This window comes from Lepidochelys kempii, chromosome 23, assembly GCF_965140265.1.
Source record: "Lepidochelys kempii isolate rLepKem1 chromosome 23, rLepKem1.hap2, whole genome shotgun sequence".
NCBI classification, from domain to species: Eukaryota; Metazoa; Chordata; order Testudines; family Cheloniidae; genus Lepidochelys; species Lepidochelys kempii.
This window is the reverse complement of record NC_133278.1, coordinates 11,054,650-11,126,275: the sequence shown is the minus strand read 5'-3', so window position 1 is coordinate 11,126,275 and position 71,626 is coordinate 11,054,650. Positions and strand designations below refer to the sequence as shown.

The 71,626-nt window shown below is 47.6% G+C and overlaps 1 protein-coding gene across 1 annotated transcript; it reads left to right on the top strand.

The window, feature by feature from the left end:
• Positions 1 to 40,168: 40,168 nt before the first annotated feature.
• LOC140901854 (scavenger receptor cysteine-rich domain-containing group B protein-like) lies at positions 40,169 to 71,179 on the top strand. The gene is made up of 7 exons (XM_073321278.1): positions 40,169 to 40,232; positions 41,136 to 41,325; positions 41,383 to 41,522; positions 63,998 to 64,187; positions 64,245 to 64,384; positions 65,051 to 65,245; positions 70,414 to 71,179. Exons 1-7 carry the CDS (start codon positions 40,169 to 40,171, stop codon positions 70,821 to 70,823), a joined length of 1,329 nt encoding a protein of 442 aa, XP_073177379.1. The 3' UTR covers positions 70,824 to 71,179.
• The last annotated feature ends 447 nt before the right edge of the window (positions 71,180 to 71,626 follow it).

Sequence of the window (71,626 nt, the reverse complement as noted above, 5' to 3'; positions counted from 1 at the left end):
AACAAAAACTCCACATACCATCCCAGCCCCAGTCCCCAGGCCAAGTCGAGCGCATGAACCTCACTCTTCAGGGAGCGCTCCGGAAGGTAGTAAATCACAACAGGAAAAGACTGGCCGGATAAACTGCCTCTGATTCTGGCTGCCGTCCGGAGTAAGAACAAAAATCCAACACTTTCGAATTCGGTTTGGACATCCAATGCGCCCATTGATTGAGCCTAGTTACCTGGTACAGGGTCAAAACGAGATCTCTAATATAACCCAGCGTGACTATTTCAATGGTTCAAACACTTACAAGAAGATTAAAAACCACCCTCCAGTAGAGGCCATCGAACAGATAACAACAAAATTCAGATACAAAGGCCCACAAAGGGGAAATAGGAAAAAGGGGTCGCTCGCTGTAATGAAAGCGGATAGGCCCTCACTCAATAGTGACCCGCATTAGCCCGGGGTATACCGCGTTGAAAAAGATGGAAAACTGAAATGCGTCCATGTTTCACAAATTAAATTGTTTACATAAATAATCAAGTTTGAATTCTTTGTAAAAAGGACTTCCCGGAACCAGAACATGAGACGTTGCTTAACCACCACAATTTTAATCCACAGAAAATGAGACTCCAGTATAAGAGCTGGCTGTACCTGGTTTTAGTACCCAGATAATTAGAGCGATGATTTAAAAAATAGCCCTCTTTATAAGGCAGTATTTAAGGAATAATTCACTCCGCGCCAACCAATCTGGCATTCCTACCAGTGATCCGGTAATCCTCATAAAATAGTATAATAAAAACACTAGCCAAATCTTGAAACCCTTAAGAAATACCACTGTGTATGCGTAGAAAGAAAAAGGGGAACTTAAGGGTTACCTTATAAACACCACAAAAGTATCAAAGGACTGGTAAATAGGGGTTAAAATAAAAAGTCCCTATAAAACTACCAGCTTCCCTGGGCGCATTGGATGTCCAAACCGAATTCGAAAGTGTTGGATTTTTGTTCTTACTCCGGGCGGCAGCCAGAATCAGAGGCAGTTTATCCGGCCAGTCTTTTCCTGTGTGATTTACTACCTTCCGGAGCGCTCCCTGAAGAGTGAGGTTCATGCGCTCGACTTGGCCTGAGGACTGGGGCTGGTATGTGGAGTTTTTGTTTAATTCCCGAGGTTTGTTTCATAGTTGTAAAGTTCTCGCCTATAAAACTTCCAGCTACCCACATTTACTATATAATTGGAATGAGCTTGTTAAAACCAAAACAATACTAACACTTATTGAGGACTACTGTTCAATACCCAGCATTAAATTGAAGCTGTGGTTCCCGGACACATGCACCAGCACCTGGCGCAGGAACTATGCATTCAAAAAAGGTACCGCCAATTAAAATAAACCGAAAAAGTTTGTGACTTCAAGTAATCCAGTAAAAGGCTTGTTAAATCCACTACTAGTAAAAATAAAAATTAGTATGAATTGGACTCAGTTAAACGTGTCTAAATTAAAACACAAATGTTCACCCTACTCCCGTCCTATGATAAGAGCATAACTAAAAATGGTTACGATGGAATTCTTGATCCGGCCCTTCCTTCATTAAAACTGCTCCCACAACCGCGCTCGGATGCATCTGTGGTGACTAGGAAAGGTTTGTCAAAGTTTGGGGCCCTGAGCACTTCCTTCCTATGATAACAGCCAGACTAAAAGCACATCAAGACTACAATTGCCAAACAAAAGAAGATAGCTATAGAGGTGAATCCTGTATCCTGACCATATTAGATCACTGAAATTTTATGGTAAACATCCTCGAAAGTCCAACTCACACAGTTATGGCTGCACTGTGCATGCGGCATCTATGACAGGTCTCGCAGAGAGTGCTCAAAGGTTTCATGCACAGAAACGCATACAGTTACACAAAAATTTTACGTTTACGGATTGGCACTGACTCAGTTAGATCAACTCTAAATTCCTCCCACAATGGTAGCTTGTCCATGTCTGTGGAATTAGCACCATCTTTTCTCTCTACATCCTGTAGAACATCTGCCTTCAGACTGGGGCAAAAGCAGGTCTTTACAGTTGTCATTGTTCATATACCCTAAAGCCTATGAAGAACCATGGGTTCTTCATGCTGCGAGTTTTTAGATAACAACGTAAGGTTTCATTGCCACAGAATTCTTTGACACGTTTACTTTGAATCCAGGCCGCTTTGTAACATGTCTTAACATTCTGCCTTTGGGTTGCTGAGTGAAATTGATATTCTATGTCTCAAGGAACTGCCAGCTTCCCATCTCCAGTCGGGGTTCCCAGGGCGTCCCGGATCCCTGCTGTGCAGCTGACAGTCCAGCCCCAGTTAGAGTTATAGTAAGATAAATCCCTGAAACACACACCCTTATATCAGAGGCCCGTCATGAGGCCTGAGTCCTGAACTGAAATAATAGTCATATAATTGGTAACATAAAGCAAAGGTATGCTATGAGCCAGAGGCAGGCCCTGCTCACAGAAGTTGGAAAGAAGGAGGCTGCTGAAAGCATGTTTACACATATACGCTCTAGTAAGAAGAACTTGTGCCAGGATGGCACCAGAACATCCCAGTACGAACACATTCCACAGAGATAAAAAGGACCAAGGAGACCCATCCTAAAGACAGGGTCGGAAGGACAATATGCTGGATAGACTTGTTTTGTTCGAACCAACATGTACAAGGTGAGAGGCGGCACCTTACTGCCTGGAGAGCTTGCATCGCAATACCTCACGTGATATGCAACTTGTTTGTACCCGTGTATAAGACTACATCCCTGGGGCCGGGTCTTTGTCCAGCCTAGGGGGCAGTAGAGTGTCCTGCCACTGACTGAGCTGTGTCCATTGTCACAGAGCACATATGTACTAGGAGAACTGTAGACATCTGATCCGGTGACTGTGTTTCGTTTGGCAATAAACCTGGCCGGATGTCTTTGTGGGACTCTCTCAGCTATCTGCGCAGAGCCGGGCAGCACGCGGAGGGAACACACGCACGCAGCCAACTGTTATCAACATTGAACAGAGCAGAGCACCTGGCGTCTGACAACAACTCTCAGGGCTGCCAATTACTAGCTCAACCACACGTTACAGAATTGACAATGCTACTCACATGCTAGGGGAGAATGATTCCTTCCCCTTCAGGAGTCACAGGGTAGAGGTCTGTGGCTTGGGTCATAACAGATTATAGTAATGGTCCCTTCTGGCCTTAGAATCTAGGTCTGTACTGAATTCTTGGAGTAACATAGATCAATTCTGAGACGGACAACGTAAAGCTTGGAAATGAAAGCAGCAAGGTTGCTTCCATAGAATTTTCAGAAACCTCATATTTCAGTTTTTTGAATTTTATCCTTTAGCTGAAGAAAAGACGCGAGGAGATGTCACACAAGACTTAGAGTTACGAGAAAAATTATTAGTAGTGAAGAGCTAGAATCACATTGCTAGTCTGGCAGTCCAGCCGCAACCCTACAACTATTGAAATCTACACTATGCAGTTTAAAGAAAAGGAGTACTTGTGGCACCTTACAAGTACTCCTTTTCTTTTTGCGAATACAGACTAACACGGCTGTTCCTCTGAAAACTATGCAGTTTGTAACCAACCAGCCCTAGCTGCAACAATGTATTTCAATGGAGCAACTAGTTATAGGGCGTGTTTTGTACGGTAACAGTTTCACTTTCATGTTTACTCTTTGTGCTTAGTAATTTGTAGAACGTAGACGCCCTGACTTCGCAAAGAACTGGTCGCAGGATCAAATGGCAGTTAGAAAGAAATACTTTGGGACTTGGAAAAGTACTCTTCCCATATTATCCGTGTCATTTTGGTCTTTAATTTTGGTAGTGGTTGAAGAAGTAATTGATGGTGAATTTAAATGTCCTCAACGAAATAATGCGAGAATTTACTACAGCTTGGCATTTTTCTTTGTTCCAGCCCTTATTTTCCTTGTCCTGAGCTTGATACTTCAGCAGGATTTCATTGATTGGCTTCGCTGCTCAGAGAAACACAGATGGGACCGCAAGTGTGAAATAGTAGGAAAGGCTTTTGGAGCTGCTCTTTTATGGTGTGTGATTCTCCTCATTGATGGCCGATACGCCGAGTGCATAAATAGGGCATTGAAGGGAAGCAGCACAGAACCCACAGCACAAACAATGCCAGCACAGCCCCCCAGCGAAGCTTATATACTATCGCAGGTAAGAGGCCAAATGAAGTAGGGGACAGAACGATTTCAGGCATTTTTGAAAAACCCTGGAAATAAGATAGATAGAGAAATAGTTTTATGTTGAAGAGCGATTTATTTATGTTGTATTTTTTAATGTTATTTGACTATTTGTAATTGTGCTGTATGTATTACTTTTAAAAAATAGCTATATCCATATAACTTAATAAACATCCTTCATGAAACTAAAGCTTTGCCACTGAAAATGTGCTAGAACTACTGGAATACTTCCATTGATATTTTGCACCCAGATGCTAAATGACTTCTATAAATAACTTTTTATAAAAGGAAAAAATGGGAGCTGGTGTAAATGAAACAGTTATAAGTTAATAAAGCGTACATTGGTTCGAAGTCTGAGTCTCCTTTTAAATGTTAGTACTTGGCAACAACAATGGATATCTGTGTCTTTTTTTATTTCTTCACGTAAAAGGTAAAAAACGTCCCCGTCTTTGATTGCAGGTTAAAGGATAACTGATGCCAATCAAAATGTTTTTGTGGCCAATAGCTCTTGTCAGATCAAATTTTTTTGATGAGATCATAAATTTGATTGACAAAAGTCAAATTTTTGTTGACATCATATATTTAAATTTCCTTAAGGCCTTAAATTGGTGTCACATAATATTCTGATAAAAGATAGCACATTAAAAATACAGTATACCGCATCTTAAATGGATTAAAACTGACTGCTAGATTTCAAAAAGAAATTATAAATGGGGATCTTCAGCCAAAATGTCCAGTGTTATTTAATATCTTTATTAATGAGCTGGTGGAAAATATAAAATCTTTGCGGATAAAGTTTGCAGATGACACAAGGCTTGGTAGAATAAAAAATAAAGCTAAAGACGGAATTTTAGTGACTTTGCCAAATCCGAACTCCAAAACGTTTACGTTTAGTTCATCAGTTTTAGTAATACTGAAAGATTTCACTATTCCCCACTAAGAAATCTGGTTGAAGAGCTTTTCTTGTTTGTTTGTTTCTTTAATAGATCTGTGCAGCTAAATATTATGGGAGAGGACATAGCCGTTTTGGTGAGAAGCAAAAGATGCATAAAGAAAAATTCCCATGAAAATAACTAGCTTTGCTTTCCCCCCAGGTTTTTGGACTATTTGCCCTTTTTCTTATCATCTTTGTCTACGGCCTATACACACTTTACCCATTCTGGTTCTGCTGTAAAGAAAAAGAAATACGTAAGCAGACAGAGAGCCAACGGATACGAGAGGAACAAGCTCAAATCTGTATGTCAAAAGAGGAAAAGTACGTGCAGGAAATAGTGCAGAATGTCCTGGTATCTAAGTTTCAGGATCACCTGAAAAATGTTCCGAATGACACAAGTATAAGAGGCATATTTGAAGAAGTACAAAACTTTCTTAACCAGCCAGCAACAGCTCAAACTACTCAAATGGACACCGAATTGGAAGTAAGGTTCGGATAACTAATACGTGTATAATATTCGTGGAAAAGGTGCAGTTCCACATATGCATGGTGGCTTTCCTATAGCAGTACAACCAGAAACACCCCCCCCCCCAACACTTTTTTAAAAAAGTAAATATAATAGAATTTAACCCAAAAAATCCTACTTTATACTATATGCTTCATGTTAGCAAGTGGAAAAAAGCTGTATAGTTGAGTGTTCCCCACAATATCTTCCACAGAGATGTTTGCACTGTTGGTCCCAGGATATTAAAAAGACAAGGAGGGTGAGGGAATATCTTTTATTGGATCAACTTCTCTTGGTGTGAGATATAAGCTTTCAAGAGGTTCTTCTTCAGATTCTGCATCTTGTCTTTCTGTGGAAATTAATGTTCATGTGGTTAATTTATCCTCAACTAATAAGCCTAAAGATATGAAGTAATCTGCTGAGAAGGCCATATTCTGTTTATTTAAGGGCAGTTTCCTTGTGCATTAAAATCATAAGGAGATATCACGGGTGCTGAGGATTTTAAATCTGTGCCCTCTGTCTGTTTCGGGACAAAGAGAGAGACCAAGCAGGTAAACCAGCTCCTAACAAGATCCTGAATGATACATCTAAAATTACAAAAAGTGTAATAACAAGGAACTGCGTTAGATTATCTTGTTTTAGCTTGTGAATTTTCCCTGTGCTAAGAGGTCATTTTATTCCTGTTTTGTAACTGGGAAGCAGAATCGGAGGGGAATCCTCTCGGTTTTAAATCTTTTTATTTACCCTGTAAAGTTATCTTCCATCCTGATTTTGCAGCTGTGATCCTTTTACCTTTTCTTTAATAAAATTCTTCTTTTAAGAACCTGATTGATTTTCAGTGTCCTAAAAATTAGGGATTTGGTCTGTGCTCGCTTTGTTAACCTATTGGTTGGTATATTATTCTCAAGCCTCCCCAGGAAAGGGGGTGAAGGGGCTTGTAGGGATATTTTGCGGGAGATAGGCCTCCATGTGGCCCCTTCCTGACTGTTTGTTTAAATCACTTGGTAGTGGCAGCAATACCGTCCAAAGACAAGAAAAGGAATTTCTGCCTTGGGGAAGTTCTTAACCTAAACTGGTGGAATATAAGCTTAGGGGCTCTTTCATGCAGGTCCCAATAGCTGTACTCCAGAGTTCAGGGTGGGGAGGGAACCCTGGCAAACACTGTTGCAAAAAAAGCAAACATCATTCTGGGATGTATTAGCGGGAGCGCTAGGAGAAAACAGAGTTAATAAGACACATGCATCTCTAAATATACTACCAAGTATATAAAGACTAACAATATTTTCCACATCTCAAGGATGATTTTAACCAGTTGATTCAGGGAAACTTTCACGGGAGAGTGCATCAGCCACTTTGTTAGCAGCGCCTGAGACGTGTTGGATGTCGAAATCAAAATCTTGGAGAGCTAAACTCCACCGAATGAGTTTTTTGTTATTTCCCGTGGCAAAATGAAGCCACTGTAGGGCAGGATGGTCAGTTTGCAGGTGGAAACGCCGTCCCCAAACATATGGGCTTAGCTTTTCCAGAGCGTAGACAATGGCATAACATTCTTTTTCACTGACTGACCAGTTGTTTTCCCTCTCAGACAGCTTCTTGCTGAGAAACACTACAGGGTGGAATTCTTGATCTGGTCCTTCCTGCATTAAAACTGCTCCCACACCACGCTCGGAAGCATCTGGGGTTACTAGGAACGGTTTGTCAAAGTCTGTGGCCCTCAGTAAGGGTCAGACATGCGTGTCGCTTTAAGCTGGTGAAAGGCCTTCTGACACTCTTCGGTCCACTGAACAGCATTTGGCTTTTTCCTTTTGGTTAGGTCTGTGAGTGGGGAGGCGATTTGGCTGCATTGCAGTACAAATCGCCTGTAATATCCAGCCAAGCCTAAGAAGGATTCGACCTATTTCTTTGATTTTGGGACAGGCCACTTTTGGATAGCATCCACTTTGGCCTGTAGGGGGTTGATAGGTCCTTGACACACCTGGTGTCCAAGGTAAGTCTCTCTGTTTAGGCCTATTTGACACTTCTTAGCCTTAACAGTTAGTCCTGCCTCTCTTATGCGCTCAAGGACTTTGTGTAGATGTTCCATGTGTTCTGCCCAGGAATCCGAAAATATAGCCACATTGTCAAGGTAGGTGACTGCATATTCTCCTAATCCCACTAGGAGACCATCTACAAGTCTTTGGAAGATGGCAGGTGCATTTCGCAGCCCAAAAGGGAGTATATTAAATTCATACAGCCCAAGCTGTGTGGTGAAGGCTGACTTTTCCTTGGCGGATTCATCTAGAGGTACTTGTACTTAGTTGTGTGGGTCCTGTTTAAGGATCCTAGATACCATTTGATTCCTTCTTTCTCCATGGTAAAATAAAAGAGCTAATTGTGACTCATTTGAGAGTCTTGTTACCTGCTGCAGAGCTGAAACCACTGATGCCTAAGTATTAGACCTACTTTGGGACAGTGTCTCTATTGCAATAGATTGCCCAGCGCACACCAGCAGTGAGGCTCCCCCAATAACATGTGAAATCCCTGAGAGTGGGGGGGGGGGGAGCTGAAGATAAAATACAGGCAGGGTCTGATCAGAAACAGTCAAATAAAAAAGAGTCTGATTCAATTATATTGCATAATGGCAGACAGCTAAAAGGAGACAAATAATAAAATGAGTGAACTAGAGTGCTTTGTCTCAAATGAGGATATTGATATAATAGGCATCACAGAAACTTGGTGGAATGATGCTAATCAATGAGATACAGTAATATCAGGGTACAAAATATATCAGAAGGCCAGAACAGGTCATGCTGGTGGGGGAGTGGCATTATATGTGAAAGAAAGAGTAAAATCAAATGAAGTAAAAATTATAAATTAATCAAAATGTACCATAGAATCTGTATGGATAGAAATTCCATGCTCTACTAATAAGATTACAGCGGTAGGGATATATTACAAACCACCTTGACCAGGATGTTGCTAGTGACTGTGAAATGCTCAGGGAGATTAGAGAGGCTATTAAAATAAAAATTCAATAATAATAATGGGGGATTTCAATTGTCCCCATATTGATTGGGTACATATCACCTCAGGACGGGATGCAGAGATGAAGCTTCTTGACACTTTAAATGACTGCTTCTTGGAGCAGCTGGTCTGGAACCCACCAGAGGAGAGGCAATTCTTGATTTAGTCCTAAGTGGAGCACAGGATCTGGTCCAAGAGGTGAATATAGCTGGACCGCTTGGTAATAGTGACCACAATATAATTAAATTTAATATCCCTGTGGCAGGAAAAACACCACAGTGGCCCAACACTGTAGCATTTAATTTCAGAAAGGGGAACTACTCAAAAATGAGGTTAGTTAAACAGAAATTAAAGGGTGCAGTGCCAAAATTGAACTCTCCTCAAGCTGCGTGGAAACTTTTTAAACTCACCATAATAGGGGCTCAACTTAAATGTATTTCCCAAATTAAAAAGACATAGTAACAGAACCAAAAAAGAGCCACCGTAGCTAAACAACAAAGTAAAAGAAGCAGTGAGAGGCAAAAAGGCATCCTTTAAAAAGTGGAAGTTAAATTCTAGTGAGGAAAATAGAAAGGCGCATAAACACTGGCAAATGAAGTGTAAACATAAAATTAGGAAGGCCAAAAAAGAATTTGAGGAACAGTTAGCCAAAGACTCAAAAAGAAATAGCAAAATGTTTTTAAGTACATCAGAAGCAGGAAGCCTGCTAAACAACCAATGGGGCCACTGGACGATGAAGGTGTTAAAGAAGCAGTCAGAGAGGATAAGGCCATTGTGGAGAAACTAAATTAATTCTTTGCATAAGTCTTCATGGCTGAGGATGTGAGGGAGATTCCCAAACTTGAACCATGCTTTTCAGGTGAGACATCTGAGCAACTGTCCCAGATTGAGGCATCATTAGAGAAGGTTTTGGAACTCATTGATAAATTAAACAGCAATAAGTCACCAGGGCCAGATGGCATTCACCCAAGAGTTCTGAAGGAACTCAAAAGTGAAATTTCAGAACTACTAACTGTTGTCTGTAACCTGTCATTTTTTAAAAGGGCTCCAGAGGTGATCCCGTCAATTACAGACCTGTAAGCCTGACTTCAGTACTGGGCAAACTGGTTGAAACTATAATAAAGAACAATATTGTCAGACATAGATAAACATAATTTTTGAGGAAGAGTCCACATGGTTTTTGTAAAGGGAAATCATGCCTCACCAATCTCCTAGAATTCTTTGAAGGGGTAAACAAACATGTGGCCCAAGGGGATCCAGTGGACATAGTGTATTTAGATTTTCAAAACGTCTTTGTCAAGGTCCTTCACCAAAGGCTCTTACGCAAAGTAAGCTGCCACGGGATAAGTTGGGAAGGTGCTCTCATGGATTGGTAACTGGTTAAAAGATAGGAAACAAAGGGTAGCTATAAATCGTCAGTTTTCAGAATGGAAAGCGGTAAATAGTGGTGTCCCCCAGGGGTCTGTTCTGGGACCAGTCCTAGTCAACATATAAATGATCTCCAAAAAGGTGTAAACAGGGTGGCAAAATCTGCAGATGACACAAAATTACTCAAGATAGTTAAGACCCAGGCAGACTGTGAAGAGCTACAAAAGGGTCTCTCAGAACTGGGTGAGTGGGCAACAAAATGGCAAATGAAATTAAAGGTTGATAAATTCAAAGTAATGCACATTGGAAAGCATAATCCCAACTATACATATAAAATCATGGCGTCTAAATTAGCTGTTACCGCTCAAGAAAGATCTTGGAGTCATTGTGGATACTTCTCTGAAAACACCCACTCAATGTGCAGCAGCAGTCAAAAAAGTGAAGAGAATGCTGGGAATAATTAAGAAAGGAATAGATAATAGGACAGAAAATATCATGTTGCCTCTATATAAATCCATGGTATTCCCACTTCTTGAATACTGTGTGCAGATGTGGTCATCCCATCTAAAAAAAGATATACTGGAATTGGAAAAGGTTCAGAAAAGGGCAACAAAAATGATTAGGGGTATGGAACAGCTTCCGTATGAGGAAAAATTAATAAGACTGGGACTCTTCAGCTTGGAAAAGAGACAGCTAAGGGGAGATATGATTGAGGTCTATAAAATCATGACTAGTGTAGAGAAAGTAGATAAGGAAGTGTTGTTTACTACTTCTCATAACACAAGAACTAGGGGTCACCAAATGACATTAATAGGCAACTGGTTTAAAACAAATAAAAGGAAGTATTTCTTCACTCAACACATAGTCAATCTGTGGAACTCCTTGCCAGAGGATGTTGTGACGCCCAAGACCATAACAGGGTTCAAAAAAGAACTAGAAAATTCATGGAGGATAGGTCCATCAATGGTGATTAGCCAGGATGGGCAGGAATGGTGCCCCCAACCTCTGTTAGCCAGAACCTGGGAATGAGCGACAGGGATGGATCTCTTGATGATTACCTGTTCTGTTCATTACCTCTGGGGCACCTGGCACTGGCTACTGTCAGTAGACAGGATACTGGGGCTAGATAGACCTTTGGTCTGACCCAATAGGGCCATTCTTATGTTCTTATATTAAGACATCTTGGAGAGCGGACAGGTGGCGGAGAGGTGCAGCCAGCAAGGCGGCTGGTGAAGAGGCGTGGCCAACAGGGCGGCTGGTGGAGAGATGCAGCAGACAGCCAGCAGGGTGGGTGGTGGAGAGGTATGGCCATCTGGCGGAGAGACGAGGCAAGTGGCCAGCAGAGAAGCTCGTGGAGAGGGCCAGAGCAGAGCCCTTCAAAGGCGTGGCAATCGGCCATTGGGAAAATGAGCGAATGCCTGAGCTGTGCAGCCTCATCCCCCTACCCTCGTTTCCCCACCTCCGCCTTCCACACAGGATGGGAGGTGAACTCTGCAGATGAACCTCTGAACTCGGACTGCACTAGTCAAGGACAGCAACTGTGAGTGCGGTACAGAGAAGGGACAGGAATGTTGGGAACACTGGGGCATGGCCACTACGTAACTCAAGGGGATGGAAGACCACGAGTGTCGATGAAGCCCCCTCGCACTAGGCCCCTGTGTCCCTGCCCCCCCCCTCCTGCCTGGAGGCACTCGCAGCAGCTCTGCGTGCTAGGCCCAAGTGTCCTTGGCCCCCCCGCCTGGAGGCACACACAGCAGTTATGCTGAGAATCTGCAACAGTATGTTGCAGAGTCAGACTGCCTGAAACTAAGCAAGGCCAAACAGGGGAGATATGGAAGAACAATGCTGAATAAAGCAGCTTTATGTATAGTTTAACAAATGATACAGAGAATCAGGGAACTAGCTGGGAACTGGATTGGCTGGCTATATGGATACTTGGAGCAGCTTGCTATTGGATAAGTATGCTGGGAAAAAGGATGTATAAAAGCCTGTGTAACTTCCTGCTCTGTTGTGCAGGATTTGAGATTTTATTCTCCCTGTACCTTTTTGCAGCTGCAAATAAACTTTTCTGCTTCTCCACCCCGTTGTGATTATTGGGTGTAGCACACCGGGTAACGAACCACTCAAGCTGTTGTTCAGCCTCTCGGCACTGGGTGCCGGCAACAGCTTTTGGCGTCCCTGGGTGGGCTCGAGGCTGCAATTTAGCCTTGCCCTCCTGGAGGTCGAGGATTGCGGCGAGAACCGACGCCCAGCGCGCACCGGTGAGTTCATCGGGGGCCTCGGAGGAGACGCGATTTGATCGACCCCAGAGGGCACAACGGTGCAACGCACTCATATAGTGGAGAAGCTGTTGTGGACGGCGGTGAAGAACCGGTCCCTTAGACGTGGGGGAGCAGCAGCTGCAGGACGGCGGTGAAGAACCGGTCCCTTGGATAAGGTAGGATCCTTTTAAAATCCGGATTATATGCTCTGTTGGAACCTGGGGACGCCCAAAGTTACCCTGTAGGTATGGGACAGGGACAGAGCTCAGAGGTTAGGGCACGGTGTACGCCCCTAGAGTGCATTTTAGCAAACTGGAAGGTATTTGGTGCGGATCCGATGACTAAGAGCCAATTAAAACCATTCTGTACAGTTGACTGGCCTCAATATCAACTAGAGGACCAGGAGTGGTGGCCACCAGGAGGGTCAATTAATTACAACACGATCCTTCAGTTACTCCTGTTCTGTCAGAGAACAAGGAAATGGAATGAACATATGTACGCGCATTTGTTTCTGACTTTATGTACTCGACCAGATATTTTACAGCGCTGTAATCTGACTCCGACTGGTTCGGTAGCAGCTAATGTTAGTCCCCAGACCCCACTGTAATGGCAGAGCCGGTGTCCCCTTCGGCCCCCACACTTCCACCGTATAAGGGTAGGATGCCTCGGGTTATAGAGGTTGCTCCCTCGGTGGGACTCTATCCTTTGCTTACCGAGACTGTTGTGGCTTGCCCAGGAGCAGATGGACGTCAGGCTACCACTATGCAAGTTTACACCCATGTGCCATTCAATCCAATAGACTTAGCAGCTTTTAAAACACAGGCTGGGGAATTCTCAACGAAACCAAGCAGGTTTATATCTGTCTTTAAGGGGTGCCTCAGTAGTCACAAGCCGATTGAGACGACTGTAATATTCTCCTGAGACCCCTGTGGTCTGAGGTGGAGAGGGATCAGGTTACAGCTAAGGCAAGGGGAGCGTCAGCGTTCAAGCGAAGCAAAAGAAAGGAAGCTATCTGTCAAGTTCCTACCCCAAGTAACCGTAAGCGGCTCAGGGCATTTCTGGGTATGGCAGGCTTTTGCAGGATCTGGATCCCAGAGTTTGGACTGTGGGCTAAACCCTGTACGACTGTGTAAAAGGAGCAGATCATGACCCCTTCTATTGGACCCCAGAGGCTGACAGGGCATTTAAAATCCTGAAAAGAAAATTGATGGAAGCCCCAGCTCTGGACCTGCCGGATCTCTCTAAGTCGTTTCAGTTGTATGTACATGAACGAAGGGGGGTGGTCCTAGGAGTGCTCACACAGCTGTTAGGAGCATGGAAGCGTCCTGTGGCTTATTTTTCTAAGCAATTGGATCAGGTTGCAAAGGGTTGGCCGGCATGTTTACGGGCGGTCGCAGCTACTGCCCTATTGCTTGAGGAAGCCGAGAAGCTAACATTGGGAGGGGTTATGCAAATCTATACTCCCCAGATGGTCCTATCCTTATTGGATGCAAAGGGAGGGCTTTGTCTCACCCAGGCTCGGATTGCTCGGTACCAGGCTAAGCTGTTAGAGAACTCTGAAGTCACCCTACAGCCTTGCCCCTCCCTTAACCCAGCCACTCTCTTGCCAGAAACAGAGGAACAGAAAGATGACTGTTTAGAGATCATAGATGTCCAGTAGTCCAGCCGTCCGGATTTAAAGGATGTACCTCTCCCATATGCAGATTATGAGTGGTACGCTGATGGTAGCAGTACTGTAATAAATGGGCAAAGGAGGGCGGGTTATGCTGTTGTGACCCTCCATGACACTGTGGAAGCTGAAGGTTTGCCTGCTGGGACCTCTGCCCAGCTTGCCGAACTAATTAGCCCTGACCCATGCACTTGAACTGTCAAAAGGAAAGCGGGTCAACATTTTTACTGATTCAAAGTATGCTTTTGATGTGCTGCATGCTCATGCTGGCCTATGGAAGCAAAGGGGAATGCTGACAGCCCAAGGCTCCCCAGTCAAGTACGGGCCCCAAATCCTCCGGCTCCTAGAAGCCGTACAACTCCCCTCGGAAGTGGCGGTGGTACACTGTAAAGCCCATCAAAGGGAGGATCAAGATGTGGCCAGAGGTAACGCCCGGGCAGATAGAGAGGCTAAGCATGCTGCCACCCTGCCATCCCCTCAGGCTGAGAACGCCCATATGCATGCCCTTATCCCATCAGTAGGGGAGCTTCCAACCCCTCAGTACTCTGGGGAGGAGAGACAGCTAACTGACAAACTCAGTCTCCGGGAAAAGGAGGGATGGCTCCATTCCCCAGAAGGGAAAATCCTCTTACTAAAGGGCCTAATCCAGCCAGTGCTGCAGAAACTACATCAAACCACTCATGCTGGCAGGAAAACACTTATCCAGCTAATGGGAAAATACTTTATCACTTCCGGACTCCGACCCCTGGCTGCCCAGGTACAGGCGGACTGCTTAGTCTGCCAAAAGAATAACCCCCGACCGGGACATCCTGTGCCACCAGCTGCCCTAGAACCCACTCCGGGCCCCGGACAAGTGTGGCAAATAGACTTTACCGAGTTTCCCCGGACCCAAGGGTTCAAATATCTCCTTGTCATAGTGGATCGGTTCAGCGGATGGCCAGAAGCCTTCCCATGCCGTAACTGCACTGCCAGGACAGTGGCCCTCAAGTTTGTTAAGGAGATCATTCCTCGCTTTGGACTCCCCCTGTGGATGGAATCTGACAACGGGACACACTTCACGTCAAAAATCATTCAAAGCATCTCACATGCCTTACAGATCCCCTGGAAACTCCATACGCCCTGGAGACCGCAAGCCAGACCCTTAAACGGCATCTCTCAAAAGTGTGCCAAGAAGCCTCACTGCGATGGCCTGATGTTTTGCCCCTCGTCCTACTCCGTATCCGCGTTCTCCCAAAGGGTAGATTAGGGCTCAGTCCCTTTGAAATTATGTTTGGAAGGGCATGGCCTATGAATGGCACCCCGGTTCTGTCAGGGGAATGGGAGTTGGGTAATGTTTTTTTGTCACAGTGTATGTGTTCCCTGTCTGCTGTTCTCTTGTCTCTTCACAGGTATACCAAGGATTCCCAGCCTCTCCCCTAGTGACAGAGGATGTGGAAAAAGCTAATGTACTCAATGCTTTTTTTGCCTCTGTTTTCACTAACAAGGTCAGCTCCCAGACTGCTGTGCTGGGCATCACAAAATGCGGAGGAGATGGCCAGCCCTCTGTGGAGATAGAGGCGGTTAGGGACTATTTAGAAAAGCTGGACGTGCACAAGTCCATGGGGCCGGACGAGTTGCATCCGAGAGTGCTGAAGGAATTGGCGGCTGTGATTGCAGAGCCACTGGCCATTATCTTTGAAAACTCATGGCGAACCGGGGAAGTCCCGGATGACTGGAAAAAGGCTAATGTAGTGCCAATCTTTAAAAAAGGGAAGAAGGAGGATCCTGGGAACTACAGGCCAGTCAGCCTCACCTCAGTCCCTGGAAAAATCATGGAGCAGGTCCTCAAAGAATCAATCCTGAAGCACTTGCATGAGAGGAAAGTGATCAGGAACAGCCAGCATGGATTCACCAAGGGAAGGTCATGCCTGACTAATCTAATCGCCTTTTATGATGAGATTACTGGTTCTGTGGATGAAGGGAAAGCAGTGGATGTATTGTTTCTTGACTTTAGCAAAGCTTTTATACCTCCCATAGTATTCTTGTCAGCAAGTTAAGGAAGTATGGGCTGGATGAATGCTATACTATACTATAAGGTGGGTAGAAAGCTGGCTAAATTGTCGGGCTCAACGGGTAGTGATCAATGGCTCCATGTCTAGTTGGCAGCCGGTATCAAGTGGAGTGCCCCAAGGGTCGGTCCTGGGGCCGGTTTTATTCAGTATCTTCATAAATGATCTGGAGGATGGTGTGGATTGCACTCTCAGCAAATTTGCGGATGATACTAAACTGGGAGGAGTAGTAGATACGCTGGAGGGGAGGGATAGGCTACAGAAGGACCTAGACCAATTGGAAGATTGGGCCAAAAGGAATCTGATGAGGTTCAATAAGGATAAGTGCAGGGTCCTGCACTTAGGACGGAAGAACCCAATGCACAGCTACAGACTAGGGACCGAATGGCTAGGCAGCAGTTCTGCAGAAAAGGACCTAGGGGTGACAGTGGACGAGAAGCTGGATATGAGTCAGCAGTGTGCCCTTGTTGCCAAGAAGGCCAATGGCATTTTGGGATGTATAAGTAGGGGCATAGCGAGCAGATCGAGGGACGTGATCGTCCCCCTCTATTCGACATTGGTGAGGCCTCATCTGGAGTACTGTGTCCAGTTTTGGGCCCCACACTTCAAGAAGGATGTGGATAAATTGGAGAGAGTCCAGCGAAGGGCAACAAAAATGATTAGGGGACTGGAACACATGACTTATGAGGAGAGGCTGAGGGAGCTGGGATTGTTTAGCCTGCAGAAGAGAAGAATGAGGGGGGATTTGATAGCTGCTTTCAACTACGTGAAAGGGCGTTCCAAAGAGGATGGCTCTAGACTGTTCTCAATGGTAGCAGATGACAGAACGAGGAGTAATGGTCTCAAGTTGCAGTGGGGGAGGTTTAGATTGGATATTAGGAAAAACTTTTTCACTAAGAGGGTGGTGAAACACTGGAATGCGTTACCTAGGGAGGTGGTAGAATCTCCTTCCTTAGAGATTTTTAAGGTCAGGCTTGACAAAGCCCTGGCTGGGATGATTTAACTGGGAATTGGTCCTGCTTTGAGCAGGGGGTTGGACTAGATGACCTTCTGGGGTCCCTTCCAACCCTGATATTCTATGATTCTATGATTCTATGACTCTCCCGTTCACTCCTTACAGCCCGGTGACTCTGTGCTTGTTCGCACCTGGAAAGACGAGCCTCTCCAGAAAAAGTGGAAAGGACCCTATACCGTCCTGCTGATCTCCCATACAGCAGCAAAAATCGAGGGACACAAGAACTGGATCCATCACTCTCGTCTGAAGGCAGTACCTGCCCCCTCGTCAGCAGAACAGTGGACCGTCCAACCTGGTGACTCCTCATCTAGTGACGATCTCGGGCTAAAGCTACTGTTTAAAAGACACAAATAGCGGGCACCTTAATGCTAAAATGGGCCCACCCAGGTACTGGAGACCCTGGGTTGGGAAGACTCTGGTAATACTTAATTGGGTAACATTGTTATTCTCTGTATTGGTATTTCCAAACTGTGCATATCGGGAGCATAACTCCTTTGTTTTGCTTGCGCACCATGTTGCTAATTTAACAAACCAGACTGATTGCTGGGTATGGGCTCCGACTCCACTGTCCCCCAAAACGGGAATGCCCCTTGACATGCTGCCCTTGACCCTAGCAGAATTAGTCACCACCAAAGAGCAGGAAAGAACGGACTCACCGTTCTGGAACAAGACCTCTTTACAGCAAGCCACCTATCAGGACCAGGAGTATTCAGTTGCAGTACTCACTAAGGGAGTGTTATGTTTTACCCGAAACCAATCTGATCCCTATGGGCATACTGTGGGAAAGAGCGCCTGTGTTATTACACAGTGGGCTGATGGGTATTGGATAAAGACCAACAGGGGAGGCCAACGGTGTGGGTGTAATGCTTCCTCCCCTTTTAGGGAAACACAAATACTCTTACCACAAAAGAGGAGTTTGGAAATGTAACTTGCCGTCCAGTTAATATCTCCAATGTAGCAAGCCCAAGTGAGAAAACTCAGAGCCAAGGCTGTTGAGTGTTCTCAAAGGGGGGAGTTGTTGGGAACACTGGGGCATGGCCACTAGGTAACTCGAGGGGATGAAAGACCACAAGTGTCGATGAAGCCCCCTCGCACTAGGCCCCTGTGTCCCTGCCCCCCCTCCTGCCTGGAGGCACTCGCAGCAGCTCTGTGTGCTAGGCCAAGTGTCCTTGGCCCCCCCGCCTGGAGGCACACACAGTAGTTATGCTGAGAATCTGCAACAGTATGTTGCAGAGTCAGACTGCCTGAAACTAAGCAAGGCCAAACAGGGGAGATATGGAAGAATAATGCTGAATAAAGCAGCTTTATGTATAGTTTAACAAATGATACAGAGAATCAGGGAACTAGCTGGGAACTGGATTGGCTGGCTATATGGATACTTGGAGCAGCTTGCTATTGGATAAGTATGCTGGGAAAAAGGATGTATAAAAGCCTGTGTAACTTCCTGCTCTGTTGTGCAGGATTTGAGATTTTATTCTCCCTGTACCTTTTTGCAGCTGCAAATAAACTTTTCTGCTTCTCCACCCCGTTGTGATTATTGGGTGTAGCACACCGGGTAACGAACCACTCAAGCTGTGGTTCAGCCTCTCGGCACTGGGTGCCGGCAACAGGAACGTTAACGGGACTTTTGGGTTTCTGGACTTAAGATCCTGTGGAAAAAAAGACACTGCCCAATTTATTTGGGGGTGGGTCTTTAGCTCATGGTTTGTGTTTATGGACCCTAGCTGTGGTGTTTTCCCAAATTAATGTTGAGTTAATTCCCTCCTTTTATTAAATGTTTTTGCTGCATTCATACTCTGTGCTTGCAGAGGGGAAGTATTGCCTCTTAGAGGCGCCCAGGGGTGGTGTGTAATTGTCCCAGGTCACTGGGTGGGGGCTCAAGCGGGTTTTGTTGAAAAGGAACCCCTAGATACTGAACCCGGCCCTTGTAGCTGTTGGCTCCACCTCACAGAAGGGTTACATAAGTAAGAAACAAGGAGTAATTCTTCCACTCTACTTCTTGCTGATAAGGCCTCAACTCTTCAGTTGTGTCTGGTTCTGGGCGCTACATTTCTGGAAAGATGAGATGCAGAAATTTGAGAAAGTCCAGAGAAGCAACAAAAATTATTCAGGTATAGAAAACATGACCTATGAGGGAAGATTGAAAAAACTGGGTTTGTTTAGTCTGGAGCAGAGAAGACTAGGAGGGGACATGTTAAGGTTCCTCCTCCACTCTGAACTCTAGGGTACAGATGTGGGGATCTGCATGAAAACCTCCTAGGCTTACTTTTACCAGCTTAGGTTAAAACTTCGCCAAGGTACAAATTAATTTTATCCTTTGTCCTTGGAAAATCCACTGCCATCACCAAACTGTAACTGGGTTTACTGGGAAACGTAGTTTGGACACATCTTTCCCCACAAAATCCTCCCAACCCTTACATCACACTTCCTGGGAAAGGTTTGGTAAAAATCCTCACCAATATGCTTAGGTGACCACAGACCCAAACCCTTGGATCTGAGAACAATGAAAAAGCATTCAGTTTTCTTAAAAAGATACACAGACAGAAATAATCATTCTATTCAGCACAGTTCTTTCCCAGCCATTTAAAGAAATCATAATCTAACACATACCTAGCTAGATTACTTACTAAAGTTCTAAGACTCCATGCCTGTTCTGGCCCCGGCACAAGCAGCATACAGACAGACACAGACCCTTTGTTTCTCTCCCTCCTCCCAGCTTTTGAAAGTATCTTGTCTCCTCATTGGTAATTTTGGTCAGGTGCCAGCGAGGTTACCTTTAGCTTCTTATCCCTTTAGAGGTGAGAGGATTTTTCCTCTGGCGAGGAAGGATTTTAAAGGGGTTTACCCTTCCCTTTATATTTATGACAGGAAATGATAACAGTTTTCAAGTACATAAAAGGTTGTTAACGGAGGAAGAAGGTAAATTGTTCTCCTTAACCTCTGAGGATAGCACAAGAAGAAAACAGGCTTAACTGTCAGGATAGTTAAGCACCGGAATAAATTGCCTAGGGAGGTTGTGGAATCGCCGTCACTGGAGATTTTTAAGATCAGGTTGGCCAAACACCTATCAGGGATGGTCCAGATCAGCGGTTCTGCGGAGCCCAATGGCTGAAGGTGGCACACACCCCCAGCTAGGAGCAGCACAGGGCTTAAGCCAGTGTCCCCCTCTCCCCAAGCTGGGAGCAATGTGGTGCTGAACCCAGCAAACCTCCCCCCACCCCCAAGCCAGGGGCAGTAGGGGTCTGGAGCCAGGAGCCCCATTGCTCCCCGCCACTGAAGCTGGGAGCCCTCTCCCCACCCATACACAGCCCCTAGCTACTCCCCCCTGCACTCTGACCTACTCCCCTCACTTCGCACAGCCTCTAGCTACCCCATTCCTGCACCCTGAGAGGTTTTCAGACTTTTTGAACTGAGTCCCCTCTTTGAGTTATATTTTTTGGTTTTGTCCCCACACAGCCCACGCAGGCTGGGTGGCCTCCTGAGTGCGTCAAGGGGTGGAGGTGGTGCTCCCTCCCTGGACCCTGCTGTGCGGAGTTGGCACTTGCCCTTGCCCTCCCAAAATATACGTACAAGTATGCCTATGCCCAAGGGTCCTCGCACGGCCCACGGCCTATAGCCCCGTGCTCCCCCGCCCCTGCCGAGCCCTGGCATTTTATAGGATGTTGAGGGCGGCCTTAACAAGAAAAAGGTTGAGAACCCCTTGTCTAATAATACTTAGTCCTGCCGTGAGTGCAGGGGACAGGACTAGGCGACCTCTCGAGCTCTCTTCCAGTCCTACGATTCTATGATTCTGTGACCCAGGTGAAAATAAAGAGACCTGGGTAGCAGGGGTGACTGAGTTTGGAAGAGCAGAGGCACTAACTGCCCTGCTTTTGCCCCCTGTCTGTATCTCCAGCAATGAAGTCTGCACGTCTAAGGTGTGACTCACCCCAGACATGTTCCCGATGCAGAGCACCCATCCCTGGCTCACTGCTCTGGCAGTTTGCCCCCATGTCTGAAGTGTCTATCCCCAGTCTTTACCACTGGGGTCCAACTCACCTGCAGAAGGGGAAGGGAGGCATCTCAGAAATGCCTGTTTCTTCCCCATGCATTACAGTAAACGTGATGGGTCTACTTCTGCTCTCAGTTCGTCCCACAAAGCCCCAGTGAAATGAAAAGCATGTGTCAGAGTTTGACTCAGACTCACAATTTATCAGACCACTCTCTTTTATTAGCAAAGCTGCTCTGCTAATACATTTAGAAGTGAGACCCCCGAGTGGGGCTTTTGTCTTTTAATTTATACAATTTTTTGGAGAACAAGTTACAGAGAAGTTACAGACAAAAGAAGAAAAAGATTTTAGTCACCACCCTTCGAGATCCCTGAGACCAGTCACGTATCTTCAATTACCTGCCACCCTTAACAATCCCCTTTAACAGCTTCCAGTTAACTTAACTAATTGCCCTTCACACCTTCCATTCTGCTTCTTAGACGTGCTGGCTCTATCTTAATTGCTTCTCTATTCAAAAGCTAACTGTCCCTACGTGTGCTCCCTCAGATACTTTGTAACATGTTTTGGCATGCCCTCTCATATACAATGTGTCCAGCATGTCCCCTTATACAACATTATACTTCCACACATGGCACAGATATAAGTGAAACTCTGGTCCAGCACGTGCTGCTGGACTTAATCCCAGTTTCCATTTCAAACCTAGCTCCAAATAGAACAAAACCGCTACAGTGAAATGGACTGCCAGATGTGGGAAGAAACGTTAAGCAAGGCGATGGAAATGTTCCACCGTCTCGAATGGGAAATTGCTATAGAACATCTGGTTTGTATTTACAGTGCTAGCTGGGCATTCACTTGGCTGCAGAGATAACACACACACCAGACACACACACACACACACACACACAAACATAGTCAGGCCTTGTCTAGGCAGGGAGCTATTTCACGCTGAGGTTTTGGGCACTAACAGTTGTGGATTGACATGTTTCTTTACGATCATCTTCGCCAGCTGCTCCAGGTTAAGCAGCAGGCAAAGCTCAGCCATGAAGTTATTCAGAGCTGAACCCACCAACTGCCTCCATCAGCACTGGTTCAGTTTTGAAGTCTCTCTTGGTACGGACATATGATTAGGATGGAAGACCAATGAATTATGAAACGTGTTTACCAAGGAATGCCGCTACATGGCCGGAAATCAGGTGGTCGCCAGAAGCTTCAGTGGAGTGATAGCATTGGCTATGATGCACATCGACTAAACAGCCACCCAGACCATATTAAGGACCTAGCTAGAGATTGATCGTTGTGGTGCTCAATCTAAGAACACAAGAACAGCCATACTGGGTCAGACCAAAGAGCCATCTAGCCCAGAATCCTGTCTTCCAACACTGGCCAATGACAGGTGCCCTAGAGGGAATGAACAGAACAGGTAATCATCATCCATCCCCTGTCGTCCATTCCCAGATTTTAGCAGTCAGAGGCTAGGGACACCATTCCTGCCCATCCTGGCTAATCGCCATGGATGGACCTATCCTCCATGAATTTATCTAGTTCTTTTTTGAACCATTAGAGTCTTGGCCTTCACAACATCCTCTGGCAAGGAGTTCCACACGTTGACTCTGCGTTGTGTGAAAAAGTACTTCCTTTTGTTTGTTTTAAACCTGCTGCCTTTTAATTTTATTTGGTGGCCCCTAATTGTTGTGTTATGAAAAGGAATAAATAACACTTCCTTATCTACTTTCCCTACATCAGTCATGATTGTATACACCTCAATCATATCCCCCTTTACTCGTCTATTTTCCAAGCTGAAAAGTCCCAGTCTTATTAATCTCTCCTCATACGGAAGCCATTTTTGTTGCCCTTTTCTGAACTAAGTGCAATATATCTTTTCTGAGATCATAGAATCTCAGGAAGTCATTTAGTCCAATCCCATGCTCAAAGCAGGACCAATCCCCTTTTTTGCCCCAGATCCCTAAATGGCCACCTCAAGGATTGAACTCACAACCCTGGGTTTAGGAGGCCAATGCTCAAACCACTGAGCTATCCCTCCATCCCTGATTGGGTGACCACATCTGCATGCAGTATTCAAGCTGTGGGTGTACCTTGGATTTATATAGATGCAATATGATATTTTCTGTCTTATTATCTATCCCTTTCTAAATGATTCCCAACATTCTCTTCACTTTTTTGACTGCCGCTGCACATTGAGCGGGTGTTTTCAGAGAAGTATCGACAATGACTCCGAGATCTCTTTCTTGAGTGATAACAGATAATTTAGACCCCATTATTTTATATGTATAGTTTAGATTATGTTTTCCAATGTTCATTACTTTGCATTTATCAACATTGGTTTTCATCTGCCATTTTGTTGCCCAGTCACCCAGTTTTGTGAGATCCTTTTGTAGCTCTTTGCAGTCTGCCTGGGACTTAACTATCTTGATTAGTTTTGTATCATCTGGAAATTTTGCTGCCTAACTGTTTTACCTCTTTTTCCAGATCATTTATGAATACGTTGAATAGGACTGGTCCCAGAACAGACCCCTGGGGGACACCACTATTTACGTCTCTCCATTCTGTAAATTGACCGTTTATTCCTATCTTTTAACCAATTACCAATCCCTGAGAGAACCTTCCCTCTTATTCCATGACTGCTTACTTTGCTTAAGAGCCTTTGGTGAAGGATCTTGTCAAAGGCTTTCTGAAAATCTAAATACACTACATTTTTGTGTAGTTCTACAAGGAGGCTACATCCTTTTGGGATTTGCCTCGGTGCTGATGCTGATAATTTTTGTGGACTATAGCTCAGAATACTAGACAGGCATCAGGAGCACCGCTGGAGGTCCTGTTTTTTGTCCTGAACTTTCTTATAAGCACTTTTGAACTTCTTGCTTTTGTTTTGGTGCTGCATAGCATCCCGACTGTAACCCTTCTCTGCCACCTCCTTAGAGATGGCTTCATGAACCTCTTTTTGCGTTGATGCTTGGCAAGCGTTGCTGCGCCTTCAGCTCTCTCCAGAGAGCTAGGAGATCCAGGACCTCTGCACACTCCAGGTGGCTGCATGAGGCGTGGAATAGTGCTGCCATAGCAATGTATAGAGTAAGGGGTAAAGGGAGGTGACATCCAGTCAAGATGATCCCAGAGCAGTGGAGGGGACACAGGTGCATAGACAGGCTAGTCCTGACATCGTGCAAAGCAGTGTGGGATAGCAGTTGGAGGACTGCCAAGCTACTGAGAGGTAGAGATGCACCCACATAAACATTAGTCCATACTAACTCAATCAGCAATTATTTTAATCCACTTTCAAAGGGGATTATAGACTATGTATTAACCCGACAGTTAGTACACTTAAAGAATTTCATCATGTGGACTAAAGTCATTTTAATTCACACAAACTGAAGTTTTTCTCCACAGAAGAAAGACAGCAATGCATGTCACAGCTCCTGGCTGGGTCTTTCCTCCATTGCTAACAGAGAAATGTTGGAGAAGTCAGCAGAATAGAAGTAACTTTGCTCTTGGGGCTGTTCCCTACATGCTGTTCCCAATAATCAGGTTGTACTGGCTCAGCAGAGATTTCTCTTTAGAGCTGTGTGGAGGATGGAAATTCTATTTCCCAAAGCATTTTGAGATTTTTGAGTTTTGTCTTAATTCAAATTAAGAACGAGATCTGTATATTTCAGAAATATGCATGGAAAAATTGTTTTGGCTATACCAAAATGTTTTGATTTTGCCTTTTTAAAATTTGGTATTATGGTCTGTAACATAATCCTGACCTCCTTTATAAGATGCCGTGAGCTCTAAGGATGTTAAGAGCTAGGAATGAGAATGACCATTATGCTGGCAGGGGCTGCCCCCACCGCTGTGGCCCCTCCATCGACCGCGGCGTCCCCCTGCTGGTCCCTCCACCAGCTCTGTGATCGTCCCTCCCCCGGCCCCAGGACGTATGCCCGGGCGATGGCAGGCTCCCCCCTGCCTGCCTCCTCGCCATCTCGCCCACCCACTGCCCCTCTACCATCACCAGCGACTGGGGCCCCTTCCCCTCTGTCCGTTGCCTCCTGGTGCCCGCCTCGCCCCACGTGGAGACATACGTGCAGGCGTTGGCGAAGGTGGTAGGACCCACGGCTATTGTGGCGGCCTCCAAAATGTATGGGAAGGTCGTTTTCTTCTTAGCTTCAGGAGGCGGTGGATAGAGGCCTGGCGGTGCGGGGGGTGTTTGTCCCCCTAGAGCCACTAGAAGACCTGGGCGCTCGCCTTGTCCTCACCTCCATTCCTCTCTTTTTACCCAATGCTGCCCTGTTACCCGCTCTCTCCACCCTGGGGAAACTTGTCTCTGTCATCAGCCCTCTCCCATTGGGCTGCAAGGACCCCACCCTCCGTCACGTCCTTTCGTTCCGCCGCCAAGTGCAGCTTCTACCGCTGGTGTCGGTGAGTGATGGAGAGGCGCTCGTGCGTAGCCCGCTATCGGGTCTTTTACTCCACCGGAGAGGCCCGGTGCTACCTCTGCCACTCAGCGGGGCATGTCCGCAAAGACTGCCCTTTGGCCCAGGGGGGAGGGGCACTCGAGACCCCCGAGACCCGGCAAGACATCGGCCCCGTCGTTTCCGACGCCCCTGGCCGCCCGGCACCCAAACCAACCCTCCTCCTACTCGATCCACCGCTGCTCCCGTCCGGGCCCAAGAAACACCTTCCGTACAACGCCCAGGCGAGCAAGGGAGTCCCACCCTTGCTATTACCAATCTGGTAGAGCCTATGGAGGAGGGTGTGGCAAAGATACTACCGGGTATAGGAAAGGGCCCGCCCCAAGGAGAACTCGCCGCCCCTCATGCTGCCTTACCGTTACCCCCCGAACCCCTGAACCATCGCCTTCGCCCCCCCCGACACGACCCTTGCTAACCAACCCCCAGCTATGGAGGGCTGGACCCTAGTCCAGGGGAAGCGAGGCAATCGAAAAGCTTGAGTTCCGCTGCACCCATCCGATGTGGAAGCCCCCCGGAAGACCAGGAAGGGAGGCACTGATATCGAGCCTTCCACTACGGGCACGAGTGAGATCCATCCGCTTGTGTCGGGAGGGGAAGACAGAATAGCATTGGAAAGTATAATCTCTCCTCCACGAGATACCCTCCCCGCCGAGACCCCTGAGAAAGCTCCTTTTGCCCGGATAACAGCCGAACCCCCCGCGAACCCCGAGGCGACTGTTGAGGCGGGCCCTAGAGGAGAGGCCCCCGGGGTAGACGGAGTTGTCCTCTCCTCCGTGTATGTGGAGATTGAGGCCCTAGATTTGACCCTGGTCACCCAGGGAGAAGATAATCTACTGCCAGCTGGCCTCGATCTGGGTAACCTCACCCCAGCCCCCCTTTCCCCATGCTTCCTCCCACTAATTGCCTTCCCGGGTGAGCGCCCTGCAGAAGGTGGTCCACCACCTGATGCCATGGCCGCCAAGACCACCACGGAGCCAGCGCCTAGAGTCACTGGGAGCCTCCGCCCTTATCCCTTAACCCTTCACTCTGCTCAGGAGGCACCTTCTTTTAGCTGCGAGCCTCATGAAGTCCAGAGCCTTACCTCTGCCCCCGGCCCCACCCCTATCCCTGCCCAATTCCCCTCCTCCTGCAATGTTAATGCCGCCCCTAGGGTTATTTCTTTCCCGCCTTTTGCAGATTCCCCCCAGGGAGCAGTCTTTGCACTTTCTAGTCGCGACCCATTAGGAGTTGCAATTTTTTCCCTGCCATCCCCTTCCACCCCAAGGCGTGAAATGGATTTAATAACCCCAGCCTGTCAGGGGACACCATCACAGGGCCTAATAACGTCAGCAACACTATCAGAGAGTCTCATTCACCTGCACATCCACCAGTGTGATATATGCCATCATGTGCCAGCAATGCCCCCTGCCATGATCTTCTACACTTTCCACAGTATGCATCCGATGAAGTGATCTGTAGCTCACGAAAGCTTATGTTCAAATAAATTGGTTAGTCTCTAAGGTGCCACAAGTCCTCCTTTTCTTTTTGCGAATACAGACTAACACGGCTGTTACACTGATTTCTGTGTTACCAAGCTCTGTTCTATGCGGTGTTCCTGTCGACTAATAAGCCTTCTGTTTTACACGCTGGCTGAGAGTAACGGCTGACTGTGGAGCTGGCGTGCAGGGCTCTCTGGCTTCCTCTGGGGTCCCGTCCAGGTAGACCCGCCAAGGGGAAGTGTATGGTGTGAACAGGGATGCTGAATGCTCTGAGGTCAGACCAGGAAGGCCATAGCCCTTCGGCTGAGAGTAACGTGCCCTGGACAGGCGTGCCCTGAGGGGAGTCACGCTACCTGTCTGACTTCATACAGAGCAGTTCCAGAGCATCAGACCTGTGACTGCGTCAAACCAGGAAAGCTGGGCTGTCACACACTGCACCCTTACAAAAGAAAATGCAATACCTGCCATGGTATATGCTTAGGTAGTGCCATTCAGCCTGTCCTGTGCTGTGCAGCCCCGGCGTAGAATCGATCTAGTCTGTTGGTCATCATGCAATTATATCAGTAGAGAGGGGTGCAGCTACTCCGGTATGGAAGGGCAATACTCTATACAGCTATAAGGCACCTGTCATAACCATAGGGGTAGCCTAAATTCCTCCTTACCTGTAAGGGGTTAAGAAGCTCAAGTAACCTGGTTGGCACCTAACCAAAGGAACCAATGGGTACAAAAGATACTTTGAAATCTGGTGTGGGGGAGAGGTTTTGTTTTGGGTTCTTTGTTTCTGTGGCCATTCGCTCTTGGGACTAAGAGGGACCGGACATCAATCCATGTTCTCCAAATCTTTCTGAACAAGTCTCTCATATTTCAGACTTGTAAGTAACAGCCAGGCAAGGTGTATTAGTTTATCTTTGGTTTTCTCAACTTCTGAATTTTCCCTTTGCTAGAGGGAGGTTTATCCCTGTTTTGTTGTAACTTTGAAACTAAGGCTAGAAGGGGTTCCTCTGTGCTCATTGAATTTTCTGATACTCTGTAAGGTTAACTACCAGCCTAAGTTTACAGAGGTGATTCTTTTACCTTTTTCTCTTTAAGTTTTAACCTAAGCTGGTAAGAATAAGCTTCGGGGGGCGGTCTTTCATGCGGGTCCCCACATTGAATTGAATGTCCCCACATTGAATTGAAGTTTTTACCTAAGCTGGTAAGAATAAGCTTGGGGGGCGGTCTTTCATGCGGGTCCCCACATTGAATTGAATGTCCCCACATTGAATTGGCTCCATGTTGTGTGAGCCGCAGGTGGGAAAGTGAATTCATAACAGGCATAAATAATGTCTGATTCTTTCCTCATCTATTGCCCTTTTAGAATGGTGTAAATCCATTGCAGGCAGTAGGGGACTCCAGATTTACCCAAAGGGAACTGAGATCTGAATATGGAGCAGTGCAGAATCAATAAGCTTTTCATTCTAGGTTACATTTATCATAGAATCATAGAATATCAGGGTTGGAAGGGACCTCAGGAGGTCATCTAGTCCAACCCCCTGCTCAGACCAAGGAAAAAATAACAAAGAACGAATATAAAATCCAGTGTGAGAACGGGATCAAAGTGACTCTGTGTAACACGCTCCCTCTTGAGCTACCTGCTCTCCGGGCTGGAGATGTCTCCCAGCAGTGCTCTGCAGGGAGGCAGCCAGATGCCTAAAGAAGCAGGACAAGAAAAGAGAATGACAATGTCTTCTTCCAGTTACACAGCAAGATGCATTACAGAAATTCATTAGAATGTAAAACCTGCAAGCAATGAAGGGAGCTCGCCAGTTCCAAGGAGAAGCAAGCTCCTGTGGCTTAGTAGAGAAGCATGGCTAGAGTTCCAGAGAGATGTGCCTTGAGAGCAGAATATGGAGCAGAGGTGGGCAAACTTTTTGGCCAGAGGGTCACACTGGGGTTGCAAAACTGTACGGATGGGCGGGTAGGAAAGGCTGTACCTCCCCAAACAGCCTGGCCCCTGCCCCCTATCCGACCCCTCCCACTTCCCGCCCCCTGACTGCCCCTAAGATAGCGACATGAAGGTCGCTATCTTACAACAAAAAAACTTCAAATCCAGACTCCAGCGAGAAACTGCTGAATTGGAATTTATTTGCAAATTGGATACAATTAACTTAGGCTTAAATTGAGACTGGGAGTGGCTAAGTCATTATGCAAGATAATCTATTTCCCCTTGTTTTTGCCTCCTCCGCCCCCCCAGAGGTTGTTGTTAAACCCTGGATTTGTGCTGGAAATGGCCCACCTTGATTATCATACACATTGTAAGGAGAGTTGTTACTTTAGATAAGCTATTACCAAGAGGAGAGTGGGGTGGGGGGAGGTATTTTTTCATGCTTTGTGTGTAAAAAAGATCTTCTACACTTTCCACAGTATGCATCCGATGAAGTGAGCTGTAGCTCACGAAAGCTTATGCTCAAATAAATTGGTTAGTCTCTAAGGTGCCACAAGTCCTCCTTTTCTTTTTGCGAATACAGACTAACACGGCTGTTACACTGATTTCTGTGTTACCAAGCTCTGTTCTATGCGGTGTTCCTATCGACTAATAAGCCTTCTGTTTTACACGCTGGCTGAGAGTAACGGCTGACTGTGGAGCTGGCGTGCAGGGCTCTCTGGCTTCCTCTGGGGTCCCGTCCAGGTAGACCCGCCAAGGGGAAGTGTATGGTGTGAACAGGGATGCTGAATGCTCTGAGGTCAGACCAGGAAGGCCATAGCCCTTCGGCTGAGAGTAACGTGCCCTGGACAGGCGTGCCCTGAGGGGAGTCACGCTACCTGTCTGACTTCATACAGAGCAGTTCCAGAGCATCAGACCTGTGACTGCGTCAAACCAGGAAAGCTGGGCTGTCACACACTGCACCCTTACAAAAGAAAATGCAATACCGGCCATGGTATATGCTTAGGTAGTGCCATTCAGCCTGTCCTGTGCTGTGCAGCCCCGGCGTAGAATCAGCCCGGCGTAGTAAGTAACAGCCAGGCAAGGTGTATTAGTTTACCTTTGGTTTTCTCAACTTCTGAATTTTCCCTTTGCTTGAGGGAGGTTTATCCCTGTTTTGTTGTAACATTTAAACTAAGGCTAGGAGGGGTTCCTCTGTGCTCATTGAATTTTCTGGTAAGGTTAACTACCAGCCTAAGTTTACAGAGGTGATTCTTTTACCTTTTTCTCTTTAAATAAAATCCTTCTTTTTAAGAACCTGACTGATTTTTCCATTGTTCTAAAACCCAGGGGTTTGGGTCTGTAGTCCCTTTGTAACCAATTGTTGAGGATATATGCTCAAGCCTTCCCCAGGAAAGGGGGTGTATACTTGGGGGAATATTTTGGGGGAGTAGGACTCCAAGTGGTGCTTTCCCTGACTGTTTGTTGAATCACGTTGTGGTGGCAGCGGTCCCAAGGCAAGAAAGGAATCTTTGCCTTGGGGAAGTTTTAACCTAAGCTGGTAAGAATAAGCTTGGGGGGGGTCTTTCATGCGGGTCCCCACATCTGTATCCCAGAGTTCAGAGTGGGGAAGGAACTCTGACCGCACCTTTATACAGGTATAACTGCATCTACTCTAGGGCTTGTACCTGTTTAAGTATTTCAGCAAGAAATAGACCCGGATGGAAAATCTTCAGCAGAACCATTTTCCATCTGCAGAAGTAGAAAACACTCGGTGAAGTTGTGTAATTTTTGCCAAAATTGCCTTTCTGATTAAAAAAACATAGGAAAAGAGTCCCAACAATGTCAAAACATCCGATATAGAGCTTTTTGGAATGAAATTTTTCAGTGTTTTGTTTTGAAATGACATCACTCCCTAGTGGACGTATGGAGTGATCATCACCCAGATGACACTTCCACGTTCACTTTTTTCCGGGTGGAGGCCCATCGGTCACACCACTCTCGGTTGGACCGTATTTACTTATCCCGTTTCCATCTTTCACAGGCCCACTCCTCTGCCATTCGGCCGGCCCCATTCGCGGATCAACATTTAGTCACCGTAACTGTCTCCGTCCGTGCAGAGAGACCGGGGCCGGCCTATTGGCACTTTAACAACAGCCTGTTGGAGGACGAGAGCTTCGTGACGTCCTTCCGGGAGTTTTGGCTGGCCTGGCGAGAGCAGTGGCGTGCCTTTCCCTCGGTGCGGCGATGGTGGGATCTCGGGAAGGTGCGTGCCAAGCTCTTCTGCCGTGACTACACTCGGGGCACCAGCCGACGGCGAAATGCGGCGATAGAGCGGTTGGAACGGGAGGTCTTAGAGATGGAGAGGCGCCTGGCCGCCGATCCCGAGGACCCGTCCCTCTGCGGAGCGTGCCAGGAGAAGCGGGAGGAACTCCAGCACCTCGAGGACCACAGGGCCCGAGGTGACTTCGTTCGGTCCCGCATCCGCCGCCTTCGGGAGATGGACCGCGGCTCCCGCTTCTTCTATGCCCTGGAGAAAATGGCGGGGGGGGGCAAGAAACACGTCACCTGCCTTCTTGCGGAAGATGGGACCCCCCCCCTCACGGATCCGGAGGAGATGTGTGGGAGGGCCCTTGACTTCTACACAAGCCTTTTCTCCCCGGATCCGACCGATCCTGGGTGCTCTGGGAGGAACTCCCCACGGTCAGCGTGGGTGACCGAGACCGACTAGAGCTGCCTCTCACCCTGGCTGAGTTCTCGGAAGCCCTCCGTCGCATGCCCACCAATAAATCTCCGGGCATGGACGGGCTGACCGTGCAGTTCTACCGCGCGTTCTGGGACATCCTTGGCCCAGACCTAGCCACTGTCTGGGCCGAGTCTTTGCAGGGCGGGATCCTCCCTCTTTCGTGCAGGCGAGCAGTGCTCGCCTTGTTGCCGAAGAAGGGGGACCACCGCGATTTACGAGACAGGCGTCCCGTCTCGCTCCTTAGCATGGACTACAAAATTTCAGCGAAAGCAATCTTGCTGCAGCTAGTGTCCGTGATGCACCCAGACCAGACCTATACTGTCCCGGGTCGCAGCATCTTTGACAACCTATTTCTGGTTGGTCCTTTTGGAACTCGGGCGGAGAGATGGTCTGTCGTTCGCCCTCCTGTCTCTTGATCAGGAGAAGGCGTTCCATAGTGTGGACCATGGATACCTCCTGAACACTCTGTAGGCGTTTGGATTCGGACCTCAGTTTGTGTGCTGTACTCTTCCGCGGAGTGTTTGGCTAGGCTCAACTGGACCCTGACCGAACCGGTCAGCTTCGGGTGAGGAGTGCTGCAGGGGTTCCTCCTCTCGGGCCAGCTGTATGCTCTGGTGATCGAGCCCTTCCTCTGTCTCCTCCGCAGGAAGTTGACAGGGTTGGTGCTGTGGGAGCTGGAGCTGTGGACTGGTCCTGTCGGCGTATGCCGATGACGTACTCCTCGTGGTCCAGGACCCGGCGACTTGGCGCGATTGGTTATTAATCACCAGGCCATCTATTCGGCAGCCTCCTCCGCCCGAGCCAACTGGGTCAAGAGCTATGGCTTGGCGGTGGGGGACTGGCGGCAGGTAAGCTCCCGCCCACCCGTGCTTCAGACCATCCGGTGGAGTGCGGGTCCACTGTTCTATCTCGGCGTTTACCTTTCCGCCACGCATCCTTCCCCGCCGGAGAACTGGCAAAATTTAGAAGGCGGGGTGATAGAGGGTAGAAGGCAGGGTGAACACTTTCTCCCTCCTGAAGGTGTTTGCTTTGTTTTGTTGCATAGTTTTGTTTTATTTTATTTTTTGGTGATTTTTTTTTTTGTGTTATGCAAATAAAATGTCTTTTTGCTTAAAAAAAAGGTACTCTCCTATAGCCATCTGGCCCGACCCTGTCACAATAGCCTAAGACACATACTGGACCCTAAAAGAACAACAGTGAAGAAACATGAAAGCTAAATGGTGTAGAGGGGTAAAGTCATTGTTAGCACTGTGCAGCTCACTGCTTCAAAACCCCCAGCTCAGGCATACTAAAAAAGCCCTGTGATATAATCAAAATGCACCAACATCTTTACTTTTGTAGCAATAATTTATGCAGCTGTATGACAATTACTTTTTTCATTTTTATCATCAATTGGAGTGGCCCCAAAATATTATTTTCTCTGCGATTTTATCAAAATGCACATTGCTTAGTGCCTTTAAAACTGTAACCTCTTAGCAAATTCTTGTCTCCACCATACCGCTGATAAACATCATGGTTTTGTCTTAAGCAAAGAGAAAGAAGTCTGGTGAAATAAAAATTACATTATAATATTTACAAGCGAGACTATCCCAAACTTTTAAATAAAAGCATAAACTTGTTTATAAAAAATGAATTACCCAGCATGCAAACCCCCATAAAAAACAAACCCATGAACAAAAGACTCCTCTAAAGGCAGATTACGAAGACGGAACATAAACCTTTTAATAAATCTCAAAAAGAAAAGGAGTAAGTGTGGCATCTTAGAGACTAATTTATTTGACTATAAGTTTTCTTGAGCTACAGCTCACCTCATCAGATGTAGCTCACGAAAGCTTATGTTCAAATAAATTTGTTAGTCTCTAAGGTGCCACAAGTACTCCTTTTCTTTTTGCGGATACAGACTAACATGACTGATACTCTGAAACCTATCATTAATAAACCTCGTTTGTAAATTGTGAAGAACGTGTTAGATTCCAGGGTACAGTTTAATCCCCACTGTCATTTGCAGATAAAAAATATCAGATTTGAAAAGCTTTGTAACTGCATGTAGGAGAGAGACAAAGTCTGTAGCCTGTTATCTGGAAAAACATCCCCCACCCCAGAGCCGACCTCCATGCACCGTGACAAAATTTGGCAAAATAATCCAAAAAAGGCAATAAAGCCTTCTGAAGTACAGCAAATGTTTCTGTGAGACAAAGGCTGGCCCTTTCTATAGCAAGGCAACTAACAAAGAATGGATACAAAACTGTTACAGTAAACAAAAAAAGATTTCAGTCCATAGTCAAACCGCCCCACAAATCTATGTCAGGTCTTTTATTCCTAGGTTCCTGTTTTTTTCATATTCAACTTTGAAAAGTTTATGACAGTTTACTTTGTAAAATGTTGCTTGATGTGATTAAAACCAGTGAGTTTAGCTGCAGGAGAAGAAGGAGATGGCTGTTTCAGATAATAAAATAAAATAAAAAAAGGTCAGGAAAAGAGAGGCATGGGGTAGGGTGTGGGGTGACAAGCTTTTTCACATAGTGTCAGATGCTACAGAAGTTCTCGCTCTCCTTTATGCTGTTACAAAGCTCTGGCTTGGCTTTTCAGGGTTGACATTTTTATTGTAAAACCTTCTGGTAAATGATCAAAGGTTTACGTATCCTGGAAACTTTCTTCACAATTTACAATTGAGCTTATATCTGTAAGCAGGGTCAGGATGAACTCCACCCTGACATCTGGTGGTGAGGTGAGGCAAATTGTGGAAAAGAACTTCAGGGGCCAATCTCATTTGCATAGGCACACCCACAACGCCGAGAATGAGGCCATAGCTGCCCAAATGGTCACATTGGCGCCTGTGGGATCCCCAGTGTCTCTGTTATTGGGGCAGGAAGAATAAATTGTTATTACCCTGTGTCAAGGTTCCTTCCCCACTCTGAACTCTAGGGTACAGAAGTGGGGACCTGCATGAAAACCTCCTAAGCTTACTTTTACCAGCTTAGGTTAAAACTTCCCGAAGGTACAAACTATTTTACCCTTTGCCCTTGGACTTCCACTGCCACCACCAAACTTTATATGGGTTCCTGAGAAAACATAGTTTGGACACGTCTTTCCCCCAAAATCCTCCCAACCCTTGCACCCCACTTCCTGGGGAAGGTTTGGTAAAAAGCCTCAGCAATTTGCATAGGTGACCACAGACCCAAACCCTTGGATCTTAGAACAATGAAAAAGCATTCAGTTTACTTACAAGAAGACTTTTAATAGAAGTAAAAAAGGAATCACCTCTGTAAATCAGGATGGTAAATACTTTATAGGGTAATTAGATTCAAAACATAGGGAAACCCTCTAGGCAAAACCTTAAGTTGTAAAAAAGACACACAGACAGGAATATTCATTCTATTCACCACAGCTGTTTTCTCAGCCATGTAAAGAAATCATAATCTAACACATACCTAACTAGATTACTTACTGAGTTCTAAGACTCTATTCCTGTTCTGTCCCCGGCAAAAAATCACAGAGACAGACACAGATCCTTTGTTTTTCTCCCTCCTCCCAGCTTTTGAAAGTATTTTGTCTCCTCATTGGTCATTTTGGTCAGGTGCCAGCGAGGTTACCTTGAGCTTCTTAACAGGTGAGAGGCTTTTTCCTCTGGCCAGGAGGGATTTTAAAGGGGTTTACCCTTCCCTTTATATTTAAGACACCCTGATAATGGGAATCAAGGACAGTGGAACTGTACTTGGCCTTTTTTTATGATGGAGGGACTCGCCATCAACTAAGTAGCACTCGCTAGGCAAGGGACATGGGTTCCAAAACTCTGTGAATGAAGAGAGGCTGGGGACAGGTATGAATGCTTGTTGGCATGGGCCCCACATGCTAAGTGCGCTTCCCCCTCTCTCCACTGTGGAATATCAGAGCTAATTTTGATTCGAATTAGGAGTTTAGTTACAGGCTGCTGAGCTGAATTCACGTTGTACTGAGACTCTCCTACTACAAGCTGAAATCAGAAAAGAGCTGAGCGTACCTAGAGCTGAAATCACGGAGTGTTGTGTTAAGTAGTGGGGGGAACATGAAGATATATGGTGAAGCAGTTTGCGGGACAGCGAGCAAAGCAACTTATGGAGCAGAGCAATTTGCAGGATGGCTGGCAGAGCAGAGCATTGCAGTTTGCGGGACGGCGAGCAGAGCGGCTGGTGGAGCAGAGCGCCTGGTGGAGCAGAGCAGTTTGCCGGATGCTGAGAGCAGCTCATGGGGTGGCTGGCAGAGCGGAGCCCCATGGAGAGGTGGGGCCATCAGCTTTGGAACACGTAAGGTGCCCCTTAACCCCCCTCCCAATCTCCACCCAGGTTGGGAGGTAAAACTCTGTAGATAAACTTTTGAACTCTGGGGCTGCTCTGACGGGGGTCAGAGACTGTTGAGTCATTGGACTTTTGGGACTTCGGGTGATTTTGGGTTGATGGACTCAAGAACCAAAGGGAAAGGACATGCCCCAATTTGCTTGCTCATGGGTTGTGTTATGAATCCTCTAGGTGGTGTTTCCCCAACATAATGCCACATTGTTTGTCTTTGTTATTAAAAGGATTTTTGCTACACTCAGACTATGTGCTTGCGAGAGGGGAAGTATTGTCTCCTGGAGGCTGCAGGGGTGGTATGTATTTGTCCCAGGTCACTGGGTGGGGGCTTGAGCTGGTTTTGCATTGTGTTATTGGAATGGAGCCCCTAGATACTGAACCCAGCCCTTGTTGCTGCCAACTCTGACAGGCAGAAGGGTTACATATCATATCCTTGTAAACTGCCCTTAGTGAAGATTGTTTTTGTCGGGGTTTTTTTGCATGTTTAGAAATTCATGTAGGCATCACTTCAAAAACAAGCGAATGCTTTTAGTGAAAAGGATGAGCTAGTTTCTCTTTTCAGCATTGTAAAGTCCTTTTTATTTCACCAGAACCCCTTCTCTTTGGTTAGGGCAAAACAGTAACGTTTATGAGACGTGAAGTGGAGGCATGGGGAGGGCGTGTTAGAGCAGTGGTGGGAGCTGCGGGGGGCCATGCCTGCGGACGTAAGCAAAATGTCTTGCATCCCACAGTCAGATTGCTCTGATGAGCTGCAATGCGGCCCATGGGCCGCAGGTTGCCCACCACTGCATTAGAGGTTATGGTTTTAAAGGCGCTATATGTGAGGCTGGCAGACCAGGTGCCAGCTCATGCCAAAGCCCCAGGCCTCATTCAATGTTTATAAATCCAGAGTTGGAAGGCAGACCAATTCACTTCTGTATTAGTACAGATCCAAATGATTGGTAAACGATTGGTGAGAGTATATTTGGTGTTTAAACTTAATGAAAACTAGTGGGATGTTACATGCATTTGTTTTCACTTATCTGTTTCCTGTTATAATGTAATAGCAAACATCCACAGTGTAAATAAATAACCCATCAAACGAAAAAGAAGCCTTGTGGAACGCAAATGAAGAACTTTAACAGAAAAGTGCTAATTTTAAGGCAAGTGATCATTGTGTGTGTGGTGATCGGAGGTCAAAGACGCTAAGTGCATTCCTCACTCTGTGTAATCAAAGGAAGAGCCCACGTGGGTAGTGACCCTGTGAGTTTGCTTGCTGTGAGAAGAAGCTGTAAGTATGGCGTTAGGGAAAGATCCTTCATCTCTGGGCTGTTTGGATTCTAACAGCTGGAATAACCTGGGTTAATCTGGGTAGCCCTGAGATCCTTTTGGGAAACTGGCTACTTGTTACCTCTCTACCACCATTTGGTGAAATCTAATTATAGAACACACCACCAGCTTGGGGGGGTCTGTTCTGTTTTCTGGCAGTCTGCCCTGAGGTAGCATTCACAGTCGTGAGCCAGTCCAGACAGTATGACACGATACAACAATTTTTTTATAAGAGAAAGAACATTAATACCTTGGTGCTGCTTCAGTGTGACGATAAATAAAATGAAAAAAATTAACTGTTTCTCAGATCGCTCTATCAGATAACTCTGTGTACTAGTGTGTGTGTGTGCGCATATCTAAGTGTTTAGTGATTGTTAATCTCTTGTGTGTATGTTGCTAAATGTGCCAAATACGTTATTAATGCAAAATATTTACTGCTAAACCTTAAGAATAAAATTTTGTTTGTAAATATTGTCTCTCAAATACTAACATATAGGGTTCCCAAATACTTCATTCCTGTTTTTATTTTACTTAGTACACAGAACTTTAATTAATCCACATTTCAGATCTTACCAAAAAGGGCATAGCTTGAGGACAGAGGATTTAAAAGGTAGCTAAAACTAGGCCTGCATTTTCTCTCACGAATGGACATATTAATGAATTTTCACCATAAGATTTCCTTTGAGTGAGGTATCCTGTGCGTTTTATATGAAACAATGTTGAAAAAACAAGTGTGTGTGAGAAAGACACATATATAAAATAATATAAAACTACTTTGAATGTATTTTGAAAGGGTTATTTATAAATAGTGAACAACTTGGCTTGAACATACACTCATTTGAGGTTGGAAGTGATGGGTGTGTGTTGCATGTTTTCCTACTTTTTTTTTAAATTTATCTGTTTGTCAAAAACTTTACAAAAATTAAGAGGCCCCTAATACATCTTAAACCAATAGGTGCTAATTTCCAATAAATATAAAAGGTTAGGAAGAAATACATTATTTGAGTATATGGAATAAGGGAAATTGGAATAAAATTTAGGCATGTAATTCCATTAGGGCCAGCCTACCAGTTTTTAAAGACAAATGCTAAAAGAATTGTGGAGAAAGAGGACATTTTATTCCTGGTCCAAATTAAGAAACAAATAAGGTTAACTGCTGAATTTACACAGGTATTGTAAAAAAGTTGATAAAGAAACCTACATACATGCTCACTGGAATTAGTATTTTATCTTTACTTTACAATTTAATATGCTCTGCTGAATAATTCCATCAAAAATCCATGGGGTTATAAAATCCTTGTGATTGGTTTAGGAAACTGTGATGCAATTTACTGTTCAGTGACGTGTGATTCCACAACAAATCACGTGGTTAAAGAATCCCTTCTGATTGGCTCACCAGTGATGGGTGGTTTGCTGTAAGACTCCAGAGCAGGGGGTTCTGCAGTTTGGTTGGTGACAATCTGTGCTGTGAAATGCTTTTCTCTTCTCTCTGTGCTTTTAAAAAAACTTTCTTGAATGTCTCTGTAATGATCCCCACTTCTGGTACCACTGTAAGAGGCTGACACCCACCTATCGCAAGCACCCCCTGGTCAAGTGCGTGGATGCCCGCAGTTTTTCTCCGCTCATGGTGCCCCCATTGGCTGCTGCACTTGTCAGGCAGGTCTTCAGTGACTCAGCCCAAGTCTGTGTGTGAAACCAACAAACCTCTTCTGGGGTACACAGTCCAAAATGTCCTGTAGCTCTCCCTGGGCTCAGTCTTTAACAGTCCAATAGGGCCCGTCCTGGTACCTTCTCCATTGGTATCAACCTCTAACTCTTCCTGCTCTGACACCCCTAATTAGTCCAATGGTGGCCTGTCTCAGTCCCCCTTCAGCTGGTACATCTTCCTATAGCCCTCCCTGGGCTCAGTCTTTAAGCAGCCCAATGGGGCCCATCACGGTACCCTCGCTCGATCTGGCTAGGTTGAAAGGTTCCTACTCTGGAATTGAGCAGCGCCCCAAGGGCTTCTTCCCTGGGACTCCTTGCCTCTACTTGCGCCACCCTCTTGGACTCAGTTCACTGACCACAGCTCCCCGCTGAGTCAGTCCTAGGGCAGCCCCCTTCCCTGCGGTGTCACCATTCTAATTCCCTTCCTAATGGCATAGCCACTTCCCACAGAGGCTGGTGGGGAACCTAGTCCCACCCACTGCTTTGGGTCCAAAACCAGGGATCCTTGAAGTATAGCAGCCTTGTGCTGCGCCCCTTAACTAATTGCTGATCTACATTTCCTTGGGCCACTTCCTCATAGCTCATCTTAGTTGAGCCCTGGCAGCCAGCCAGAAGCTATTCTCCAGCTCCCAGGCCCTGCAGACAACTGCTTGCTTCAGCCACAGCACCCAGCAGCCAGCCAGGAACGCCTTCCTCGCTCCTCGAGTCCCTGCCAGCACAGGGTTTGCATGACAGCATGAGTGAAACACTGACCGTCTGCCCCCTTGGTTGGGGGGAGCTGGTGCAGAGGCAGTGGGAAGGGCTGGGGGGCATCAACAGGTGCAGAGATAGGGGGAGAGATTATGCAACGGGTGCTGGGGGGCTACGAGCAGATGCAGAGAGGCGAAGATGGGAGTGGGTGAGGTTTACCAAGCTAAGCCCCGCCAGATGGTACCTGAGGCTGTCCCTGCGGTGAGGTGCATGGGGCATGAATTGTAGCAGTTGCCATGGGGTGCAAGGTCTTGCCAGGAGGCTCATTTCATACCCCTCTGGGCTCTGCACAGGTGTCTTCTCACACCCCTTCCTGTACTCGCGAGTCTGGCGCATCATGCGTCTCATGCAGGAAACCAGCCGCTGCAGCTTTGGCCAGCCTGAGAAATGAAACCCACAGATTGGAGAAGCCCAGAACCAGGATCTCCCTTCCCCACTGAGCAGTCCTCATTGAGGGGGGCCACACAGCTCACAGCGAGGGCTGTGGAGATGGTCTCCAGGGGTTACGGGACTGGGAACACAGCGCTGCTCGCCCTGCTGGGCTGGCTCGGGGGTGAGTGCCCTTTTCTCCTGGTGTTCAGCTGCACAGAAATATTAAAAGCCTCATAAATAAGGTTTCTTTGGCACCTTTTACTCCAGAGCCTTTCCCTGGGAATCCAGACACCTGGGTTTTATTCCTAAAGTTGGGAGGGGAGTGGGGTCTAGTGGTTAGAGCAAGGGGGTGCTGGGAGTCAGGACTCCTGGATTCCGAATGGGATGATATGATGTGGGATGCTCCCTTCCAGTTGATGTGGATGATGTGGGATGCTCCCTCCCTTGACCTGGGTTCCCACTGCTGTTCAGCTTCAGTCAGTTCCTTAGGTGCAAACCTGCACTGGGTTAACTAAAGTGCTGTTTGCAAGCTGAGTAAAAACCATGCCAGCTGGCGTGTCTATACTTATCTTGGTTCCGTTTGTTCCTGTTCTCGCAGGGGGAAGCTAATATCAAAACTGCCAAAATCAAAATGAGAACATCTACATTGGGTTTGCACAGGTTCAACAAATTGGTTTTTGAAGTGGTTTCAGTTGCAATAGTGCAATCCATGTATAGTGCAGGTCACAGGCTCACCCATCTGTGAAGGAAGGAATTATGGGTAGAGTTTCTACAAATAGATTAAGCAATTTGAAAGGGAGGTATATGTTCAACTGGGAAATCGTCATATTTTTTGTGAAGCCCTTGCTGCAAATAGTCTGAGCTGAAGAGAACTCATTACCTTTATACAGTTAGGATTTTAAGCTGTTAAAATGCATATTCTAAGCCCTAGCTCAAGAAAACAGCTGGTCAGCTCCAGGTCCCCAGAAGACAGGGAACATCCCACTGTAAGCATATGTGAACATAAAGGATGCTAGAAAGGACATTCATGGGTCAGACCTAATCTCCCCTTCTCTATGTCTTTATTCCCATGGTTCACTTGTAGGTTTGACCATTTCAGAGCAAGCTCAGCTCCGAGTGGTGAATGGCTCGAGTCACTGCGCTGGGAGAGTCGAGGTGCTTCACAACCAGCAGTGGGGAAGCGTGTGTGATGTTGACTGGGACATAAACAATGCTGGAGTTGTGTGCAGGCAGCTGGGTTGTGGGATGGTGTTGTTAGCCCCAGGGTGGGCTGAGTTGTGTGCAGGCAGCTGGGTTGTGGGATGGTGTTGTTAGCCCCAGGGTGGGCTGAGTTTGGAGAAGAGTCTGACCCCCATCTGGCTAACTGAGGTTAACTGCACAGGGAGAGAAGCTGCCCTCACGGAATGCTGCAGTGGGCCTTGGGAAGACCATAACTGTAACCACAGAGAAGATGTCGGTGTTGTGTGCTCAGGTAACCCTCACCCATGACACATATGGCACTGTGTGGTGAGTACTGTGCTGCAGGGAGTAGAGCAGCATGTGTTACTCAACAGGGGTCATTCTCCCCTCTGAATCAGCCCTGACTCTGATGTCCCAGACTGGCCTGAGCTGGGTCTTTCCTGCTGAGAGCTAAAACTGAGGCCCTGCCCATTCTCTCTCTCTTGGCACTTTCTCAGCAGTCCGGGAGTTAATGCTGGGTCTGAATTCCAGGTGAGGTGAACACCTGCAATTCAGACTGGACACAAGTGGACACAGGATTCTCCTCACTTCCTGGCCCAAAGTTTTTTTTGCTTCAATCCCCAATGTCTAATGCTGAGAGTCGCTGGGCAGGTCCCACAAGGTGTTGAGATGTCAGTGGGATGGGAGAGCTCCCAGCATTTCTCAGGGGGCGCTCAACACTCTTCAGGGCCCAAATGTAGCCAGATCGTACATGATCTCAATACTAGTTTCCCCATCAATCTGTGTCACTGGGCAGAATATTCCCCGCCCCTCCCTGTTCAAACAGGAATTAGTTCAGGGGCATCCTGTGGCCTGTCTTATGTAAGAAGGCAGACAAGGTGATCACAATGATCCCTTCTGGTGTTATAAACTATGGCACAGCCCTACCTCTGCCTTTCCTCCCACACCCCAGGGCCTGCTATGTCCCTTGGAGTTTGGCTTCTCCCCTCTGCCCTGGTTCTGCTCCTGCTGGTGTCTGCCCCCATCATCACCTGCATCCTGAAGAAAGGAGCCCCCACCCTCCCTGAGCCCCTGAGAACTGGCAATGGCAGCAAGGGGCAGCCTGAAGAGGACCCAGCGATGGAAGAGGAGTCGGCTATATACGCCAGTGAGTAACTGTCATTTGTGGGTGGTTCGGTTCAGACATTCAGCTGGGTCATTCTGGCAGCAATGTCTCTGGTCAGCCTGAAAAACATAAGTCTGAGTCCACGCCCCAGACTCAAGGACTCAAAGAAACCTTGGACATCTTTCATTATTTGTATCCAGAAAAATGTTCCACTTCCTCGAAATTGGCGAGGGGAGGAGGGGGAATCCCATCTTTGGCTGATAATTTGCCTCTAAATGGTGAAATCCCAGAATCATGTGGTGCTACAAGGATGGGCCAAAATCATCCTCAGAGTAGCATACTGTTTGTGAGCTAAATCATGGGTAGATTGTCTATCTGTGAGCAGGAGGAAATTTGTCATGATCTTAAATCTTCACTGGCCCACAGCAGAGACCAAACAGTTTAAAATCTGGCCTGTTTGAAACTGGGTCTACTTTTGTGGCTCTGGCCTGTTGCTCTCCGAGAGCCACTGTCAAACTGTCCCACCTCTGGGAATCAGAAATGATGCTTCCGAGGTCCCTGTTATTGCTGTAGGATTTGTCCATTATTTTCAGAGCTGAGATTCCTCTGCTCCCCAGATGCCACCCTGTGCCATAGGGCAGAGTGTGCTCCGTAGCTGCTGAGATGTATGTGGGAATTATCGGAGGAAGCGGTTACAGTGTGAGTGCAGGACTCTGTGCCTCGGGGTGGAAGTGTGTGTGTGTGTGGGGGGGGGGGGGGGGGGGATGAAGTTTGCCAGGAGGATTATCGCTGTAATGATTTAGCTCATTCCATGATGTCCTTGGTTCAGCTCCCTTTGCTTCTCAGTCTCCATTGTCACCGCCTTTCACATTGTTTCATTCACAGATGTCTCAAGTTTTGTGCGCACCCAGAGACCTCAGCGAGAGATGTACTGACTAGGAGGATGCCAGCAAGACAGGGATGCAGGGGAGGCTGGCCTGGATTGGGGAGATGGAAACTTCTTCTCTTAGCATCCAAAAGTTCCACCCTCCCTGTCTCTTGCACTAGTGCGTGTGAGGGGCATGTGCTGGATGGCCGTGACTATCCTTCGGGGTGAGGAGGGCTGTGCTAGCAGCAAATATCCTGACTGTCGTTTAATGGCAGGGCACATTCTGAACAGGGCTTATTTTAAATAAATTTAGGAAACACCAGGAACAGCCAATTTTATCAGCTCTATCACCTCCTTGTTACAGGGTCATGAGAAAGCCTGTGTGCATCACTCCCTCCAGTGGAGAGACTGGTGTCTCAGCTGCGTGCCGTAAACCCAGCCCTGGGAGGAACTGACAGCTCCTCTTTTAGCTCAGAGAGTTGGTGTTGCCCTTCCTCCCAAGCCAGGTGCTCTGTGCACCTCCCATTCCTCCTCCCCCTCAGGCCATGGGCTCTGGGTGCCCCCAACTCTCTCTTCTCCCATAACTTACTGCGGAGGTAATTGCCAGGGGCTGTTGTTTGTGTTGCTGCTGTGAACGGAGACACACACACACGCAGAGATGGAGAGCCCCTATGGATCTCAGCAGAGCACGGACCGTGACTTGAGCTAGGCTGCGTTACACCAGCAGATCTGCCCGTGGCTCTCCCCCTTCCCTGCCAGCATGAAACAACCCTCCCCCCCAGCGACGTGGGCGCTGCAGGCCCCGATGGCATCGCTCCAGCCGGCCGAGCCCCAGGGAAGAAGAGGAGCAGGTGGGGGGGGGCAGCGAAGAGGTGAAAGCCCCCCTCGGGGGAGCCCCTGGCCCCTGAGAGTCTTGGAGGGCCTAGGGGCCAGTTTTGTTCAATATCTTCATAAATGATCTGGAGGATGGTGTGGATTGCACCCTCAGCAAGTTTGCAGATGACACTAAACTGGGAGGAGAGGTAGATACGCTGGAGGGTAGGGATAGGATACAGAGGGACCTAGACAAATTGGGGGATGGGGCCAAAAGGAATCTGATGAGGTTCAACAAGGACAAGGGCAGAGTCCTGCACTTAGGACGGAAGAATCCAATGCACCGTTACAGACTAGGGACCGAATGGCTCGGCAGCAGTTCTGCAGAAAAGGACCTAGAGGTTACAGTGGACGAGAAGTTGTATAGGAGTTAACAGTGTCCCCTTGTTGCCAAGAAGGCCAATGGCATTTTGGGATGTATACGTAGGGGCACTGCCAGCAGATCGAGGGACGTGATCGTTCCCCTCTATTCGACACTGGTGAGGCCTCATCAGGGCAGCGGGAATGTGTCTCCGTGTCACTCCCGCACCAGCTGCCATCTCCTTTGCTGGCTACTCACAGAGTTTTGTGCCTTGTATCAGTCTATTGTCCTATCTTCAGCAATGGCCAACGCCTGCTGCTTCAGAGGAAGATGCAGAAAACCCATCAGTGGGCAGCAGAGGGAAGTCCTGCCCCCAGGGGAAGTTTGTTCCTCACCCCCCCGTTCGTCACTTTGTGGCTGGTTCATGCTTTGAAGCAAGACATTTTTTGTTCCTTCTCTCCTCTCTCCTGTCACTCTGGATGGTCTCATTCTGCCGATAAATCTCCAGTCCCTATTTTACAAATCCATATCAGATCTTGTCCTCTGTGATATCTACTGGCAGTGAGACCCACTAGCCAATTCTTTGGTGTGTGTATAGAAACTTTTGATTGGTTTTAAATCTCTCCCCTTTCTGCCTCACTGAATGCCCCCTTTTACTTGTAACATAAGGGTGGCTGACTCTACATTCTTCATACTTACTTCACACTTGGTCAGATGTTTAGTTTAGTTGTTTAGTTCAGGGATTGGCAACCTTTGGCAACCTTTGGCTCGAGGCCTGTCAGGGAAATTCGCTGGCGGGCCGTGCCGGTTTGTTTCCCTGCAGCGTCTGCAGGTTTGGCCAATTGCAGCTCCCACATGCCGCGGTTTGCCGTTCCAGGCCAATGGGGGCTGTGGGAAGCGGCGGCCAGCACATCCCTCAGCCCATGCCACTTCCCACAGCCCCCATTGGCCTGGAACAGCGAACCTCGGCCAGAGGGAGTTACAATCGGCCGAACCTATGGACGCTGCAGGGAAACAAACCGTACCAGCCTGCCAGCAGATTTCCCTGATGGCTGCATGCCAAAGGTTGCCGATCCCTGGTTTAGTTCTTTGAAGTTGTTTATTCATTCTTCCTGCATCTTGACCTGAATCATTCGTCATAAGATAGTATTCTTGACAATCAGCCAATCAAGCACACTCTTTGCTTTCTATTTTCCTCGGAGAGAGACAGGTGTAATGACTAGAAGGCAAGTAGTAGCCATTAGGAGAAAGGTTCCTTGCCTGGTCAGGTCATGTGTCAGATTTATAATTTTCTAGACCCATATTGATTCCATCCACCTCAGACATAAACATCAGAAAGGTGACATGAAATGGCAACAGGTATGAGCCTGCAGTGAAAACATTCCCAGCAGCAATAACTGAATTCTTGTATCTCTAGGTGTCATAAATATAAAGGGAAGGGTAAATACCTTTAAAATCCCTCCTGGCCAAAGAAAAAACCCTTTCACCTGTAAAGGGTTAAGAAGCTATGATAACCTCACTGGTACCTGACCAAAATGGGGGGGGAGAAACAAAGGCTCTCTCTGTCTGTGTGTTGCTTTTGCCGGGAACAGAAAGGACTGGAGTCTTAGAATTTAGTAAGTAATCTAGCTCGATATGCATTAGATTCTGTTTTGTTTAAAAGGCTCATAAAATAAGCTGTGCTGAATGGAATATAGTCCTGTTCTTGTGTCTTTTTGTAACTTAGGGTTTTGCCTAGAGGAATTCTCTGTGTTTTGAATCTGATTATCCTTTAAGATATTTACCATCCTGATTTTACAGAGGTGATTTTTTTTTACTTTTTCTTCTATGAAAATTCTTGTTTTAAGAACCTGATTGCTTTTTCATTGTTCTTAAGATCCATGGGTCTGGGTTCACCTATACAAATTGGTGACGATTTTAATCAAGCCTTCCCCAGGAAAGGGGGTGTAAGGTATGGGGAGGATTTTGGGGAGAAAGACTTTTCCAAGCGGGCTCTTGGTAAGTGACCCACTGGGTTAGGGTGATCAAAGATGCTCAGATGTGATACTGGCTGCATCTCTCCTTTGTGTTCCACTGGCTAGGAAACTCGTGTGCTGTAACTACATCAGCCTGATCAGCTAATGCCTCAGGGGCACTTTGACCCTGTCTGCCTCCCTGAGCCCAGATGGCATCAAGGGAAGGGTGATCTAGCCAGGGGCATTGTGGTCAGGAAGCTTATTGTGTTCTCTCTGATCTGCACTCCCATGTGCTTTTCCTGTTAAGTATAAACGAGCAATGGTAGCATGCTGTGTAAAGTGTCTGTGGGTACGTCTACACTGCAAAAAAACCCTCATGGCAGCGAGTGTCTGAGTCCAGGTCACCAGACTTGGGCTCATGGGGCTTGCGCTATGGCTCTAAAAATAGCTGTGTCGGCAGCACTTTGAACTTGTGGCTGGGGCTGGAGCGCTGAGACCCGCCCTCCTACCAGGCTTCAGAGCCTGAGCTCCAGACCAAGCCAGAACGTTCACAAGGCTATGTTGAGCACCATAGCATGAGCCCTGCAAGCCCAAGTCTGTTGACCTGTGCTCTGCCTTGGGTGTTTGTCTGCAGCTAGACACACCCTCAGTGTGTTCTCTGCTTTACAATTACTGCCTGTATCCTGAGAGAGTTAGACTGTCACCAGAAGGCTCTCACTTCTAAGTGGAGTTCTGGGAGATGGTGTGCTAAGCAACAGGGGCGTCTGAAGGGTCAGCATTGAGACCCAGGGCTAGGCATGTGCATAGTTCTCAGGAGGGGGTGCTAGATGGAGGGACTGCACCCCAGGAGTGTGCCGAGGGACCCCAAGACTAGACCAGTGTCTGGACTCCTTTCAGGCTCCAGAGGCTTAAAACACCCAAGATCCACGGGCCAGGATTCGCCTCTCAGCTGTCTAGTGAGCACTTGAGTGGGGGCACTCAGCTCGGATCTGTGACACCAATAACACCGGGTTTAAGCAGGCACATCTCCATTAGAGTCAACAGATTTTCATTCGGTTGCCTCAGTGCTAAAATATTTGCAAATGCAGTGCACAAACCTCTTCTAACCCCTCCCTGTTTGATTCCCACCACCCCCACGCTGTCCCCAAGTAGCTAGCGCTGCACCATGGAAGTCAGACTATGTTCATCTCAATCCCTCTCGTCCCACAGGAGTTACTGCTTCAGCGGCCACAGCCTCCTGCCTCCTTCCCCCCAAATCCTGCCAGGATCCAAGGAGAGCTGTCTGTTCACAAAAGGACGGTACTGCTTTCGTGGGAGCGTGGGCCTGCTGGTGTACAAGTCAGACGCCTTCACCCTTGCCATCATGTTCTCCAACCCCTTTGACTACAACCTCTACTGTGTTGAGTTTGGCCTCGAGATCTGCCCAGGCAAAGAGCACCTTGGTGACATGGAGGAAGTCTATGCAAGGATGTACAATTATATGCCTGCCAACAGCTGCACAACGTTCAAGAAAGCCAAGCTGGGCCAATGCCAGGAAGCGCTTGTGGTCTCCGCAGGGAATATCCGTGTCACGGCCACCATGTCCAATGCTGCCAAAGCAGTCATTAAAGTGCTTGTAGAGGAAAAAGGGAACCCACCTCCCTACTCAAAGAACCCGATTTACTACAAGACACACTCCTAGAGTAAAGACTGCTGCTACGACTGACATCCAGCCTAAGACATGAAATGACTCCACATGGGCCCGATCTACAGGCAGAAATAACCCACTACTGCATAGACACCAGCGCAGGAACCTACCTTGGGACAGAACTGGCCCTCACTTATCATAGTGCTTGGAAAGAGCATAGACACTGCAAGAGGTGTCTAAGGCCAGAAGGGACCATTGTGATCAATTAGTCATATATCCTGTATAATACAGTCCAGAAAACTCCCCCCAGATAATTCCTCTTGAACTAGAGCATCTCTAATAAAATAAATAATGTCGCAAAGACAGTCTTGTAACCCTGGCTTTGAATTGGCTCCATGTTGTTCACATTATGTTAGCCGCAGGTGGGAAAGTGAATTCATAACAGGCATAAATAATGTCTGATTCTGTCCTCATCTATTGCCCTTTTAGAATGGTGTAAATCCATTGCAGGCAGTAGGGGACTCCAGATTTACCCAAAGGGAACTCAGATCTGAATATGGAGCAGTGCGCCCAGGCGAGCAAGGGAGTCCCACCCTTGCTATTACCAATCTGGTAGAGCCTATGGAGGAGGGTGTGGCAAAGATACTACCGGGTATAGGAAAGGGCCCGCCCCAAGGAGAACTCGCCGCCCCTCATGCTGCCTTACCGTTACCCCCCGAACCCCTGAACCATCGCCTTCGCCCCCCCCGACACGACCCTTGCTAACCAACCCCCAGCTATGGAGGGCTGGACCCTAGTCCAGGGGAAGCGAGGCAATCGAAAAGCTTGAGTTCCGCTGCACCCATCCGATGTGGAAGCCCCCCGGAAGACCAGGAAGGGAGGCACTGATATCGAGCCTTCCACTACGGGCACGAGTGAGATCCATCCGCTTGTGTCGGGAGGGGAAGACAGAATAGCATTGGAAAGTATAATCTCTCCTCCACGAGATACCCTCCCCGCCGAGACCCCTGAGGAAGCTCCTTTTGCCCGGATAACAGCCGAACCCCCCGCGAACCCCGAGGCGACTGTTGAGGCGGGCCCTAGAGGAGAGGCCCCCGGGGTAGACGGAGTTGTCCTCTCCTCCGTGTATGTGGAGATTGAGGCCCTAGATTTGACCCTGGTCACCCAGGGAGAAGATGATCTACTGCCAGCTGGCCTCGATCTGGGTAACCTCACCCCAGCCCCCCTTTCCCCATGCTTCCTCCCACTAATTGCCTTCCCGGGTGAGCGCCCTGCAGAAGGTGGTCCACCATCTGATGCCATGGCCGCCAAGACCACCACGGAGCCAGCGCCTAGAGTCACTGGGAGCCTCCGCCCTTATCCCTTAACCCTTCACTCTGCTCAGGAGGCACCTTCTTTTAGCTGCGAGCCTCATGAAGTCCAGAGCCTTACCTCTGCCCCCGGCCCCACCCCTATCCCTGCCCAATTCCCCTCCTCCTGCAATGTTAATGCCGCCCCTAGGGTTATTTCTTTCCCGCCTTTTGCAGATTCCCCCCAGGGAGCAGTCTTTGCACTTTCTAGTCGCGACCCATTAGGAGTTGCAATTTTTTCCCTGCCATCCCCTTCCACCCCAAGGCGTGAAATGGATTTAATAACCCCAGCCTGTCAGGGGACACCATCACAGGGCCTAATAACGTCAGCAACACTATCAGAGAGTCTCATTCACCTGCACATCCACCAGTGTGATATATGCCATCATGTGCCAGCAATGCCCCCTGCCATGATCTTCTACACTTTCCACAGTATGCATCCGATGAAGTGAGCTGTAGCTCACGAAAGCTTATGTTCAAATAAATTGGTTAGTCTCTAAGGTGCCACAAGTCCTCCTTTTCTTTTTGCGAATACAGACTAACACGGCTGTTACACTGATTTCTGTGTTACCAAGCTCTGTTCTATGCGGTGTTCCTGTCGACTAATAAGCCTTCTGTTTTACACGCTGGCTGAGAGTAACGGCTGACTGTGGAGCTGGCGTGCAGGGCTCTCTGGCTTCCTCTGGGGTCCCGTCCAGGTAGACCCGCCAAGGGGAAGTGTATGGTGTGAACAGGGATGCTGAATGCTCTGAGGTCAGACCAGGAAGGCCATAGCCCTTCGGCTGAGAGTAACGTGCCCTGGACAGGCGTGCCCTGAGGGGAGTCACGCTACCTGTCTGACTTCATACAGAGCAGTTCCAGAGCATCAGACCTGTGACTGCGTCAAACCAGGAAAGCTGGGCTGTCACACACTGCACCCTTACAAAAGAAAATGCAATACCTGCCATGGTATATGCTTAGGTAGTGCCATTCAGCCTGTCCTGTGCTGTGCAGCCCCGGCGTAGAATCGATCTAGTCTGTTGGTCATCATGCAATTATATCAGTAGAGAGGGGTGCAGCTACTCCGGTATGGAAGGGCAATACTCTATACAGCTATAAGGCACCTGTCATAACCATAGGGGTAGCCTAAATTCCTCCTTACCTGTAAGGGGTTAAGAAGCTCAAGTAACCTGGTTGGCACCTAACCAAAGGAACCAATGGGTACAAAAGATACTTTGAAATCTGGTGTGGGGGAGAGGTTTTGTTTTGGGTTCTTTGTTTCTGTGGCCATTCGCTCTTGGGACTAAGAGGGACCGGACATCAATCCATGTTCTCCAAATCTTTCTGAACAAGTCTCTCATATTTCAGACTTGTAAGTAACAGCCAGGCAAGGTGTATTAGTTTATCTTTGGTTTTCTCAACTTCTGAATTTTCCCTTTGCTAGAGGGAGGTTTATCCCTGTTTTGTTGTAACTTTGAAACTAAGGCTAGAAGGGGTTCCTCTGTGCTCATTGAATTTTCTGATACTCTGTAAGGTTAACTACCAGCCTAAGTTTACAGAGGTGATTCTTTTACCTTTTTCTCTTTAAGTTTTAACCTAAGCTGGTAAGAATAAGCTTCGGGGGGCGGTCTTTCATGCGGGTCCCCACATTGAATTGAATGTCCCCACATTGAATTGAAGTTTTTACCTAAGCTGGTAAGAATAAGCTTGGGGGGCGGTCTTTCATGCGGGTCCCCACATTGAATTGAATGTCCCCACATTGAATTGGCTCCATGTTGTGTGAGCCGCAGGTGGGAAAGTGAATTCATAACAGGCATAAATAATGTCTGATTCTTTCCTCATCTATTGCCCTTTTAGAATGGTGTAAATCCATTGCAGGCAGTAGGGGACTCCAGATTTACCCAAAGGGAACTGAGATCTGAATATGGAGCAGTGCAGAATCAATAAGCTTTTCATTCTAGGTTACATTTATCATAGAATCATAGAATATCAGGGTTGGAAGGGACCTCAGGAGGTCATCTAGTCCAACCCCCTGCTCAGACCAAGGAAAAAATAACAAAGAACGAATATAAAATCCAGTGTGAGAACGGGATCAAAGTGACTCTGTGTAACACGCTCCCTCTTGAGCTACCTGCTCTCCGGGCTGGAGATGTCTCCCAGCAGTGCTCTGCAGGGAGGCAGCCAGATGCCTAAAGAAGCAGGACAAGAAAAGAGAATGACAATGTCTTCTTCCAGTTACACAGCAAGATGCATTACAGAAATTCATTAGAATGTAAAACCTGCAAGCAATGAAGGGAGCTCGCCAGTTCCAAGGAGAAGCAAGCTCCTGTGGCTTAGTAGAGAAGCATGGCTAGAGTTCCAGAGAGATGTGCCTTGAGAGCAGAATATGGAGCAGAGGTGGGCAAACTTTTTGGCCAGAGGGTCACACTGGGGTTGCAAAACTGTACGGATGGGCGGGTAGGAAAGGCTGTACCTCCCCAAACAGCCTGGCCCCTGCCCCCTATCCGACCCCTCCCACTTCCCGCCCCCTGACTGCCCCTAAGATAGCGACATGAAGGTCGCTATCTTACAACAAAAAAACTTCAAATCCAGACTCCAGCGAGAAACTGCTGAATTGGAATTTATTTGCAAATTGGATACAATTAACTTAGGCTTAAATTGAGACTGGGAGTGGCTAAGTCATTATGCAAGATAATCTATTTCCCCTTGTTTTTGCCTCCTCCGCCCCCCCAGAGGTTGTTGTTAAACCCTGGATTTGTGCTGGAAATGGCCCACCTTGATTATCATACACATTGTAAGGAGAGTTGTTACTTTAGATAAGCTATTACCAAGAGGAGAGTGGGGTGGGGGGAGGTATTTTTTCATGCTTTGTGTGTAAAAAAGATCTTCTACACTTTCCACAGTATGCATCCGATGAAGTGAGCTGTAGCTCACGAAAGCTTATGCTCAAATAAATTGGTTAGTCTCTAAGGTGCCACAAGTCCTCCTTTTCTTTTTGCGAATACAGACTAACACGGCTGTTACACTGATTTCTGTGTTACCAAGCTCTGTTCTATGCGGTGTTCCTGTCGACTAATAAGCCTTCTGTTTTACACGCTGGCTGAGAGTAACGGCTGACTGTGGAGCTGGCGTGCAGGGCTCTCTAGCTTCCTCTGGGGTTCCGTCCAGGTGGACCCACCAAGGGGAAGTGTATGGTGTGAACAGGGATGCTGAATGCTCTGAGGTCAGACCAGGAAGGCCATAGCCCTTCGGCTGAGAGTAACGTGCCCTGGACAGGCGTGCCCTGAGGGGAGTCACGCTACCTGTCTGACTTCATACAGAGCAGTTCCAGAGCATCAGACCTGTGACTGCGTCAAACCAGGAAAGCTGGGCTGTCACACACTGCACCCTTACAAAAGAAAATGCAATACCGGCCATGGTATATGCTTAGGTAGTGCCATTCAGCCTGTCCTGTGCTGTGCAGCCCCGGCGTAGAATCAGCCCGGCGTAGTAAGTAACAGCCAGGCAAGGTGTATTAGTTTACCTTTGGTTTTCTCAACTTCTGAATTTTCCCTTTGCTTGAGGGAGGTTTATCCCTGTTTTGTTGTAACATTTAAACTAAGGCTAGGAGGGGTTCCTCTGTGCTCATTGAATTTTCTGGTAAGGTTAACTACCAGCCTAAGTTTACAGAGGTGATTCTTTTACCTTTTTCTCTTTAAATAAAATCCTTCTTTTTAAGAACCTGACTGATTTTTCCATGGTTCTAAAACCCAGGGGTTTGGGTCTGTAGTCCCTTTGTAACCAATTGTTGAGGATATATGCTCAAGCCTTCCCCAGGAAAGGGGGTGTATACTTGGGGGAATATTTTGGGGGAGTAGGACTCCAAGTGGTGCTTTCCCTGACTGTTTGTTGAATCACGTTGTGGTGGCAGCGGTCCCAAGGCAAGAAAGGAATCTTTGCCTTGGGGAAGTTTTAACCTAAGCTGGTAAGAATAAGCTTGGGGGGGTCTTTCATGCGGGTCCCCACATCTGTATCCCAGAGTTCAGAGTGGGGAAGGAACTCTGACCGCACCTTTATACAGGTATAACTGCATCTACTCTAGGGCTTGTACCTGTTTAAGTATTTCAGCAAGAAATAGACCCGGATGGAAAATCTTCAGCAGAACCATTTTCCATCTGCAGAAGTAGAAAACACTCGGTGAAGTTGTGTAATTTTTGCCAAAATTGCCTTTCTGATTAAAAAAACATAGGAAAAGAGTCCCAACAATGTCAAAACATCCGATATAGAGCTTTTTGGAATGAAACTTTTCAGTGTTTTGTTTTGAAATGACATCACTCCCTAGTGGACGTATGGAGTGATCATCACCCAGATGACACTTCCACGTTCACTTTTTTCCGGGTGGAGGCCCATCGGTCACACCACTCTCGGTTGGACCGTATTTACTTATCCCGTTTCCATCTTTCACAGGCCCACTCCTCTGCCATTCGGCCGGCCCCATTCGCGGATCAACATTTAGTCACCGTAACTGTCTCCGTCCGTGCAGAGAGACCGGGGCCGGCCTATTGGCACTTTAACAACAGCCTGTTGGAGGACGAGAGCTTCGTGACGTCCTTCCGGGAGTTTTGGCTGGCCTGGCGAGAGCAGTGGCGTGCCTTTCCCTCGGTGCGGCGATGGTGGGATCTCGGGAAGGTGCGTGCCAAGCTCTTCTGCCGTGACTACACTCGGGGCACCAGCCGACGGTGAAATGCGGCGATAGAGCGGTTGGAACGGGAGGTCTTAGAGATGGAGAGGCGCCTGGCCGCCGATCCCGAGGACCCGTCCCTCTGCGGAGCGTGCCAGGAGAAGCGGGAGGAACTCCAGCACCTCGAGGACCACAGGGCCCGAGGTGACTTCGTTCGGTCCCGCATCCGCCGCCTTCGGGAGATGGACCGCAGCTCCCGCTTCTTCTATGCCCTGGAGAAAATGGCGGGGGGGGGCAAGAAACACGTCACCTGCCTTCTTGCGGAAGATGGGACCCCCCCCCTCACGGATCCGGAGGAGATGTGTGGGAGGGCCCTTGACTTCTACACAAGCCTTTTCTCCCCGGATCCGACCGATCCTGGGTGCTCTGGGAGGAACTCCCCACGGTCAGCGTGGGTGACCGAGACCGACTAGAGCTGCCTCTCACCCTGGCTGAGTTCTCGGAAGCCCTCCGTCGCATGCCCACCAATAAATCTCCGGGCATGGACGGGCTGACCGTGCAGTTCTACCGCGCGTTCTGGGACATCCTTGGCCCAGACCTAGCCACTGTCTGGGCCGAGTCTTTGCAGGGCGGGATCCTCCCTCTTTCGTGCAGGCGAGCAGTGCTCGCCTTGTTGCCGAAGAAGGGGGACCACCGCGATTTACGAGACAGGCGTCCCGTCTCGCTCCTTAGCATGGACTACAAAATTTCAGCGAAAGCAATCTTGCTGCAGCTAGTGTCCGTGATGCACCCAGACCAGACCTATACTGTCCCGGGTCGCAGCATCTTTGACAACCTATTTCTGGTTGGTCCTTTTGGAACTCGGGCGGAGAGATGGTCTGTCGTTCGCCCTCCTGTCTCTTGATCAGGAGAAGGCGTTCCATAGTGTGGACCATGGATACCTCCTGAACACTCTGTAGGCGTTTGGATTCGGACCTCAGTTTGTGAGCTTTCTCCGGGTGCTGTACTCTTCCGCGGAGTGTTTGGCTAGGCTCAACTGGACCCTGACCGAACCGGTCAGCTTCGGGTGAGGAGTGCTGCAGGGGTTCCTCCTCTCGGGCCAGCTGTATGCTCTGGTGATCGAGCCCTTCCTCTGTCTCCTCCGCAGGAAGTTGACAGGGTTGGTGCTGTGGGAGCTGGAGCTGTGGACTGGTCCTGTTGGCGTATGCCGATGACGTACTCCTCGTGGTCCAGGACCCGGCGACTTGGCGCGATTGGTTATTAATCACCAGGCCATCTATTCGGCAGCCTCCTCCGCCCGAGCCAACTGGGTCAAGAGCTATGGCTTGGCGGTGGGGGACTGGCGGCAGGTAAGCTCCCGCCCACCCGTGCTTCAGACCATCCGGTGGAGTGCGGGTCCACTGTTCTATCTCGGCGTTTACCTTTCCGCCACGCATCCTTCCCCGCCGGAGAACTGGCAAAATTTAGAAGGCGGGGTGATAGAGGGTAGAAGGCAGGGTGAACACTTTCTCCCTCCTGAAGGTGTTTGCTTTGTTTTGTTGCATAGTTTTGTTTTATTTTATTTTTTGGTGATTTTTTTTTTTGTGTTATGCAAATAAAATGTCTTTTTGCTTAAAAAAAAGGTACTCTCCTATAGCCATCTGGCCCGACCCTGTCACAATAGCCTAAGACACATACTGGACCCTAAAAGAACAACAGTGAAGAAACATGAAAGCTAAATGGTGTAGAGGGGTAAAGTCATTGTTAGCACTGTGCAGCTCACTGCTTCAAAACCCCCAGCTCAGGCATACTAAAAAAGCCCTGTGATATAATCAAAATGCACCAACATCTTTACTTTTGTAGCAATAATTTATGCAGCTGTATGACAATTACTTTTTTCATTTTTATCATCAATTGGAGTGGCCCCAAAATATTATTTTCTCTGCGATTTTATCAAAATGCACATTGCTTAGTGCCTTTAAAACTGTAACCTCTTAGCAAATTCTTGTCTCCACCATACCGCTGATAAACATCATGGTTTTGTCTTAAGCAAAGAGAAAGAAGTCTGGTGAAATAAAAATTACATTATAATATTTACAAGCGAGACTATCCCAAACTTTTAAATAAAAGCATAAACTTGTTTATAAAAAATGAATTACCCAGCATGCAAACCCCCATAAAAAACAAACCCATGAACAAAAGACTCCTCTAAAGGCAGATTACGAAGACGGAACATAAACCTTTTAATAAATCTCAAAAAGAAAAGGAGTAAGTGTGGCATCTTAGAGACTAATTTATTTGACTATAAGTTTTCTTGAGCTACAGCTCACCTCATCAGATGTAGCTCACGAAAGCTTATGTTCAAATAAATTTGTTAGTCTCTAAGGTGCCACAAGTACTCCTTTTCTTTTTGCGGATACAGACTAACATGACTGATACTCTGAAACCTATCATTAATAAACCTCGTTTGTAAATTGTGAAGAACGTGTTAGATTCCAGGGTACAGTTTAATCCCCACTGTCATTTGCAGATAAAAAATATCAGATTTGAAAAGCTTTGTAACTGCATGTAGGAGAGAGACAAAGTCTGTAGCCTGTTATCTGGAAAAACATCCCCCACCCCAGAGCCGACCTCCATGCACCGTGACAAAATTTGGCAAAATAATCCAAAAAAGGCAATAAAGCCTTCTGAAGTACAGCAAATGTTTCTGTGAGACAAAGGCTGGCCCTTTCTATAGCAAGGCAACTAACAAAGAATGGATACAAAACTGTTACAGTAAACAAAAAAAGATTTCAGTCCATAGTCAAACCGCCCCACAAATCTATGTCAGGTCTTTTATTCCTAGGTTCCTGTTTTTTTCATATTCAACTTTGAAAAGTTTATGACAGTTTACTTTGTAAAATGTTGCTTGATGTGATTAAAACCAGTGAGTTTAGCTGCAGGAGAAGAAGGAGATGGCTGTTTCAGATAATAAAATAAAATAAAAAAAGGTCAGGAAAAGAGAGGCATGGGGTAGGGTGTGGGGTGACAAGCTTTTTCACATAGTGTCAGATGCTACAGAAGTTCTCGCTCTCCTTTATGCTGTTACAAAGCTCTGGCTTGGCTTTTCAGGGTTGACATTTTTATTGTAAAACCTTCTGGTAAATGATCAAAGGTTTACGTATCCTGGAAACTTTCTTCACAATTTACAATTGAGCTTATATCTGTAAGCAGGGTCAGGATGAACTCCACCCTGACATCTGGTGGTGAGGTGAGGCAAATTGTGGAAAAGAACTTCAGGGGCCAATCTCATTTGCATAGGCACACCCACAACGCCGAGAATGAGGCCATAGCTGCCCAAATGGTCACATTGGCGCCTGTGGGATCCCCAGTGTCTCTGTTATTGGGGCAGGAAGAATAAATTGTTATTACCCTGTGTCAAGGTTCCTTCCCCACTCTGAACTCTAGGGTACAGAAGTGGGGACCTGCATGAAAACCTCCTAAGCTTACTTTTACCAGCTTAGGTTAAAACTTCCCGAAGGTACAAACTATTTTACCCTTTGCCCTTGGACTTCCACTGCCACCACCAAACTTTATATGGGTTCCTGAGAAAACATAGTTTGGACACGTCTTTCCCCCAAAATCCTCCCAACCCTTGCACCCCACTTCCTGGGGAAGGTTTGGTAAAAAGCCTCAGCAATTTGCATAGGTGACCACAGACCCAAACCCTTGGATCTTAGAACAATGAAAAAGCATTCAGTTTACTTACAAGAAGACTTTTAATAGAAGTAAAAAAGGAATCACCTCTGTAAATCAGGATGGTAAATACTTTATAGGGTAATTAGATTCAAAACATAGGGAAACCCTCTAGGCAAAACCTTAAGTTGTAAAAAAGACACACAGACAGGAATATTCATTCTATTCACCACAGCTGTTTTCTCAGCCATGTAAAGAAATCATAATCTAACACATACCTAACTAGATTACTTACTGAGTTCTAAGACTCTATTCCTGTTCTGTCCCCGGCAAAAAATCACAGAGACAGACACAGATCCTTTGTTTTTCTCCCTCCTCCCAGCTTTTGAAAGTATTTTGTCTCCTCATTGGTCATTTTGGTCAGGTGCCAGCGAGGTTACCTTGAGCTTCTTAACAGGTGAGAGGCTTTTTCCTCTGGCCAGGAGGGATTTTAAAGGGGTTTACCCTTCCCTTTATATTTAAGACACCCTGATAATGGGAATCAAGGACAGTGGAACTGTACTTGGCCTTTTTTTATGATGGAGGGACTCGCCATCAACTAAGTAGCACTCGCTAGGCAAGGGACATGGGTTCCAAAACTCTGTGAATGAAGAGAGGCTGGGGACAGGTATGAATGCTTGTTGGCATGGGCCCCACATGCTAAGTGCGCTTCCCCCTCTCTCCACTGTGGAATATCAGAGCTAATTTTGATTCGAATTAGGAGTTTAGTTACAGGCTGCTGAGCTGAATTCACGTTGTACTGAGACTCTCCTACTACAAGCTGAAATCAGAAAAGAGCTGAGCGTACCTAGAGCTGAAATCACGGAGTGTTGTGTTAAGTAGTGGGGGGAACATGAAGATATATGGTGAAGCAGTTTGCGGGACAGCGAGCAAAGCAACTTATGGAGCAGAGCAATTTGCAGGATGGCTGGCAGAGCAGAGCATTGCAGTTTGCGGGACGGCGAGCAGAGCGGCTGGTGGAGCAGAGCGCCTGGTGGAGCAGAGCAGTTTGCCGGATGCTGAGAGCAGCTCATGGGGTGGCTGGCAGAGCGGAGCCCCATGGAGAGGTGGGGCCATCAGCTTTGGAACACGTAAGGTGCCCCTTAACCCCCCTCCCAATCTCCACCCAGGTTGGGAGGTAAAACTCTGTAGATAAACTTTTGAACTCTGGGGCTGCTCTGACGGGGGTCAGAGACTGTTGAGTCATTGGACTTTTGGGACTTCGGGTGATTTTGGGTTGATGGACTCAAGAACCAAAGGGAAAGGACATGCCCCAATTTGCTTGCTCATGGGTTGTGTTATGAATCCTCTAGGTGGTGTTTCCCCAACATAATGCCACATTGTTTGTCTTTGTTATTAAAAGGATTTTTGCTACACTCAGACTATGTGCTTGCGAGAGGGGAAGTATTGTCTCCTGGAGGCTGCAGGGGTGGTATGTATTTGTCCCAGGTCACTGGGTGGGGGCTTGAGCTGGTTTTGCATTGTGTTATTGGAATGGAGCCCCTAGATACTGAACCCAGCCCTTGTTGCTGCCAACTCTGACAGGCAGAAGGGTTACATATCATATCCTTGTAAACTGCCCTTAGTGAAGATTGTTTTTGTCGGGGTTTTTTTGCATGTTTAGAAATTCATGTAGGCATCACTTCAAAAACAAGCGAATGCTTTTAGTGAAAAGGATGAGCTAGTTTCTCTTTTCAGCATTGTAAAGTCCTTTTTATTTCACCAGAACCCCTTCTCTTTGGTTAGGGCAAAACAGTAACGTTTATGAGACGTGAAGTGGAGGCATGGGGAGGGCGTGTTAGAGCAGTGGTGGGAGCTGCGGGGGGCCATGCCTGCGGACGTAAGCAAAATGTCTTGCATCCCACAGTCAGATTGCTCTGATGAGCTGCAATGCGGCCCATGGGCCGCAGGTTGCCCACCACTGCATTAGAGGTTATGGTTTTAAAGGCGCTATATGTGAGGCTGGCAGACCAGGTGCCAGCTCATGCCAAAGCCCCAGGCCTCATTCAATGTTTATAAATCCAGAGTTGGAAGGCAGACCAATTCACTTCTGTATTAGTACAGATCCAAATGATTGGTAAACGATTGGTGAGAGTATATTTGGTGTTTAAACTTAATGAAAACTAGTGGGATGTTACATGCATTTGTTTTCACTTATCTGTTTCCTGTTATAATGTAATAGCAAACATCCACAGTGTAAATAAATAACCCATCAAACGAAAAAGAAGCCTTGTGGAACGCAAATGAAGAACTTTAACAGAAAAGTGCTAATTTTAAGGCAAGTGATCATTGTGTGTGTGGTGATCGGAGGTCAAAGACGCTAAGTGCATTCCTCACTCTGTGTAATCAAAGGAAGAGCCCACGTGGGTAGTGACCCTGTGAGTTTGCTTGCTGTGAGAAGAAGCTGTAAGTATGGCGTTAGGGAAAGATCCTTCATCTCTGGGCTGTTTGGATTCTAACAGCTGGAATAACCTGGGTTAATCTGGGTAGCCCTGAGATCCTTTTGGGAAACTGGCTACTTGTTACCTCTCTACCACCATTTGGTGAAATCTAATTATAGAACACACCACCAGCTTGGGGGGGTCTGTTCTGTTTTCTGGCAGTCTGCCCTGAGGTAGCATTCACAGTCGTGAGCCAGTCCAGACAGTATGACACGATACAACAATTTTTTTATAAGAGAAAGAACATTAATACCTTGGTGCTGCTTCAGTGTGACGATAAATAAAATGAAAAAAATTAACTGTTTCTCAGATCGCTCTATCAGATAACTCTGTGTACTAGTGTGTGTGTGTGCGCATATCTAAGTGTTTAGTGATTGTTAATCTCTTGTGTGTATGTTGCTAAATGTGCCAAATACGTTATTAATGCAAAATATTTACTGCTAAACCTTAAGAATAAAATTTTGTTTGTAAATATTGTCTCTCAAATACTAACATATAGGGTTCCCAAATACTTCATTCCTGTTTTTATTTTACTTAGTACACAGAACTTTAATTAATCCACATTTCAGATCTTACCAAAAAGGGCATAGCTTGAGGACAGAGGATTTAAAAGGTAGCTAAAACTAGGCCTGCATTTTCTCTCACGAATGGACATATTAATGAATTTTCACCATAAGATTTCCTTTGAGTGAGGTATCCTGTGCGTTTTATATGAAACAATGTTGAAAAAACAAGTGTGTGTGAGAAAGACACATATATAAAATAATATAAAACTACTTTGAATGTATTTTGAAAGGGTTATTTATAAATAGTGAACAACTTGGCTTGAACATACACTCATTTGAGGTTGGAAGTGATGGGTGTGTGTTGCATGTTTTCCTACTTTTTTTTTAAATTTATCTGTTTGTCAAAAACTTTACAAAAATTAAGAGGCCCCTAATACATCTTAAACCAATAGGTGCTAATTTCCAATAAATATAAAAGGTTAGGAAGAAATACATTATTTGAGTATATGGAATAAGGGAAATTGGAATAAAATTTAGGCATGTAATTCCATTAGGGCCAGCCTACCAGTTTTTAAAGACAAATGCTAAAAGAATTGTGGAGAAAGAGGACATTTTATTCCTGGTCCAAATTAAGAAACAAATAAGGTTAACTGCTGAATTTACACAGGTATTGTAAAAAAGTTGATAAAGAAACCTACATACATGCTCACTGGAATTAGTATTTTATCTTTACTTTACAATTTAATATGCTCTGCTGAATAATTCCATCAAAAATCCATGGGGTTATAAAATCCTTGTGATTGGTTTAGGAAACTGTGATGCAATTTACTGTTCAGTGACGTGTGATTCCACAACAAATCACGTGGTTAAAGAATCCCTTCTGATTGGCTCACCAGTGATGGGTGGTTTGCTGTAAGACTCCAGAGCAGGGGGTTCTGCAGTTTGGTTGGTGACAATCTGTGCTGTGAAATGCTTTTCTCTTCTCTCTGTGCTTTTAAAAAAACTTTCTTGAATGTCTCTGTAATGATCCCCACTTCTGGTACCACTGTAAGAGGCTGACACCCACCTATCGCAAGCACCCCCTGGTCAAGTGCGTGGATGCCCGCAGTTTTTCTCCGCTCATGGTGCCCCCATTGGCTGCTGCACTTGTCAGGCAGGTCTTCAGTGACTCAGCCCAAGTCTGTGTGTGAAACCAACAAACCTCTTCTGGGGTACACAGTCCAAAATGTCCTGTAGCTCTCCCTGGGCTCAGTCTTTAACAGTCCAATAGGGCCCGTCCTGGTACCTTCTCCATTGGTATCAACCTCTAACTCTTCCTGCTCTGACACCCCTAATTAGTCCAATGGTGGCCTGTCTCAGTCCCCCTTCAGCTGGTACATCTTCCTATAGCCCTCCCTGGGCTCAGTCTTTAAGCAGCCCAATGGGGCCCATCACGGTACCCTCGCTCGATCTGGCTAGGTTGAAAGGTTCCTACTCTGGAATTGAGCAGCGCCCCAAGGGCTTCTTCCCTGGGACTCCTTGCCTCTACTTGCGCCACCCTCTTGGACTCAGTTCACTGACCACAGCTCCCCGCTGAGTCAGTCCTAGGGCAGCCCCCTTCCCTGCGGTGTCACCATTCTAATTCCCTTCCTAATGGCATAGCCACTTCCCACAGAGGCTGGTGGGGAACCTAGTCCCACCCACTGCTTTGGGTCCAAAACCAGGGATCCTTGAAGTATAGCAGCCTTGTGCTGCGCCCCTTAACTAATTGCTGATCTACATTTCCTTGGGCCACTTCCTCATAGCTCATCTTAGTTGAGCCCTGGCAGCCAGCCAGAAGCTATTCTCCAGCTCCCAGGCCCTGCAGACAACTGCTTGCTTCAGCCACAGCACCCAGCAGCCAGCCAGGAACGCCTTCCTCGCTCCTCGAGTCCCTGCCAGCACAGGGTTTGCATGACAGCATGAGTGAAACACTGACCGTCTGCCCCCTTGGTTGGGGGGAGCTGGTGCAGAGGCAGTGGGAAGGGCTGGGGGGCATCAACAGGTGCAGAGATAGGGGGAGAGATTATGCAACGGGTGCTGGGGGGCTACGAGCAGATGCAGAGAGGCGAAGATGGGAGTGGGTGAGGTTTACCAAGCTAAGCCCCGCCAGATGGTACCTGAGGCTGTCCCTGCGGTGAGGTGCATGGGGCATGAATTGTAGCAGTTGCCATGGGGTGCAAGGTCTTGCCAGGAGGCTCATTTCATACCCCTCTGGGCTCTGCACAGGTGTCTTCTCACACCCCTTCCTGTACTCGCGAGTCTGGCGCATCATGCGTCTCATGCAGGAAACCAGCCGCTGCAGCTTTGGCCAGCCTGAGAAATGAAACCCACAGATTGGAGAAGCCCAGAACCAGGATCTCCCTTCCCCACTGAGCAGTCCTCATTGAGGGGGGCCACACAGCTCACAGCGAGGGCTGTGGAGATGGTCTCCAGGGGTTACGGGACTGGGAACACAGCGCTGCTCGCCCTGCTGGGCTGGCTCGGGGGTGAGTGCCCTTTTCTCCTGGTGTTCAGCTGCACAGAAATATTAAAAGCCTCATAAATAAGGTTTCTTTGGCACCTTTTACTCCAGAGCCTTTCCCTGGGAATCCAGACACCTGGGTTTTATTCCTAAAGTTGGGAGGGGAGTGGGGTCTAGTGGTTAGAGCAAGGGGGTGCTGGGAGTCAGGACTCCTGGATTCCGAATGGGATGATATGATGTGGGATGCTCCCTTCCAGTTGATGTGGATGATGTGGGATGCTCCCTCCCTTGACCTGGGTTCCCACTGCTGTTCAGCTTCAGTCAGTTCCTTAGGTGCAAACCTGCACTGGGTTAACTAAAGTGCTGTTTGCAAGCTGAGTAAAAACCATGCCAGCTGGCGTGTCTATACTTATCTTGGTTCCGTTTGTTCCTGTTCTCGCAGGGGGAAGCTAATATCAAAACTGCCAAAATCAAAATGAGAACATCTACATTGGGTTTGCACAGGTTCAACAAATTGGTTTTTGAAGTGGTTTCAGTTGCAATAGTGCAATCCATGTATAGTGCAGGTCACAGGCTCACCCATCTGTGAAGGAAGGAATTATGGGTAGAGTTTCTACAAATAGATTAAGCAATTTGAAAGGGAGGTATATGTTCAACTGGGAAATCGTCATATTTTTTGTGAAGCCCTTGCTGCAAATAGTCTGAGCTGAAGAGAACTCATTACCTTTATACAGTTAGGATTTTAAGCTGTTAAAATGCATATTCTAAGCCCTAGCTCAAGAAAACAGCTGGTCAGCTCCAGGTCCCCAGAAGACAGGGAACATCCCACTGTAAGCATATGTGAACATAAAGGATGCTAGAAAGGACATTCATGGGTCAGACCTAATCTCCCCTTCTCTATGTCTTTATTCCCATGGTTCACTTGTAGGTTTGACCATTTCAGAGCAAGCTCAGCTCCGAGTGGTGAATGGCTCGAGTCACTGCGCTGGGAGAGTCGAGGTGCTTCACAACCAGCAGTGGGGAAGCGTGTGTGATGTTGACTGGGACATAAACAATGCTGGAGTTGTGTGCAGGCAGCTGGGTTGTGGGATGGTGTTGTTAGCCCCAGGGTGGGCTGAGTTGTGTGCAGGCAGCTGGGTTGTGGGATGGTGTTGTTAGCCCCAGGGTGGGCTGAGTTTGGAGAAGAGTCTGACCCCCATCTGGCTAACTGAGGTTAACTGCACAGGGAGAGAAGCTGCCCTCACGGAATGCTGCAGTGGGCCTTGGGAAGACCATAACTGTAACCACAGAGAAGATGTCGGTGTTGTGTGCTCAGGTAACCCTCACCCATGACACATATGGCACTGTGTGGTGAGTACTGTGCTGCAGGGAGTAGAGCAGCATGTGTTACTCAACAGGGGTCATTCTCCCCTCTGAATCAGCCCTGACCCCGATGTCCCAGACTGGCCTGAGCTGGGTCTTTCCTGCTGAGAGCTAAAACTGAGGCCCTGCCCATTCTCTCTCTCTTGGCACTTTCTCAGCAGTCCGGGAGTTAATGCTGGGTCTGAATTCCAGGTGAGGTGAACACCTGCAATTCAGACTGGACACAAGTGGACACAGGATTCTCCTCACTTCCTGGCCCAAAGTTTTTTTTGCTTCAATCCCCAATGTCTAATGCTGAGAGTCGCTGGGCAGGTCCCACAAGGTGTTGAGATGTCAGTGGGATGGGAGAGCTCCCAGCATTTCTCAGGGGGCGCTCAACACTCTTCAGGGCCCAAATGTAGCCAGATCATACATGATCTCAATACTAGTTTCCCCATCAATCTGTGTCACTGGGCAGAATATTCCCCGCCCTTCCACCTCCCTGTTCAAACAGGAATTAGTTCAGGGGCATCCTGTGGCCTGTCTTATGTAAGAAGGCAGACAAGGTGATCACAATGATCCCTTCTGGTGTTATAAACTATGGCACAGCCCTACCTCTGCCTTTCCTCCCACACCCCAGGGCCTGCTATGTCCCTTGGAGTTTGGCTTCTCCCCTCTGCCCTGGTTCTGCTCCTGCTGGTGTCTGCCCCCATCATCACCTGCATCCTGAAGAAAGGAGCCCCCACCCTCCCTGAGCCCCTGAGAACTGGCAATGGCAGCAAGGGGCAGCCTGAAGAGGACCCAGCGATGGAAGAGGAGTCGGCTATATACGCCAGTGAGTAACTGTCATTTGTGGGTGGTTCGGTTCAGACATTCAGCTGGGTCATTCTGGCAGCAATGTCTCTGGTCAGCCTGAAAAACATAAGTCTGAGTCCACGCCCCAGACTCAAGGACTCAAAGAAACCTTGGACATCTTTCATTATTTGTATCCAGAAAAATGTTCCACTTCCTCGAAATTGGCGAGGGGAGGAGGGGGAATCCCATCTTTGGCTGATAATTTGCCTCTAAATGGTGAAATCCCAGAATCATGTGGTGCTACAAGGATGGGCCAAAATCATCCTCAGAGTAGCATACTGTTTGTGAGCTAAATCATGGGTAGATTGTCTATCTGTGAGCAGGAGGAAATTTGTCATGATCTTAAATCTTCACTGGCCCACAGCAGAGACCAAACAGTTTAAAATCTGGCCTGTTTGAAACTGGGTCTACTTTTGTGGCTCTGGCCTGTTGCTCTCCGAGAGCCACTGTCAAACTGTCCCACCTCTGGGAATCAGAAATGATGCTTCCGAGGTCCCTGTTATTGCTGTAGGATTTGTCCATTATTTTCAGAGCTGAGATTCCTCTGCTCCCCAGATGCCACCCTGTGCCATAGGGCAGAGTGTGCTCCGTAGCTGCTGAGATGTATGTGGGAATTATCGGAGGAAGCGGTTACAGTGTGAGTGCAGGACTCTGTGCCTCGGGGTGGAAGTGTGTGTGTGTGTGTGGGGGGGGGGGGGGGGGGGGGGATGAAGTTTGCCAGGAGGATTATCGCTGTAATGATTTAGCTCATTCCATGATGTCCTTGGTTCAGCTCCCTTTGCTTCTCAGTCTCCATTGTCACCGCCTTTCACATTGTTTCATTCACAGATGTCTCAAGTTTTGTGCGCACCCAGAGACCTCAGCGAGAGATGTACTGACTAGGAGGATGCCAGCAAGACAGGGATGCAGGGGAGGCTGGCCTGGATTGGGGAGATGGAAACTTCTTCTCTTAGCATCCAAAAGTTCCACCCTCCCTGTCTCTTGCACTAGTGCGTGTGAGGGGCATGTGCTGGATGGCCGTGACTATCCTTCGGGGTGAGGAGGGCTGTGCTAGCAGCAAATATCCTGACTGTCGTTTAATGGCAGGGCACATTCTGAACAGGGCTTATTTTAAATAAATTTAGGAAACACCAGGAACAGCCAATTTTATCAGCTCTATCACCTCCTTGTTACAGGGTCATGAGAAAGCCTGTGTGCATCACTCCCTCCAGTGGAGAGACTGGTGTCTCAGCTGCGTGCCGTAAACCCAGCCCTGGGAGGAACTGACAGCTCCTCTTTTAGCTCAGAGAGTTGGTGTTGCCCTTCCTCCCAAGCCAGGTGCTCTGTGCACCTCCCATTCCTCCTCCCCCTCAGGCCATGGGCTCTGGGTGCCCCCAACTCTCTCTTCTCCCATAACTTACTGCGGAGGTAATTGCCAGGGGCTGTTGTTTGTGTTGCTGCTGTGAACGGAGACACACACACACGCAGAGATGGAGAGCCCCTATGGATCTCAGCAGAGCACGGACCGTGACTTGAGCTAGGCTGCGTTACACCAGCAGATCTGCCCGTGGCTCTCCCCCTTCCCTGCCAGCATGAAACAACCCTCCCCCCCAGCGACGTGGGCGCTGCAGGCCCCGATGGCATCGCTCCAGCCGGCCGAGCCCCAGGGAAGAAGAGGAGCAGGTGGGGGGGGCAGCGAAGAGGTGAAAGCCCCCCTCGGGGGAGCCCCTGGCCCCTGAGAGTCTTGGAGGGCCTAGGGGCCAGTTTTGTTCAATATCTTCATAAATGATCTGGAGGATGGTGTGGATTGCACCCTCAGCAAGTTTGCAGATGACACTAAACTGGGAGGAGAGGTAGATACGCTGGAGGGTAGGGATAGGATACAGAGGGACCTAGACAAATTGGGGGATGGGGCCAAAAGGAATCTGATGAGGTTCAACAAGGACAAGGGCAGAGTCCTGCACTTAGGACGGAAGAATCCAATGCACCGTTACAGACTAGGGACCGAATGGCTCGGCAGCAGTTCTGCAGAAAAGGACCTAGAGGTTACAGTGGACGAGAAGGTGTATAGGAGTTAACAGTGTCCCCTTGTTGCCAAGAAGGCCAATGGCATTTTGGGATGTATACGTAGGGGCACTGCCAGCAGATCGAGGGACGTGATCGTTCCCCTCTATTCGACACTGGTGAGGCCTCATCAGGGCAGCGGGAATGTGTCTCCGTGTCACTCCCGCACCAGCTGCCATCTCCTTTGCTGGCTACTCACAGAGTTTTGTGCCTTGTATCAGTCTATTGTCCTATCTTCAGCAATGGCCAACGCCTGCTGCTTCAGAGGAAGATGCAGAAAACCCATCAGTGGGCAGCAGAGGGAAGTCCTGCCCCCAGGGGAAGTTTGTTCCTCACCCCCCCGTTCGTCACTTTGTGGCTGGTTCATGCTTTGAAGCAAGACATTTTTTGTTCCTTCTCTCCTCTCTCCTGTCACTCTGGATGGTCTCATTCTGCCGATAAATCTCCAGTCCCTATTTTACAAATCCATATCAGATCTTGTCCTCTGTGATATCTACTGGCAGTGAGACCCACTAGCCAATTCTTTGGTGTGTGTATAGAAACTTTTGATTGGTTTTAAATCTCTCCCCTTTCTGCCTCACTGAATGCCCCCTTTTACTTGTAACATAAGGGTGGCTGACTCTACATTCTTCATACTTACTTCACACTTGGTCAGATGTTTAGTTTAGTTGTTTAGTTCAGGGATTGGCAACCTTTGGCAACCTTTGGCTCGAGGCCTGTCAGGGAAATTCGCTGGCGGGCCGTGCCGGTTTGTTTCCCTGCAGCGTCTGCAGGTTTGGCCAATTGCAGCTCCCACATGCCGCGGTTTGCCGTTCCAGGCCAATGGGGGCTGTGGGAAGCGGCGGCCAGCACATCCCTCAGCCCATGCCACTTCCCACAGCCCCCATTGGCCTGGAACAGCGAACCTCGGCCAGAGGGAGTTACAATCGGCCGAACCTATGGACGCTGCAGGGAAACAAACCGTACCAGCCTGCCAGCAGATTTCCCTGATGGCTGCATGCCAAAGGTTGCCGATCCCTGGTTTAGTTCTTTGAAGTTGTTTATTCATTCTTCCTGCATCTTGACCTGAATCATTCGTCATAAGATAGTATTCTTGACAACCAGCCAATCAAGCACACTCTTTGCTTTCTATTTTCCTCGGAGAGAGACAGGTGTAATGACTAGAAGGCAAGTAGTAGCCATTAGGAGAAAGGTTTCTTGCCTGGTCAGGTCATGTGTCAGATTTATAATTTTCTAGACCCATATTGATTCCATCCACCTCAGACATAAACATCAGAAAGGTGACATGAAATGGCAACAGGTATGAGCCTGCAGTGAAAACATTCCCAGCAGCAATAACTGAATTCTTGTATCTCTAGGTGTCATAAATATAAAGGGAAGGGTAAATACCTTTAAAATCCCTCCTGGCCAAAGAAAAAACCCTTTCACCTGTAAAGGGTTAAGAAGCTATGATAACCTCACTGGTACCTGACCAAAATGGGGGGGGAGAAACAAAGGCTCTCTCTGTCTGTGTGTTGCTTTTGCCGGGAACAGAAAGGACTGGAGTCTTAGAATTTAGTAAGTAATCTAGCTCGATATGCATTAGATTCTGTTTTGTTTAAAAGGCTCATAAAATAAGCTGTGCTGAATGGAATATAGTCCTGTTCTTGTGTCTTTTTGTAACTTAGGGTTTTGCCTAGAGGAATTCTCTGTGTTTTGAATCTGATTATCCTTTAAGATATTTACCATCCTGATTTTACAGAGGTGATTTTTTTTTACTTTTTCTTCTATGAAAATTCTTGTTTTAAGAACCTGATTGCTTTTTCATTGTTCTTAAGATCCATGGGTCTGGGTTCACCTATACAAATTGGTGACGATTTTAATCAAGCCTTCCCCAGGAAAGGGGGTGTAAGGTATGGGGAGGATTTTGGGGAGAAAGACTTTTCCAAGCGGGCTCTTGGTAAGTGACCCACTGGGTTAGGGTGATCAAAGATGCTCAGATGTGATACTGGCTGCATCTCTCCTTTGTGTTCCACTGGCTAGGAAACTCGTGTGCTGTAACTACATCAGCCTGATCAGCTAATGCCTCAGGGGCACTTTGACCCTGTCTGCCTCCCTGAGCCCAGATGGCATCAAGGGAAGGGTGATCTAGCCAGGGGCATTGTGGTCAGGAAGCTTATTGTGTTCTCTCTGATCTGCACTCCCATGTGCTTTTCCTGTTAAGTATAAACGAGCAATGGTAGCATGCTGTGTAAAGTGTCTGTGGGTACGTCTACACTGCAAAAAAACCCTCATGGCAGCGAGTGTCTGAGTCCAGGTCACCAGACTTGGGCTCATGGGGCTTGCGCTATGGCTCTAAAAATAGCTGTGTCGGCAGCACTTTGAACTTGTGGCTGGGGCTGGAGCGCTGAGACCCGCCCTCCTACCAGGCTTCAGAGCCTGAGCTCCAGACCAAGCCAGAACGTTCACAAGGCTATGTTGAGCACCATAGCATGAGCCCTGCAAGCCCAAGTCTGTTGACCTGTGCTCTGCCTTGGGTGTTTGTCTGCAGCTAGACACACCCTCAGTGTGTTCTCTGCTTTACAATTACTGCCTGTATCCTGAGAGAGTTAGACTGTCACCAGAAGGCTCTCACTTCTAAGTGGAGTTCTGGGAGATGGTGTGCTAAGCAACAGGGGCGTCTGAAGGGTCAGCATTGAGACCCAGGGCTAGGCATGTGCATAGTTCTCAGGAGGGGGTGCTAGATGGAGGGACTGCACCCCAGGAGTGTGCCGAGGGACCCCAAGACTAGACCAGTGTCTGGACTCCTTTCAGGCTCCAGAGGCTTAAAACACCCAAGATCCACGGGCCAGGATTCGCCTCTCAGCTGTCTAGTGAGCACTTGAGTGGGGGCACTCAGCTCGGATCTGTGACACCAATAACACCGGGTTTAAGCAGGCACATCTCCATTAGAGTCAACAGATTTTCATTCGGTTGCCTCAGTGCTAAAATATTTGCAAATGCAGTGCACAAACCTCTTCTAACCCCTCCCTGTTTGATTCCCACCACCCCCACGCTGTCCCCAAGTAGCTAGCGCTGCACCATGGAAGTCAGACTATGTTCATCTCAATCCCTCTCGTCCCACAGGAGTTACTGCTTCAGCGGCCACAGCCTCCTGCCTCCTTCCCCCCAAATCCTGCCAGGATCCAAGGAGAGCTGTCTGTTCACAAAAGGACGGTACTGCTTTCGTGGGAGCGTGGGCCTGCTGGTGTACAAGTCAGACGCCTTCACCCTTGCCATCATGTTCTCCAACCCCTTTGACTACAACCTCTACTGTGTTGAGTTTGGCCTCGAGATCTGCCCAGGCAAAGAGCACCTTGGTGACATGGAGGAAGTCTATGCAAGGATGTACAATTATATGCCTGCCAACAGCTGCACAACGTTCAAGAAAGCCAAGCTGGGCCAATGCCAGGAAGCGCTTGTGGTCTCCGCAGGGAATATCCGTGTCACGGCCACCATGTCCAATGCTGCCAAAGCAGTCATTAAAGTGCTTGTAGAGGAAAAAGGGAACCCACCTCCCTACTCAAAGAACCCGATTTACTACAAGACACACTCCTAGAGTAAAGACTGCTGCTACGACTGACATCCAGCCTAAGACATGAAATGACTCCACATGGGCCCGATCTACAGGCAGAAATAACCCACTACTGCATAGACACCAGCGCAGGAACCTACCTTGGGACAGAACTGGCCCTCACTTATCATAGTGCTTGGAAAGAGCATAGACACTGCAAGAGGTGTCTAAGGCCAGAAGGGACCATTGTGATCAATTAGTCATATATCCTGTATAATACAGTCCAGAAAACTCCCCCCAGATAATTCCTCTTGAACTAGAGCATCTCTAATAAAATAAATAATGTCGCAAAGACAGTCTTGTAACCCTGGCTTTGAATTGGCTCCATGTTGTTCACATTATGTTAGCCGCAGGTGGGAAAGTGAATTCATAACAGGCATAAATAATGTCTGATTCTGTCCTCATCTATTGCCCTTTTAGAATGGTGTAAATCCATTGCAGGCAGTAGGGGACTCCAGATTTACCCAAAGGGAACTCAGATCTGAATATGGAGCAGTGCGCCCAGGCGAGCAAGGGAGTCCCACCCTTGCTATTACCAATCTGGTAGAGCCTATGGAGGAGGGTGTGGCAAAGATACTACCGGGTATAGGAAAGGGCCCGCCCCAAGGAGAACTCGCCGCCCCTCATGCTGCCTTACCGTTACCCCCCGAACCCCTGAACCATCGCCTTCGCCCCCCCCGACACGACCCTTGCTAACCAACCCCCAGCTATGGAGGGCTGGACCCT

Coding starts and splice junctions, on each gene's coding strand:
- LOC140901854 (XM_073321278.1), top strand. CDS start 40,169: ATGGTCTCCAGGGGTTACGGGACTGGGAACACAGCGCTGCTCGCCCTG. Junction 41,326..41,382: donor TTAGCCCCAGGGTGGGCTGA/GTTGTGTGCAGG, acceptor GGGTGGGCTGAG/TTTGGAGAAGAGTCTGACCC. Junction 65,246..70,413: donor GGAGTCGGCTATATACGCCA/GTGAGTAACTGT, acceptor CTCGTCCCACAG/GAGTTACTGCTTCAGCGGCC.